The following is a 72,089-nucleotide window of genomic DNA, read 5'->3' as shown; positions in this document are numbered from 1 at the left end:
GTTTCCCCCCGAAGTGAAGAATTCTACCATCAGTTATTTTAGCCCAATATATACACGTTTGCGGTACGACGTTAGTACGAAACGGTAATTAAAATTGCATAATCATATAGATACGCGGTCGATATTTATTAATGTTACTATACTATCGTATATTCTGCAGGCATGGGTTGAGTTGGAAGCCATCACAATACACAACAAGATGTCTCGTGCGTCACTGGATCATTTCATTTGGATCTTGGTCTTATGTACGTGGTCGATTTATTCATAAGATTGTTGTGGACAAAGTGTAACTTGAATTTCTCGCTTTAAAGTGGGCGGTTACAGATAAATTTAAAGATTACCTATACATGGCCTGTGGTACACGAGTGATGACTGATAGTAACCCTCTCACATATGTACTTTCTATTCACTACAAACCAGGTAAATTAAACATTGACGCCAATGCTCTGTCCTGCAGACCTCATGACATCAAACCCAACCGACAGTATGAAGAACAACAAGAATCTTGAGGCTAGGTTAAAAGGTAAAGCTGTGTTCTCGTGATACTGTATGATGAGCGCTCTTTTCCTACAATATGGTGTATCCATCAACACTCCATTTGTCAATTCATCCGACACTATTCCACTTATATATTGATTGGACGAACATACAGCAGAAAGATCCAATCATCAACCAAGTCATAAATTATGTCAAAATGGGTAAGAAACCAGACTCCTCGATAGGGTTACCCGATGAATGACTTATTCTTAGAGAGTTTGGAAAGCTTCAACTTCGTAATGCTATTTTATACAGATGTACAACCAATCCAGCTATAAAGGGACTTCACAACGAATTAGGTCATCTTGGTGTTGAGCGAGCGCTGGCGTTGGCAAGAGACAGGCCCCGAATGAGTGCAGACATTGAAAGCTGGATTAGACATTGTGGTAGGTGCATAGCCAGGACAATACCCCAGAAGCTTGTACTTTAAATTTAGTACTCTTTTAGTATACCATATATAATATAAAAATGTAAAAATATATAAAGTTGAAATGTAATTAAAGTTGGAGTGTCCAGCACGTCCGATGGCAAGAGGTAAAAAGAAAGAAATCTCCCACATGATATAGAAATGCAGCACAGTTGGTATCCGGTTAGTAATACCTGCATTAATCAACTAACGCTAATGACTGGTCATTTGCCACCAAATGAAACTCTATTTAAACAATACTACGATCAAAGAAGAGAGGTGGGAGACTGAAATTAACCAGTTGAACTGCAATCTTCACCTTCTAACAAAGTAAGGTTTTTATTCTCAAAGGTTCCTTAAAGAGAATGAAAGAAAGATCACCACCACCGTAAAAATGGAAACTATATTGATCCAACAACAACGGTTCCACATTTTCTGCAGAATAGAGAGTAGCAATGACGTTGCACAGACTATCCACTGGAATGCCATTCAACAAGACCGCGAATCAGTTTGGTTGTGCAAAATCAATCGCTTGCATGGTCTACCATGAAGATTGTGTTTATTATACCACTTCAATTTATAATCAATAACATTGATAATTGACATCCAACTAACAGATGGGACAAACACGGTGGGTCTATCTTTGTGGGGAACCCACACGTCCATAGAGCTGGTCATGGACCAAAAGATACAAGCGAGTATCGTTTTGGTAACCGAATATAAAAATGTCAAGCGGATAGAGTCGACAACGTCAATGTCTGTAGAGGTATGTATAATAACATTAAGTTAAGTTTTATAATAAGCTTTGGACATTCCATTTACAAACAAAATTAAATGACTGCACTATATGTGACTGCCATTCAAAAATAATGCAATATAATTATTAAATTATCGGGTTTAATTTCACCATTCTTTGCAATTATTTTTTTTCATTTCTCCAAATATATATGTATATTCATTTCTTTCAGACATTTAACAATTACTATAGAATGACTTTATATTATATTCCGAATGATGAGACCCGAAAGAATCCGCCCCTGGTGACAGTGATACATCTAAATCCATGGGTCCTGTAGACAAACGAAAGTACATTGTCTTCGAATCTCAGCTGCTAGGTTTGTTTGGTACATGCACTGCTTGCCACTAACAGGGACCTGTGTTACAATTACACAAAGATGTAGGGTATGTGCAATATCGGAACGGACATATTATCGCCATCAAGAACAATATCTGCAGCCAAGTATTGTGAATGTTTGGAAACTTTAAGAATATCTAAAACTACAGTAATGACAAATGTTCTTTTTAGGTGGGGATACCAGAATGGAGAGTCCGGGGCATACAGCCAAATTCGGATCATAGATAGACATGTTGTGATTGTTGTATGTTACAACAGGAAAAAAAGGATGCAGCAACACAAATGGACAGGTTTAGGCTCTGAACAAGCCATCAAATTAGCCGAACCACCAGCATCCCAATAACAACATTTACAGAATTGCCAACAATAAACTTTTCACACAGCAATGACAAATCAAGTGTGGAATGTCACAGGAAAGGATAGAGGAAATTCATGCTAGAAGTATCCGACTTGAAGAAGATGTGAGTAAAATAAAAGTGGCACTAGTCATCATCTGCCTTAAGATTACAGGGAGAAGGTGTACTTTATAATCTAGATTTTTATGAAAATGTAGGAGTTGGAATTAAAACTTGAAATAAAGAATTGTAATTAAAACTTGAAATAAAGAGTTGTAATTAAAACTTCGAAAATTTCTGTGAAGGTCTGGAAGACCAGAATTGCAGAAAACTGATTTTGAAATTTAATTTTACACAACTTCCTTAAAGAGAATGAAGAAATGATCACCACCACCGTAACAATGGAAACTGGCAAGCAGATTAAAGAGAAAGGCACCACGGTCTAAGCGGATGGGATGAACATGTCACCAGTCAAACTTAGACAGAATAAATAATTACAATTACACAAAGATGTAGGGTGTGTCAGGAAAGGAGAGAGTGGTACAGGTCTCTATAGCTTTAAATCCATTGAGACCAACCATACTGTTTGTCACATGCAAAATTGACTTTGGACAACCTAATGCACAGATATTGCAATTAACATTAGACCTAGCATGTATGTTTATTTCACTTTGATAGTAAATACTCGTATTTTTCCTAGGCACCCTGTTATCTGCAATAATAGGCAATCGGGAAACAAAAAACCAAGGTTTTGGTAAAAAAAGAAAAGCACAAAGTTATGGTGACACCTCATGGACCAAAGGTAATCTGTTTGGCAAATCCTGAAATGGAACATGCGCCAACCATGGCCGAAAAGCAGGCGTTGGCAGATGCTGATCTTGGTGAAAAGGTTATGTCAATCAAGCATTCTAATATGTCACCATCCAAGCTGAAGGAAGTAATGATGGAGGTTTTTCCAAAGCTTACAGAAGGTGGTGGCTATGAGCTGCTTTCATGTTCCGGCAACAATAGGGTTTTAGTCCCAATAAGTACACAATTTTTTAACCATATATTTTATAAACTGTAAACAATGTTAAAGGGTTAAAAAAATATGAAATATAATTGTTTGTCCCTTAAACAATAAAAGTTTCATTTATTATAAGCGCGTGGTGAAGCAGAAAGAAGCTGTGGCGATATGACCCTGTGTTACAGAGTAGGAAATGATTAGTAGTAAAATACACTGGTACAGCCCCCGTAGAGGGCGTTTGAGGGGATGACATTAGTTAATCCTATTATAATTAATACAATGGTAAACAATGGTAAGAAAGTAAGACATACATGCATTTGTTTGATCAATTCCGATATGTACTTAAGAAGTGCCGACATGTACTTAACCATCTTCCGGAAATGTTAACAATGGAGCTTCGCAATGAATGAATAGTGTATCGTCAAACAAGATGTTAGTTTCACCATTTTTCAAAAAAGTAATGTTAAAGTGGCGGTAATTTTAAAAGATTTAAACAAAAGGTGTGTTAGTATAATTTACAGTGGCGGTCTTTATATGCATTTGTTTGATCAATTCCGATATGTACTTAAGAAGTGCCGACATGTACTTAACCATCTTCCGGAAATGTTCACAATGGAGCTTCGCAATGAATGAATAGTGTATCGTCAAACAAGATGTTAGTTTCACCATTTTTCAAAAAAAAAATACAACAATAATAATAATAATAATAATAATAATAATAAGCTCAATGGAGCTTCGCAATGAATGATTGGTGTAACGTGAAGCAAGATGTTAAGTTTCACTATTTTTCAAAAAATACAACAATAATAATAATAATAATAATAATATTAATATGCTTTATTTAATCACGGATACTTAACTCAACTAAAAGTTGTTTTTCAGTAAGACCGTGCTCAAAGGAAAACACCAATAATAATAAATGTAAAAAGCAGATATCAAATCAAATAATAAAACAATTACAGAAGCAAAAAACAAAAGCAGATAATAAAACAATTACAATGAAATAAAATGAAACAAGGATATGGCAATGACAATTGTCTTTTTCAAATTAAATAACATCTCCAAGCTACAAGAATGACAATTACGATTGGTTAGAACAGTTCCCGTAATTTCAATGTAATCTTTCATCAGTACCAGTTTTACAACGCACTAAACTCACTTCTACATTCTTGATTAAGAGAATTTAGTACAGTTTTCATCAGTATGAACTTCTACAAACCAGCAGCTGATTACATCGATTCTAAATTAGCTGATAAGGCTAAGGCTACTATGCAGCGAGTTATGAGGTCTAGCAAGAGACAGAGAGTAGAAGATGAACCAAATACAAGCGCTTCTTTTCAACAAGATTGTCGACCGGTGGTAAAGAATCACTTTTTTAAGAATGATAGTCGAATTACAGTTACAGCTACTAAACGTATTAAACTTAATGAAACGAGGCACGTCGTTGCTCAACGTTGGGGAGATGATATGTACGTATGTATCCGAGAATACTATCAATCAGAACCAGATGGTAAATTTAAACCTGGGAAGAAAGGTATTAATTTAACATTGATGCAGTGGAGAGATCTAATGGAGCAAAAGGACATGGTCGATGAAATGTTTTTAGAATTGGATGGATTTGACGATTGTGGAAACGGTGTAGACATGAATGACAATGGAATGCCAGAAACACAAATGACCAAAAAAAGCTACAAGAATGACAATTACGATTGGTTAGAACAGTTCCCGTAATTACAATGTAATCTTTTGGAAAACGGAACGGATTGATGATCTTGAATTGAACAATTTTGGAAATGGGAGTACCCACTTTGAATGTGCATTTAAACATTTTAACCTGCGTGTTATTTTTTTGGTGTGGTTTTTTCAGTACTAAATAACATGCTAGTGTATTTGTAAAAGTAATTTAAAAAATTTAAATTTATCATTTGAATTAATTTGTTATTTCTTCATTTCTATTTAAAAGTTATTTTAAAAATAAATTTAAATGTTTTTTTGAGTTAATGTATTTTGTTCTTTCTGTCTAAATAATATGTTAGTGTATATATAAAACTATTTTTTTTCTCTATTTAATTGTTATTATGTATTTTGAATTTTATGTTTTTTAAAGTGTATTGCGTGTTTTGCAATAGAATGTGTATTGAAATAAATTTTGTTTTTTTAACAACAACAACGAAAATGAAATTTGATCTTTGCGTATTATTTAAGTATTTGAATTATTTTTATAATTTTTCATTTGGATGATTGAGGGTAATGAGTATGAGAAATTGAGAAATGTGTATTACGACCCTAAACACCCCGGTAGTTTTGGTGGTGTGGATCGACTTTATCAAATTGTAAAAGACGATTGAAATATTACCAAGAAACAAGTTCAGGAATGGCTGAGCAATCAAGATACATATACTTTACACAGATCTATTCAACGTAATTTCCAACGAAACCGAGTACTTGTAATGACAATTGATGAACAATGGGAAATGGATTTGGTTGACTTGACTTCATTAAAACGTTACAATAAGCAAAATACATTTCTTATAACATGCATAGATGTCTTATCTAAATATGCGTGGGTTATACCGATAAAGAACAAGTCTTCAGATACCATATTAAAAGCTTGAGAAATGTGTATTATGACCCTAAACACCCCGGTAGTTTTGGTGGTGTGGATCGACTTTATCAAAATGTAAAAGACGATTTAAATATTACCAAGAAACAAGTTCAGGAATGGCTGAGCAATCAAGATACATATACTTTACACAGATCTATTCAACGTAATTTCCAACGAAACCGAGTACTTGTAACGACAATTGATGAACAATGGGAAATGGATTTGGTTGACTTGACTTCATTAAAACGTTACAATAAGCAAAATATTTCATTAGGTCAAACACGATTGTTTAGATTTCGCCATGGTGCTACACGTGGAATGAGACACAAAAGAAGTATTGAACCAGTAAATGTTGATCTTAAACACGGTAGCTTACTATTGATGAATTATCCAACTAACGAGTATTGGTACCATTCGCTGCCTAAAAAACCATCCATCAAACTACCAAGAATAAATCTGACATTTAGAGATATTAAAAGATGAGAAAAGGTCAGGATTACTTTAGAACGCAAATCTTATTAGCAACAATTCATGAACAATTGTTCTAAATGTAATAGTTACATGTATTTGTGTTTTATCAAAATGTAATGGTTACCTAGCATACATTATTATTGGCGGCTGTCAAAAAAACTATTTTTAACAATTCATTTCTTGTATCTTCCTTTTTTTATTTATTGTAAAAAATTTTGAAATAATTAGTAGCATGGTACAAGGAATCGGCCCGGGAAAAAATAACAACAACTAATTTAATTCTTCTTTTTCTGTTGAATTATTATTATTATGTTTGTGATGTGTATTGCAATAGATTTGTTTAATGAAATAAGTTAATTATGTTTTGACTTAATTTATGTCAGTGTAAATTTGTAAAAGTAGTTTTCCTATTTTAATTCATGGTAAATTTATTTCTTGACTTAATTTAATTTGTTTTCTGTTCTGTTGAAGTATTATTATTATGTTTTGTAAAGTGTAGTGCAATAGAATGTGTATTGAAATAAATTTTGTTTTTTAACAGCAACAATAAAAATGAAATTTGATCGTTGCGTGTTATTTAACTCCTGTATGATGTTTTTCTAATTTATTTATACCAAAAAAAAAAAAACAAGTTTTTGAATTTGTTAAATGTAATTGCAAAAACACAAATGAATGTGATTAAAAAATATTCTGTTTACTTTTTTTTTTTATTTGAAACAGTAGTATTTTTTACAGTAGTTATATTTTATATATAATAAGTGATATTACAAAAAATAAACATACAAAATGTATAAAGCATAGACTTATTAAATTTAAATACAATTTCTTTATTTCAAAATGAATTTCATTTTCTACGTGTTTTCAATTTTAAATCTTTTAAGAAAGACACAATACGTACTGCTAAAAAAAAAAACGCACACAAAAGAAGACAAATTTGAGACGCACGGTATGTAACGACACTTTCAATAAGAAGGCATATTATAAATGTATTTTTACCAAATTTATAAAGTAAATGGTTATTATTGAGAAATATACATTTTAGATAAATGATAACACATCTAAAATTAATTAGAGAGATCAATACAATATTGTGTTCATGATAATTTGTTTTGATGACTAGAGGAAACATCTGAAGAAATTCAACGAAAAACAAGCGTTAACACCATACCAGTCACTAAGAATGCTACTACTCTGAAAAAAACATCTCCCTTCCTACACAGAAACAAATTCTGAACGAAAATAAAAAATAAAAAAAAAAAAAATTAGTAAACGAAACACGCGCATTACAAATAAAATGAATAATTTAAGAATATTAGTTAAACTACGCACGAACAAAAAACGAAACATACTAACCGATTCATCGTCATTACAAAGTTCAAATAACGAAAACTTTTCCTTGAAAAATCCACAAGAGACACGTTTTACATTTTCTAACTGCAATTCAGTGTCACATTGTGTCGCAACACATGTACATACAACGAGTCCTGTCACAAGTCTGCCGACATTTATTTTTCTATCGCTCATCATTTGTTCTAATACATAATACAGCGCTTCCGAAGAAATATCTTTACACAATTCTAACACATTAAAATTGTTTTCCAACTCTTTACAAGCACGAATAGTACTCTGGAGGATGGGTGAATCCAAAACAACTAACCCCGTCAATTTATATTCAATGTATGCTAAAACCACTTCCTCTAAATCAACCATAACGCTCGACAAACAATTGATAATGGATGTAATGGTCAAGAAAGTTACAACTTAAAACATTTATTTTTGTTTTTTAAAAAGAAGTTGTAACATAGAAACTAATTTTGTCAGGAAATGTATTTTTATCATTTATGTGGTTTATTTGTGTTTAGAAAGTTACAACATTAACATTTAATTTGGTCAAAAATGTGAATATACGGAGCCGATTGTAATTTTTAATCCTTAGTATAGTGAGAGATTTTATAAACAAAAAAAGAGCGAACGGAAATTAATGATTGCAGATTAGACATATAGAAATGGATTGAAATTGGAAATCCACATGATCAAAGAAAAGAAACCCATTGTTTCGACAGAAGCTAATGACATTTACAAAGGATGACACAGTTTGAATAGAGTAATTACCGTATAACATAATTAAATTTTACACCACCAATACTACCGGGGTGTTTAGGATCGTAATATACTTTTCTTAAGTACTCATCCATACTCATTACCCTCAATCACCCAAATGGAAACTTAATAAATAAATCAAATACTTAAATAACACGCAAAGATCAAATTTCATTTTCGTTGTTGCTTTTAAAAGAAAAAAACACAACCTTTATTTTAACACACATTCTATTTCAATATATTTTACAACCATAATAATAATAAACTTTACCGAAAAGAAATAAGAATTATAAAAATATATAACATTTATTAAAAAAAAAAAAGTGTTAAGATAATATTTAAATTTGTACAAATTACAATTGGTTAAGAATCTTATTAAAAAGTTCTGAATCATTTGTAATCAACTTTATGGCTTTATCGAACGCAAGATAAATTTGTTAAGAAGTTTGTTTCATAAAAATATTTGTGTAGATAAATTTGTTACATGAAAATAAATTTTTCAAAATACTTGTTACATAAAAATAAATTTGTAAAGAAATTCGTTACATAAATTTATTTTTTACAAGAAGTTTGTAACAGAAAATTATTTTGCTAAGAATTAGTTGCATCAATTGATTTTATCAACCGTATGTAACATAAAGAATTATTTTGTTGAAAAAAATATTTTGTCATTCAGTCCATTTGTTCAATAGGCCTAGTTCGTTTAAGTTTTTAAGAATTATTTGTGTAATATTCTTGTATACAAGAGAATTTATTTTTAACCTTTGTAATTATTTTGTAAATATCATTTATGCAATATTTTTGTGTGTAAATATTTGAATTTATTTATACTTTTTGTATGGAAATAATTATACTAATATTAAATATCATTATTTGTTTATAAATTTAATTGTGATTATAGATTTATTCTTTATAAGTATGTCGATTAATTTCAGAATCAAAAACTTGTTACATAAGAAAAAAAAAATGGTCATGAAATTCGTTAAATAAAAAATAATTTATCAAGAATCTTTTTACATAAATTTTATTTTATCATTAAATTTGTTACATAAAAATAATTTGTCAAGAATCTTTTTGCATAAAATTTATTTTGTCATTAAGTTTGTTACATAAAAAAAAAATTGTTTCATGAATCTTGTTACATTTTTTTAATTTTTTGTTTTCAACTACTTATATGAAAATTCAAGTTAAGAACGCAGTATAATGACAATGACTGGGCGTTTAGTAACACCTTTCACCGCGGTGATTAGCGGACAGACTTCCTCCGGTAACTCGGTATTTGTTAACAATCTTTTAGAAAATAATTACTTTAAAAAAATAAAACAAGTCGTTTGATGATATGACAAAGTGTTATGGCGAATATCAAACTTAGTTTGAGAAGTAAATACTGTTTGTGTTTACATGCGTGTCATAGTAGAGTCCGCAGAGACCTACAGATTTAAATTTAGAAATTCAAACAGAGTTAAAGATATGTCCATCAGGGAATGGCTGAATGAGCTCTCCCATTATTTAAAATGTTGGATGAAATGTGCTAATGTAAAAGAAGATGATGCTGCAGGCATTTTATCAAGTTATAAATAATAAATTTTAACATTTGTTTTTTGCTCATCACTGCATATTCAAATTAGTGTGTATGCAACCATAGTAAATTTAATAAGTTCTTGCGCTGTGCGCTTACGTCCTAGTGAAGCTTAAATACAGCCCAATTTCAAGGGCCTATATATGCCTATCAAACGTATTTTAAAACTAGGCCTGTGAATTGGGCTGTATTTAAGCTTCACTAGGACGTAAGCGCACAGCGCAAGAACTTATTAAATTTACTAAGTTTGATATTCGCCATAACACTTTGTCATATCATCAAACGACTTGTTTTATCTTTTTAAAGTAATTATTTTCTAAAAGATTGTTAACAAATACCGAGTTACCGGAGGAAGTCTGTCCGCTAATCACCGCGGTGAAAGGTGTTACTAAACGCCCAGTCATTGTCATTATACTGCGTTCTTAACTTGAATTTTCATATAAGTAGTTGAAAACAAAAAATTAAAAAAATGTAACAAGATTCATGAAACAATTTTTTTTTTTTTTTATGTAACAAACTTAATGACAAAATAAATTTTATGCAAAAAGATTCTTGACAAATTATTTTTATGTAACAAATTTAATGATAAAATAAAATTTATGTAAAAAGATTCTTGATAAATTATTTTTTATTTAACGAATTTCATGACCATTTTTTTTTTCTTATGTAACAAGTTTTTGATTCTGAAATTAATCGACATACTTATAAAGAATAAATCTATAATCACAATTAAATTTATAAACAAATAATGATATTTAATATTAGTATAATTATTTCCATACAAAAAGTATAAATAAATTCAAATATTTACACACAAAAATATTGCATAAATGATATTTACAAAATAATTACAAAGGTTAAAAATAAATTCTCTTGTATACAAGAATATTACACAAATAATTCTTAAAAACTTAAACGAACTAGGCCTATTGAACAAATGGACTGAATGACAAAATATTTTTTTCAACAAAATAATTCTTTATGTTACATACGGTTGATAAAATCAATTGATGCAACTAATTCTTAGCAAAATAATTTTCTGTTACAAACTTCTTGTAAAAAATAAATTTATGTAACGAATTTCTTTACAAATTTATTTTTATGTAACAAGTATTTTGAAAAATTTATTTTCATGTAACAAATTTATCTACACAAATATTTTTATGAAACAAACTTCTTAACAAATTTATCTTGCGTTCGATAAAGCCATAAAGTTGATTACAAATGATTCAGAACTTTTTAATAAGATTCTTAACCAATTGTAATTTGTACAAATTTAAATATTATCTTAACACTTTTTTTTTTTAAATAAATGTTATATATTTTTATAATTCTTATTTCTTTTCGGTAAAGTTTATTATTATTATGGTTGTAAAATATATTGAAATAGAATGTGTGTTAAAATAAAGGTTGTGTTTTTTTCTTTTAAAAGCAACAACGAAAATGAAATTTGATCTTTGCGTGTTATTTAAGTATTTGATTTATTTATTAAGTTTCCATTTGGGTGATTGAGGGTAATGAGTATGGATGAGTACTTAAGAAAAGTATATTACGATCCTAAACACCCCGGTAGTATTGGTGGTGTAAAATTTAATTATGTTATACGGTAATTACTCTATTCAAACTGTGTCATCCTTTGTAAATGTCATTAGCTTCTGTCGAAACAATGGGTTTCTTTTCTTTGATCATGTGGATTTCCAATTTCAATCCATTTCTATATGTCTAATCTGCAATCATTAATTTCCGTTCGCTCTTTTTTTGTTTATAAAATCTCTCACTATACTAAGGATTAAAAATTACAATCGGCTCCGTATATTCACATTTTTGACCAAATTAAATGTTAATGTTGTAACTTTCTAAACACAAATAAACCACATAAATGATAAAAATACATTTCCTGACAAAATTAGTTTCTATGTTACAACTTCTTTTTAAAAAACAAAAATAAATGTTTTAAGTTGTAACTTTCTTGACCATTACATCCATTATCAATTGTTTGTCGAGCGTTATGGTTGATTTAGAGGAAGTGGTTTTAGCATACATTGAATATAAATTGACGGGGTTAGTTGTTTTGGATTCACCCATCCTCCAGAGTACTATTCGTGCTTGTAAAGAGTTGGAAAACAATTTTAATGTGTTAGAATTGTGTAAAGATATTTCTTCGGAAGCGCTGTATTATGTATTAGAACAAATGATGAGCGATAGAAAAATAAATGTCGGCAGACTTGTGACAGGACTCGTTGTATGTACATGTGTTGCGACACAATGTGACACTGAATTGCAGTTAGAAAATGTAAAACGTGTCTCTTGTGGATTTTTCAAGGAAAAGTTTTCGTTATTTGAACTTTGTAATGACGATGAATCGGTTAGTATGTTTCGTTTTTTGTTCGTGCGTAGTTTAACTAATATTCTTAAATTATTCATTTTATTTGTAATGCGCGTGTTTCGTTTACTAATTTTTTTTTTTTTTATTTTTTATTTTCGTTCAGAATTTGTTTCTGTGTAGGAAGGGAGATGTTTTTTTCAGAGTAGTAGCATTCTTAGTGACTGGTATGGTGTTAACGCTTGTTTTTCGTTGAATTTCTTCAGATGTTTCCTCTAGTCATCAAAACAAATTATCATGAACACAATATTGTATTGATCTCTCTAATTAATTTTAGATGTGTTATCATTTATCTAAAATGTATATTTCTCAATAATAACCATTTACTTTATAAATTTGGTAAAAATACATTTATAATATGCCTTCTTATTGAAAGTGTCGTTACATACCGTGCGTCTCAAATTTGTCTTCTTTTGTGTGCGTTTTTTTTTTTAGCAGTACGTATTGTGTCTTTCTTAAAAGATTTAAAATTGAAAACACGTAGAAAATGAAATTCATTTTGAAATAAAGAAATTGTATTTAAATTTAATAAGTCTATGCTTTATACATTTTGTATGTTTATTTTTTGTAATATCACTTATTATATATAAAATATAACTACTGTAAAAAATACTACTGTTTCAAATAAAAAAAAAAAGTAAACAGAATATTTTTTAATCACATTCATTTGTGTTTTTGCAATTACATTTAACAAATTCAAAAACTTGTTTTTTTTTTTTTGGTATAAATAAATTAGAAAAACATCATACAGGAGTTAAATAACACGCAAAGATCAAATTTCATTTTTATTGTTGCTGTTAAAAAACAAAATTTATTTCAATACACATTCTATTGCACTACACTTTACAAAACATAATAATAATACTTCAACAGAACAGAAAACAAATTAAATTAAGTCAAGAAATAAATTTACCATGAATTAAAATAGGAAAACTACTTTTACAAATTTACACTGACATAAATTAAGTCAAAACATAATTAACTTATTTCATTAAACAAATCTATTGCAATACACATCACAAACATAATAATAATAATTCAACAGAAAAAGAAGAATTAAATTAGTTGTTGTTATTTTTTCCCGGGCCGATTCCTTGTACCATGCTACTAATTATTTCAAAATTTTTTACAATAAATAAAAAAAGGAAGATACAAGAAATGAATTGTTAAAAATAGTTTTTTTGACAGCCGCCAATAATAATGTATGCTAGGTAACCATTACATTTTGATAAAACACAAATACATGTAACTATTACATTTAGAACAATTGTTCATGAATTGTTGCTAATAAGATTTGCGTTCTAAAGTAATCCTGACCTTTTCTCATCTTTTAATATCTCTAAATGTCAGATTTATTCTTGGTAGTTTGATGGATGGTTTTTTAGGCAGCGAATGGTACCAATACTCGTTAGTTGGATAATTCATCAATAGTAAGCTACCGTGTTTAAGATCAACATTTACTGGTTCAATACTTCTTTTGTGTCTCATTCCACGTGTAGCACCATGGCGAAATCTAAACAATCGTGTTTGACCTAATGAAATATTTTGCTTATTGTAACGTTTTAATGAAGTCAAGTCAACCAAATCCATTTCCCATTGTTCATCAATTGTCGTTACAAGTACTCGGTTTCGTTGGAAATTACGTTGAATAGATCTGTGTAAAGTATATGTATCTTGATTGCTCAGCCATTCCTGAACTTGTTTCTTGGTAATATTTAAATCGTCTTTTACATTTTGATAAAGTCGATCCACACCACCAAAACTACCGGGGTGTTTAGGGTCATAATACACATTTCTCAAGCTTTTAATATGGTATCTGAAGACTTGTTCTTTATCGGTATAACCCACGCATATTTAGATAAGACATCTATGCATGTTATAAGAAATGTATTTTGCTTATTGTAACGTTTTAATGAAGTCAAGTCAACCAAATCCATTTCCCATTGTTCATCAATTGTCATTACAAGTACTCGGTTTCGTTGGAAATTACGTTGAATAGATCTGTGTAAAGTATATGTATCTTGATTGCTCAGCCATTCCTGAACTTGTTTCTTGGTAATATTTCAATCGTCTTTTACAATTTGATAAAGTCGATCCACACCACCAAAACTACCGGGGTGTTTAGGGTCGTAATACACATTTCTCAATTTCTCATACTCATTACCCTCAATCATCCAAATGAAAAATTATAAAAATAATTCAAATACTTAAATAATACGCAAAGATCAAATTTCATTTTCGTTGTTGTTGTTAAAAAAACAAAATTTATTTCAATACACATTCTATTGCAAAACACGCAATACACTTTAAAAAACATAAAATTCAAAATACATAATAACAATTAAATAGAGAAAAAAAATAGTTTTATATATAGAAATGAAGAAATAACAAATTAATTCAAATGATAAATTTAAATTTTTTAAATTACTTTTACAAATACACTAGCATGTTATTTAGTACTGAAAAAACCACACCAAAAAAATAACACGCAGGTTAAAATGTTTAAATGCACATTCAAAGTGGGTACTCCCATTTCCAAAATTGTTCAATTCAAGATCATCAATCCGTTCCGTTTTCCAAAAGATTACATTGTAATTACGGGAACTGTTCTAACCAATCGTAATTGTCATTCTTGTAGCTTTTTTTGGTCATTTGTGTTTCTGGCATTCCATTGTCATTCATGTCTACACCGTTTCCACAATCGTCAAATCCATCCAATTCTAAAAACATTTCATCGACCATGTCCTTTTGCTCCATTAGATCTCTCCACTGCATCAATGTTAAATTAATACCTTTCTTCCCAGGTTTAAATTTACCATCTGGTTCTGATTGATAGTATTCTCGGATACATACGTACATATCATCTCCCCAACGTTGAGCAACGACGTGCCTCGTTTCATTAAGTTTAATACGTTTAGTAGCTGTAACTGTAATTCGACTATCATTCTTAAAAAAGTGATTCTTTACCACCGGTCGACAATCTTGTTGAAAAGAAGCGCTTGTATTTGGTTCATCTTCTACTCTCTGTCTCTTGCTAGACCTCATAACTCGCTGCATAGTAGCCTTAGCCTTATCAGCTAATTTAGAATCGATGTAATCAGCTGCTGGTTTGTAGAAGTTCATACTGATGAAAACTGTACTAAATTCTCTTAATCAAGAATGTAGAAGTGAGTTTAGTGCGTTGTAAAACTGGTACTGATGAAAGATTACATTGAAATTACGGGAACTGTTCTAACCAATCGTAATTGTCATTCTTGTAGCTTGGAGATGTTATTTAATTTGAAAAAGACAATTGTCATTGCCATATCCTTGTTTCATTTTATTTCATTGTAATTGTTTTATTATCTGCTTTTGTTTTTTGCTTCTGTAATTGTTTTATTATTTGATTTGATATCTGCTTTTTACATTTATTATTATTGGTGTTTTCCTTTGAGCACGGTCTTACTGAAAAACAACTTTTAGTTGAGTTAAGTATCCGTGATTAAATAAAGCATATTAATATTATTATTATTATTATTATTATTGTTGTATTTTTTGAAAAATAGTGAAACTTAACATCTTGCTTCACGTTACACCAATCATTCATTGCGAAGCTCCATTGAGCTTATTATTATTATTATTATTATTATTATTATTGTTGTATTTTTTTTTTGAAAAATGGTGAAACTAACATCTTGTTTGACGATACACTATTCATTCATTGCGAAGCTCCATTGTGAACATTTCCGGAAGATGGTTAAGTACATGTCGGCACTTCTTAAGTACATATCGGAATTGATCAAACAAATGCATATAAAGACCGCCACTGTAAATTATACTAACACACCTTTTGTTTAAATCTTTTAAAATTACCGCCACTTTAACATTACTTTTTTGAAAAATGGTGAAACTAACATCTTGTTTGACGATACACTATTCATTCATTGCGAAGCTCCATTGTTAACATTTCCGGAAGATGGTTAAGTACATGTCGGCACTTCTTAAGTACATATCGGAATTGATCAAACAAATGCATGTATGTCTTACTTTCTTACCATTGTTTACCATTGTATTAATTATAATAGGATTAACTAATGTCATCCCCTCAAACGCCCTCTACGGGGGCTGTACCAGTGTATTTTACTACTATGATTATGCATTTGAACCGTACACTGTTCGTTCTGCAGATAGTACTTTAAAAAAAGAACATCAACAACAGGCTAAGCTGTAGCCACCAAGGCCTAGCAGGTTGGATACAACCGAATGGTGCCATTGTGGCAATTGTAGGCATATGCTGTAGGAATGTTGCTGTTGTCACGCGGCAGGTGAATTTACAAGGAAGAGAGTAAATGACCTGGAATGTATTGCATTAACAGAATGTTTTAAGAAAATTTGCCTAGACCAGGAAGTTTTAGAGGTTGTGTTTTCTTCTAGGAGGTTAACTGTTAGGCGAGAACTTTAATATTTTTATAGACTTACTGCAAGCTAATAAAGAGTGGAACAGAGGTAACTGCATACAGCATAAAGGCAACTGATGGTAGACTCGGTAGTGGAAAATGGAAAAAAAAATAAAACATTCACAATTTATTTGAACATTTCTTATTATTAAATAACAATTTATGAACAATCCCAGAAGACGAATGATACGATTGAGGACTTCTTATTATCTACTTATTATTATCCTCCAGTCGTCGGAGTTGATCCTCCAGTCGTTGGAGTTGATCCTCCAGTCGTCGGAGTTGATCCTCCAGTCGTAGAAGTTGATCCTCCAGTCATCAGGAAATGATGGATGTGTTCAACAGAACACATTGGTTTTTTCGTTACACCAATTGTGGTTGATCTGCATGAATTCAACATCTAATAAATTCTGACCGTAATAAAAACTGTCAGAACGGAAATGCAAAGACTTGTTCAGTGAAAGATGTTAGCTTTGATGGAATTGGGTCTTTCCAGAAAATTGTCATTGAAAGATCACAGAGACAATCAATCTTTACAGTAACCCAAGCAAAACTGAATTTAGTCTTTTCAATAAAATGATGAAGCAGTTTTTAGAGGCTATTAGTATTAGTATCATCAATTTTTAAAATAATTTGAAATCGATATAACAGAGGAAAGAAGAGACAGGCAATGGAGAGACATACGAGGATGATGCTAAAAGCTATGACACATCGATGTATTCATTAGCCATTGACTTGAGTTCAAATCCCAGTTTCTAATGCCAAGTAACTACCGTATTTAATACGGTATTTTTTTAATAGCGTATATATATACGGTATATTTCTGGAAGCGGAAATGGCGGTCACAAAAAAATACCGTATTTTGTATACATATTTTCCCCACCAAATTTGTGGATAAAATACAGTATTTACAAATCTTTACCGTATTTTCTGTACCCTTTTCTGCTGCCAATAAAAAATGCCCTATATTTTTTTACCTGTGACATGAGGTCAACATCGTGTTGTGATTTGATTTTATGTATAGTATATAGGTTTATTCGGCGAAAATGTGGAGCGAAGACGTTATGGTATTTACTATAAATTTGTGAGGGGAAGTTAAAATTTCCGGACAACTAAAAGGCAATAAAAGGGACAACCACCTTTATAAAGACATTTCTAACAAAATAAAGCAGGATTATTGAATAGACTTGTCTCCAAAGCAAGTAAACTCAAAGCTAAGAGCCTGCGAAAGCAGTACAACATGGCAAAAAAAATAACTCGGAGTCTGGGAGGGACAGAATTGCTTGTCCCCATTACGAGGTTTTGGACAGAATATTAGAAGAGCAACTAGATAGATGCTGCATCTGCAAACGGATTCACTTTTTTTTACTGCATCCAATCAAAAGTGGCTGAAAAACTGCAGAAAGAACTACATGACTGTGCTTTGAAAATAAAGTCACAAGCAGCGGAAATACAATACAATTTTCTCTGTGTACAGTAGGTAGGACTGAACCACATGTGCAAATCAAACTATCGCCAAATACCAAGCTCAGCTATGAATATAATAAATGGGTCCAAAAAAGAGAAAGTACAGAAGAACAGGAAAAAGTTGTTTAGTCATTAAATTAAATATAACTTTTTTTTATTTGTAAATCATGAGCCCACGAGATATGATATTTGTAAAATGTAAAATAGGATATTTTTGAGAAATGGTGTATTCAAATATAATAAAAATAATTTTTAATCACTCATTTGGATAATTTTTGCACACTTTATGTTTCATCTGAATTTCCATATTGATAAACATAAAAAGGTCTTTTGAAACCTTTTAAAAGAGTATGGTATATTTGTTTCTTTTTCTATTCCATTTCTTTCTGTTTATATTTTGGTAAAACTGTTGTCACTAACCTGTTGTTTTGTGTGTTATCATACTTTACCAAAATTAAGTCACTCTGATGTTATAGCTAAACAATGATTTTGACTTGACTTTCGAGGCATGTTATTTAACACGATTGACCACTAAATATCTGTTATTCAAATGCTTCTGGGGAGTCCGAAAGAGATAACTTCCAGCTAACATTCTTCCAGTATATATATATTATCATATACCATCTGTATGGTAGTCACTTTTTGATTTCTTTCTTTCACAATCCATTTTATCCACTTCTTTTTCATGACATGTCTGGATTAATTTCAACTCAATCTCGTCATAACCCTTGCATATTTGTGAACTACTCAGTCTGGATTTCAATAGACGTTTATAAACTTTCTCATCCAATCTCATCTGCTCTGTTGCATTCAGTTATTATGTTGTTGTACAGTAACACTTATTATTGTGTAATTTAAGTTTATTTCCAGTGTACAATATTTTTACACATATCTCCTCATAAGTTGCCTTAGTGCGAGGTTAGATTTCAGTTGCTCATAAGCATTGTTGCCATGCAACATCCTTATTCACTTGCTCTTTTGCTTGAAGAAATTCCTTGTAAATTGTTAATCAGCATATGGATTTTTTTTTTAGGAATGTTATCATTTTTGGAAAAAATCACTGGGACTCAGATGTATTCAAACAACAGATAGAAGAGGCTGGTTAACATCAATTAATAATCTAACAGTGTTAGCTATAACATCAGGTTAAACACATTGGGTAAGTAACAATTCATTAAAAAAAAATAAAGAGTGACCTCTGACTTCTGTACAAGACTGTTCAATTTGTGTTCAGAAATTATCTTGATTGAAATTTTATAAGATTACAATCTAAAATTTTATTTTTGTGTATATTGCTTTCAATGTGCATGTTGTTAAGATGTACATAAATTTAAGAAGTATTTTAACTTTTTGTTATTTTTAAGCAAGTCAATCTTTGTACTGTATTGTCAAAAAAGTTATACCAAATCAGAACAAATAAAACAAACATTTAACATTGTAATAAATTCTTCAGAAAAATATTATGCAAACAAGCAAGCAAACATGGCTTCAAAGGAAGTCGAGTTCGATAGAAGAAATGGTGAAGAAACTATAGCATCAGTTGGAGCGCAATGTAAATCATGAGGGGTCAGCTAACGCTATGGAATATGAAGGTAACACAAGAATTTTTAGATGTTCAATCATCACCATAGGTGGTCTACATTACACATTGCTATCACCATGGAGGTTAGCGCATACGAAAGCCTTCTAAGAAAGACAAAAAAGCCAAGTTTATTGCTAAAAGCACTGATGTCAGTTATTTTTACTGAAAAGGAAATGGCGAATTGGCAAATAAGAAGCCATTGTGTCCAAAATCAAAAAACCACATCAACCATCCTACAGGAGCAGAAGCAGTTTGGCGCTGCTGGCTTTAAGCTGAGAGAAGACGAGCTCACAGAAACAATTAATAGCAAATGCAGATATTACACTTTTAAATTAAAAAACCACCATGAAATGAGGAAATTCTTGGTTACTATTACCAATAATCATTGGTGGGGGTCACTCATGTTTATGAGCCATAAGATGCCTTTGCTGCATGTAAAGACTTGCCAAATGGAGAGGTTCTTCAGATATTGATGTTAGGCATTTCATCATCATTAGTATACAGGTGCAATCTGATATAGAATCATCTTGTGCAACCTTTCTTAATTAGAATCAACTTCCTGGCGGCTTCCTGTATTGATGATCATTATAGGAATATCATCGCATTAGAAATTTAGTTGTAATAATATCACGACAGTTTAAAAAGGATAACACAGTTTGCTTTCAGGCAACCGACATGTCATCTTGTGCAACCATCTTTCATAACAGAAAGGCGTGGGAAATGGGCCCGGCGCATCGTGTGAAGTCGGAACAAAAAGAAAAAAGATAGAGAAATTTCTAAAACATCTGTATCCTCGAGACACATTCAAGACAGAGAGAGTATTTGGATTACTGACCATTACATAAAGTGAGCTTCGAATGCCAGTTTCAGTATGTGAAAAGTAACATAATGCATAAATGCAATAAGACGTCGGAATGGCTTTCAAAAAAATCAGATAAGGAAGAATTACTTTCAAAGGCCTGAATGCTTGGTTTGCGAATCAAACAAATTGATGCAGAAAGACCACAAACCTTAGCAGAAGATAAGAAGCAGCACATAGATGACAATCGCAAAGGCATGGTGGAAAAAGCTGATAGAGCTAGGTTGTTAAATGAAAACACGCTAAACGACTTGATGCAGTATGGAGAGCTGCGGCAGGACAAGTATGAATTCGAATTTGGAGGTGCTAGCAACAAAGAAGAAAGAAACTAATGACGGCTATAAAAATACTAACAAATTAATGTTTCTTTTTCTTATTTTTAACACTTGCATACATACATATTAAAAAAAAAATCATGTGACACTGAAAAGGCGCGCAAAGTTACGTATGTTTACTTTGCGTATGCTCCTTCACAACCTTACTTTTCGCGTTTTGATGAACAAGTTTTATTATATCACTGCTAAATATGCTCTGCTGTAAGAAGGACTCGACCAACATCGTCCATGTGGTAAGTTAAGTCAAATTATTTAGTTCCACATCATATACTACTATTTAAGATAGATAATTAACTGTAATTTGTCGTTAAAAGAAATGTTTGATTCTTAGCCTCGATCCATCCCCCGGCGCACCAACACATATCGTGTGACGTCGCAATAAAAACAAAAAAGATCGAGAAATTTCTAAAACATCTGTATCCTCGAGACACATTCATTCAAGACAGTAGTCTTAATTAGGAAATACATGTTGACACAATCTCAATCCCTCCTGATAGTGGTTCAGCTTACCGTTATACCAGGTATATACTAGGTACACTGTAGATATCTGCCATACATGTTCCACAACGAACCGGACAGTGAGACGCATCCTACCAGGTTGAACAGATCCCTTCGCTCCCCTGTGTTTTTTATGGAAAAGATTAACAACATTAGTGCAAAGAGCCACTGGGAGAGATAAGCCCCTCTAGAAAGGTAAACAACACCACCAGCTATGAGTTAAAAGAACATGTACAAGTAATAATATTAGTGGTGAGAGAGTATTTGGATTACTGACCATTACAGCTCCGAACTCCGAAACAGTTTGAGTTGTGTGGAAAGTAAGATAGTGATGCAATAAGACGTTGGAATGGCTTTCAAAAAAATCAGATTTAAGGAAGATTACTTTCAAAGGCCAGAATGCTTGTTTGCGAAACAAACAAATTGATGCAGAAAGAACACAAACCTTAGCAGAAGATAAGAAGCAGCACATAGATGACAATCACAAAGGCATGGTGGAAAAAGCTGATAGAGCTAGGCTGTTAAATGAAAACATACTAAACGACTTGATGCAGTATGGAGAGCTGCGGCAGGACAAGTATGAATTCCAATTTGGAGGTGCTAGGAACGAAGAAGAAACAAGAGTTGCTTTAGTGAGAACTATTCAAAGGTCACATGTATTATAGATTGCACAGAAATCTTTGTCCAGCGTACAAAGGACTTATGCAGCGTGCACAAACCTATTCCAATACAAAGCATACTTACATACTTATTTAAAAAAAATTGACATGACCTCACTTCATCTCAGTATACAGTATAATATTTTTTTTAAGTAATTGCTATTAATGATTTCATTTCAACCAGGAAAAATAAAGTTTCAGGCACTTGTCAAATCATGATAATAGTTGAAGTTGCGTAATCATGTGCCATTGAAAAGGCGCGCAAAGTTACTTGGTTACGTATGTTTACTTTGCGTATGCTGCTCCTTCACAACCTTACTTTTCGGGTTTTGATTAACACGGTTTATTGTATCTATAAGTATAAAATATGCTCTGTTGTAAGAAGGACTCGACCAGCGTTGTCTACGTGGTAAGTTAAATCAAATTATTTAGTTCCAGTTCATATACTACTATTTAAGTTTGATAATTAACTGTAATTTGTCGTTTGAAAAGTTTGATTCTTAGCCTCGATCCACACATGGGCCCGGCGCATATTGGAGAAATGGAGGGCGCTGTCACACTGATCGGACGTGCATGATAAATCGGTTAAACATGCCTTTTTAAATCGGCTTATGTTCACATTTAGTAACCATCCAAGAAATTCGACAGTATCGATCAATGTAGAGATGATATACAGAGATGAATTGAGAAGAACACGAACAGGCAGCAAGGTGGCAAACGAGAGACTTACAACATTGTGGAACGAGTACCGCGAGGGGCAACGTAGTGTACATACGTTCGCTAATGTTGGGCTCCAACTCAAGACATGGGCAGGCTGGACCTGGATGATCACACCGCAAAACGTGATAAGGAGCGATACGAAAGGTCACAAAAAAGAACTGAAAAAAAAAAGAAATGTATTGCTGTGGAAGTTTTGTTAGATCTCCAATTAGGTGAGGCTAATATGGAAGATGTTTCTCCTGTAGAAAACATATGTGTCTGTGTTGACATATCAACACCAAACTCTACTATGTGTTGTGCTGACATAGATGTCTTACAGGCCCAGTCACAGGCCTTGTTACAGGAGTCGCCAATAACAGAGTTAACTTTTAAAAATGACAATGAGCGAACTCATTTCTACACAGGGTTGCCTTCATTTGCAGTATTGATGTTGGTTTTTGAACTAGTTAAAAAAAGATTCCCGAGTAGAACATCAGTAAGTCGATTCCAGCAGTTACTAATTGTACTGTTCAAACTTAGACTGAACCTTAGAAATCAGGACATTGCGTACCGATTTCATATAAGTGACTCAACAGTGTCGAGTTTTTAATACGGGACTGGATGCCATGTCTATGCTGAACAAGAGCTTATTGTATGGCCAGAAAGGGAGGTGTTGTGGAAAACCATGCCAATGCAATTTCGAATTGCATTGGAGTCGAAGGTAGCAGTAATAATTGACTGTTTTGAGGTTTTTTGCGAGCGGCCCTCAAGTCTTGAAGCGAGGGCACAACTGTTTTTCAGCTACAAGCACCACAATACAGTAAAGTTTTTAATTGGCTGCACTCCATGCAGGTAAATTTCATATTTGTCTGCAGCATGGGGAGGCAGAGGTACAGATAAGACCATAACATTGACGTCAGATTTTTTTGATTATCTGCTACCTGGGGATGTCATCCTTGCCGACCGAGGTTTTGACATAAAAGATGATGCTGGGTTTTATGGTTGCGAAGCAAAGATTCCTGCTTTTAAGAAGGGAAAACAACAGCTGTCTGCTCTTGAGGTGGAAACCATAAGAAAAATTGCTCATTTACGAATTCATGTGGAGAGGGTCATCGGTGGTGTCCGTCAAAAGTACTCAATTTTAAGTTCAACATTACCAATTGAGTACATGACAACAGACAGTACAGCTCAGGATACGAAAGCATCAGCGCCTCTGCATCATACAGCTTGCTCATAACAGGTGGAAACTTTTCCTCAACCTCTACTGGAACAAATGCCTCACAGTATTTAGGCAAAGTACTCAGGACTACAGATTTTGGTGCAATCAGTGCCAGCTGCTCGACAAGGAATGCAAGCCCTGGGTCATTCATGACATGGAAAGCCGTTGTGCGTGTTTCCACTGATGTTGTAGTAGTTGAAACTGGTGGATCTGGGGTGCTCTCATCAATCGACTCATCTAGTTTTCTTTTTTTGGCCTTTGCTGATGAAACGTCAATTGAAGCCACTGGTTTTGCCACCACATACTTTCGGTTTGGTTCCATCCAATAAGCTTTACTCACTGCAGATAACCCAAGGTGATAACGGTTTCTTAGAAACCGACTGTGAGTGCAACACCTTGAAAAATGAAAAACAATAGTCAATAAAATAATATTAACAACAAATAATATTATTCCTTTACAGACATTATAAAAGATTGCATTGTGTTTATTAATTATACAGTACTATTAATAATTGTTTATTTCAATTAGTCGGTTTCCTGCTTATCAGTAATTAACCATGCTTATCCATCCATGGTCCGGATATAAATTAAAATAACTTCATGGTTGTACCATAAAATAATGGTTTTACATACATAAAAAAGGGCATAGGCTTTTCTCCAAAAAAGGTTATAACTTAATAAAATTATTAAATAAATAAGTAGTAGAATTGTATCCCTTCTATCTAGCTAGGCCCAGTCTTACACAAGGCATAGGCTGTAGGCTACTACTGCTAATAATTACTAGCCTCCTCCTAGTTACTAACTAGGAGGAGGCGGAAGACCTACTACAACAAAGTAAATTCAATATTACTTACATCTCCTCTAACAACTTTAAAATCTGGTCTGTGTGGGGGACAAAAAATGCCCATATCCGACAGAAATCCATTAGCAAATTGATTGTAAGCCTCTGTAGATTTGTAGGCTTGAAAATTTTCAGCTGTGTATGGGCTTGGCGTAGCGATTAAGTATGCCATGATATCCATCGCTGTGAGGTCCGGCAGACTGTCGATTTCGTGCGAAAATTCATCTTTATCAATCAAATATGGGTCTTTTCCAATACCTGATATTTTCTGAAGATATCTTCGACGTTCAGTTGTAGATAAATTATCAGTTATTGTTGATAAAACAATGTTTGGCAACGACGAACTAGCGGTGCCGACTGCCATTGTCTATACGTAAACACACAGTAAACACACTGACCACGCTGTACTCAGAGTTTGCTTGTCTACCAGAAGCAACTCGAGCGGAAAATCATTGACCCGTGACATTTTGTAGTCACCCTATAGTACTATAGACTATATTTATATGCTAGAATCAGATAACCTAGATAGAGTCACGTAGCCTACGTCAGTACAGTATAAAAAAAGTTAAAATTCAATTTACCAGTCAGTATTTTGTAATCTATTTTGCTTCTCCCTCAAATCCTCAGTTTCCATATTTTCTTCCTCATCTCCATTTGCTAAAGGCTCAAATTGATTTACAGACTGCATGCGCGAAACTGAGATGACGTCATGGTCATTTTCACGCTTCGGTGAATATCGGCAGTGGGTGGGGCATAGAATAATATTTTAAATTCTATTTTTTTAACATTTTTGTCAAACATACACAAAAAATAAAAGCACCCATTTTGTTAAGAATATTAATTATTATGTAATTTTAATATCAGAAACTCAAAATCATATACTCAACTCAAGTTCATCTTTAAGGCATCCTGTAATTGCCGATTTTTCGCTGTTGGATGTGGTTGAAATAAAATAACCCATTTTCAAGCGCACAATTTTTAAAGTTTGATGTGCAAGTGTGTCATTATTTTACATTCCTAATTTATCAAAAATGAAAGAAATACATCATAAAAAGTATAAAGAACGATAATCAAGTGCAAAAGGTATTTCTAAGCTGCGTACGGTCAAAGTGCGCAAAAGCGAGTGCGCAGCGCAAATTTTTTTGTAAAATATGAAATGCTTAAAAATGACAATGTCCAGAAATTGTAGACTAGCCTAGAAAGTTGATTAGAAATTGATTAGAAAATCGGTTAAGCAATGTACCCCTATTAATGGAATAAGCCACGGAGGTCACCATCTAAACAATGCATACAATATATAAACAATGCAAGCAAGCTTGGCGTTCCATACTAAATTCATCCCGGTCAGGTCTAGCCTAGGCCCTACATCTGTAAAGATAGTGTGGGCTTCCTATGCCCCGTTGATCCTTGGACCTTCATACCTGAAACTCTGACCACAAACTAAAGCAACATCCAGGCGTAATTCTTGTAATGTACACGTGAGCCTCTTCCAATTCGTCATGTTCCAGGGTACGCGGTGCGTGATTGGGAATAGGCCTAGACTTCTTGTTTGATGTGTTGTTGTGGACGACTCAAACACAATTGCCGCCCGCCGTGGTGTGGTGGTCAAATGCAGCAGCTGAGCCCGCGTGTGTGTGTTGTTGTGTGGTGGTGGTGGTGCGGTACCCACGTATGTTCGCTCGCTATGCAAAAGCCTGAAATTCGATACTTCCTGGTTACGTCACTCATCAATAGAGGGCGTAAACATACCTTCGTAGTTTCGTTACTTGGCAACGATAAACAAACAATCGCGCCGACGAAAAAGACAATTAAAAGTCGTATAACTACGGTAAGAATTCATAATTTTATTTTTTTTAAATATATGTTTACTTTTAATATAATAATACATACTTAGTGAAATTTTCAAAATTTTTAGTGAGCAAAAACAATTATAAAAAACGATTTTAGTATAGGCATATCAAATTACCAAAAGTATCATTATAAAAACATTAATTAATATACAAGGCATATAATTTCTGTAATAATTAAATTTTCAGAGTTTTTTGTCATTATTCAATTCTAAGATACTATTTATTTATTATCAAATAAAACTTAAAATGCACTCTTGATGTTGAGCCTATTCTAATTTTTTTTTTATTTCAGGTCGATGTAGAAGACTATTTCCTGTACTTTAACAAAATAATACTAGTAATATATTAATATTAGTATAGGCCTCACTGTGTAAAACGTCATTCTTTTATTAAAATTGAATATGGAAAAGCATGTTATAAATCTAAATTACTTGTGTCGTATATGTGGGAACAGGCTAAAACCTCATGCCTCCAGACAAGGAGCCAAGGAAATCAGGCAGTTTGCTTGTTCCAACTTTCAACCACAATTTTCAACTGCTTTAAACATCAACATTTTGCAAGATATTGATGGTGTTCACCCCAAGTATTTCTGTCTGCTGTGCATGGGATATTTGCAAAAAAACAAACCATGCAATGTAACCCAGTGGCAACCCCATCATAGAACAGGCGACTGTAGTACATGTGCCCAATTTGAGACACAGAAAAGTGGCGGTAGACCGAAGAAGAAGAAAAGAGGTTTAGCAACTGAAAGCTATAAAATAAAACATGCAACTACCGTTGCAGTGGAAACACATTTTAAAAACTTAAAGCCTCCGTTTCTTCAGCCAATTTCTGGCTCCTTTCATGCTTCAAGTTCACTTGATAATTTTAAATGTGGTATTTGTAAACTTGTTTCGTCTTTTCCTGTGGTTACATCTTGCCATCACGTTATGTGCAAGTCCTGCATTCAACCGTTGTATATGGATTGTGATACTGTCCAATGTTCTGTATGTAATGTACCTGTGCATTTTTCATGTATTAACGATGTTCAGTCAATCTTTGCTGAATGTTATCTGTCTGTTCCTGTTGTATGTAAAAGATGTCGTACTGTAGTGAAATGTAAATGTATCAGTGACCATGTATGCATGCCAGACCACTGTTATCTATCATCGCCAACTAACTTAACATCAACGCCAGTCACTCCTCGTGATCAATTACAACAAACGAACCAAATAGATGACATATTAAACCATCCACTTGGTACTCCAGTAACGCCACTGATGGAGGAAGTTGGTCTACACATCCTAAAAGCAAAATTGAAACAGTCGAACAACAACACAACTGAGTTTAGTGTTAAAGGAAAGGTACTTTTTTAATGGTTATTACTGTATAATCAAATTGTTAATTATTACAAAAAACTTAAAACTTAAATTCAATAAAAACTAACAAGTTTACTTAATTTTATTACTAAAAATAACACCAACTATAGAAATGTATTACCTTTTTTCAAAAACCAGAAACTAAAAACAATGGCGATGCCGATACCACGAAAAAGCTCATCTGATGCAGGCTGGAGAACTGTTCACAACAGAAGTAAATTCATCGATGATGTACGGTGGGCAGTAAGTGGAGGAGATTCAGAAGCTCAAAGAGATGATGAGTTTTCTCAATTTAAAAGTCCGATACGTCTTCCAACTGGTGATTTGCTATCTTTAAAAACAAATCTTGGCCTAACATGGAAAAAAAACAGAGAACTGAAATGGTAAATAACAAATCAACATTCTGCAGTATCTGAATCGAACACCCTCAACATTATAGTTTTTAATATTTTATTTTTTTTTTAAAGCTGGCTAAAAAAATATGGTGTCAGCACAGAATGCGAGGCAAAAATGAGGCACCAAAAAAACATCATCATTAACGACAACATCATTTCTGAATACGTCCCTATGGCACATTCCTGCAATGACACAGGGGATACAATCATCCAAAAAACTGCATGTGTTTCTGTTGCAAGTCTCAACAAAAAAATCTGCCAGCAATATGATGAACTAGAAAAGTAGGTTTTTTATTTGCTTTCATTAACAGATTTAATTTAATTACTGAATTTTAAAAAATGAATCAAATAAATATCAATACCTTTTACAGATTAAATCTTCTAACATGGCACGATGGCCACATCCCATCAGATGAGATGTGGGTAAAGATCGGAGGGGACAAGGGTGGTGGAAATTTCAAGCAGATGCTTCAGCTTTGCCATGTACCACGCCCCAATGCCCAAAATAATACAATCATCATCAATTGCTTTGAGGCCACCGATTCCAGTTTTAATTTAAGAACTGGCCTCAAGGATATCTTGCCTCAACTCGAAGAGCTGCAAAATTCCACATTAAGGTAAATATACCATTTATCTGTAAAATTAAAATATTGCACAAAATTGTACAAATATATTTGTGTAAATTAAGACAAATTATTAACTGGCTTCATTTTCTTAATAGGGGAAAACAAGTCAAAGTGTTCGTATTCGGTGACTACGAGTATTTGGCTCGTATATATGGCCTAACGGGTGCAAACGGTAAACAAACAATATATGTATTACAGGTACAGTACTGCAATTATTAGCAATTAATAAATGATGGATATTTGAAAGCAAATGTGTATTAAATTTTGTTTTAAAGGACGACATTACTGCTTGTGGTGCCATGTAACCAAAAAACACAAATCCCAACTCCCAACGACATTGGACACTCTGAAGAAAGACTTGGACAGGTTCAGAGAGGCTGGTGGTAATATTTCAAAAGCAAAGAACTACAATAATGTAATTGCCAGCTCTTTGATACAAGTTCCCATTGACCATGTAGGTATTAAAACATTATTTTCTAAAAGCTTGCATGACTCTTAAATTTCATAAAACAAGGTAATTATTTTGCTCCCTCACTTTTTAAATAGGTATGTCCTCCTGGCTTACATATAAGCCTAGGCTTATATTTAAAAAACTTCAACAGTCTGGAGTCAGCTTGCCAGCAACTGGACGACATCATTTTAAAGTCTACTGATAGTGCATTGCTTCAAAACAGTCTCGAAACTCCTACCAATATCCCCACATTCTTAAAGCACGTTGCCATGTCAAATCAAATGAAAGACCTAGAAAACAAGGCAGAAGACATACGCAATGGAATAGACCAACTTAAAGATTACTTAAGTGTCTTTATGCTATTGGGTGACACCAGTGGAACAACTGAGAGTATAATTAGCGAGATTCAAAGCCAAGAGGCACAAGAGGCACAAGTTGTAAGTTTAAATCAGACAATTAGAAAACATTTCTATACAGGTGGCATTTTTCCTTAGAATTATTTTATTTTCTAACAATATATTTATTGGTTTTAGAGAGCTGAAGCAGTCCATATTTCTAAAGACTTACCTGAAGTGAGAAAAGGGCCTTTGGTGGCAAAACTTGATGATGTGCTGAAATCCTTCAGGGTTAACAGACAGGCATATCACGGCAAATCGTTTGTCGGTAACCATATTCATAAGTGCTGCAAGGTATTTCATTTATGTTATATAATTATAGTAATGTCATTGTCATTTGACTTTTATACTATACTATTCATTTTATCATTGAATTATTTACTTTCAGCCTGAAAATATCAAAACACTTATGACAAAAATATGCAAGACTGCAATAGAACTCAGCCCAGAAATTAAAGAGAATGTTGTCAGTGTCACAACAAAATATGGAAGATTATTTAATTTGTTTGGGAACTGCCACAGGCAATACAATTGTGCCTCATTTTTCACAGAGGAGATGATATTGAAGCTTGGTAAAATCAATACTTATTATTTTTCTACTAAAATATCAACTTCAGCTGCTCCACTAAATTCTTTGATGAGTTTCTTTCAGCACCAACAATATTTTTGTAAATATATTGAGTTAAATTTGCCTGGATGTCTGGCCTGTCTCTCTAGCCTATCTGTCTGGCCTGTATCTCTAGCCTGTCTGTCTGTCTAGCCTGATAGCCTGTCTGTCTAACCTGTCTAGCCTGTCTGTCTAACCTGTCTAGCCTGTCTAACCTGTCTAGCCTGTCTGTCTGTCTAGCCTGTCTATCTAGCCTGTCTGTCTATCTAGCCTGTCTGTCTATCTAGCCTGTCTGTCTATCTATTACATTTTTTTTTTGTCTCTGAAGAATCAGACATTGAAGATTATGTGCAGTTCTTTCGGAAACACTTTCAAGAAACAGAGCTTCCCAAGATGCACATTCTGGAAGAACATGTGTCTGAATGGATAAGAAGATGGAAGTTCGGATTGGGATTCCATGGAGAGCAGGGAGGGGAGAGCATGCACGCTCAGCTTAACACCCTCAAGTCCAACATCCGTGGATTCAACGATAACCTTGGTATTCTGACCAGTGCAATGAAGGAACATTGGGTGAAGACATCGCCATCCATGTTGGCAGCCAAACCCTAAAGAAAAAAAAAAAAAAAACTCAAACCAAACAGCCCTTTTCAGGGCTACCTCAAACCAAACAGCCCTTTTCAGGGCTACCACAAACCGCAAACAATCTCAAACCAAACAGCCCTTTTCAGGGCTACCCAAAAACCGAAAGAGATTGTTAAGCAATAGTGTGTATTTATTATGTGTTCACAACAATGCAATGTACTAGTACTACTACTACTGAACAAATGCAATTCAACCACTTACACAATAGATATAATTCGACAATAGCTGCTAAATCCTAGTACTATACCTAGGCAACCCTCACTGCAGCCTCTTTATTAACATCACTAAAATAAAGGTAAGTGTCTGTGGCAACAAATATTCCTCTTGAGGTGATGTTTTCGTGAATGATTGTATTGGTTTGGAACTGAATCGGTTGACGGGTTGTCACTAGGGTAGTTAGTACTAGTAGTAGAAGATATAAGAAATTTTATTTGGTCCACTAGAAAATAGAAAGGATACTGTTTGTTCAACACCACAACCATCTGTTTAACATTATAGCAAATTATATATTGTTTCCTGAAACACAACCAAATTATTTTATTTACATACAATACATAAAACAATTTTAAACGACAATAATAATAAGCAAAATAAATTACATTTATAAAATTACCTTTCTACAAAATGGTACAGTCCAAAGTTGCTTTTTAACCGAAGCTACGCATGCGCGTTAGTGCCGCATGGAACGTACCATTTAAAATAGGGTTAGTAATAAAACCAATTTAATTTAAAAAATCAAATAAATGAAAAAAATAAAATTTAGAAGATCCGAAATGCATAAATTATCATTAAATACTTATTTGACACATTTTGGAAAGTAGAAATGTTCAATATTATATGAATTTCTACTATTTTTCTTCATAAAATGTAATTATTTACTCAAATTATTTTCCAGCATGGGCGATATCGTCGACCATGAGTCGACCATGTGGCTTCAATTTCAAATAGTTGTTGACTATAAATTCAACAATTCAACGTAAACATTTATTTTCTTTCTTTCAATCAATAATAAAACAAATGAATAAGGTATTAAAAAAGTAAGTGCGAGTTTCAAATAATACATTTCATGAATATAATATATAGACACGACAGGCAAATAAAGCGGATCAACCTGAGTTTTCGGCATGTATTGAATATAGGACTATTCCATTATTATTTATAGGGGTGTTAGTCAATATGTTGGGTTGGGTGTGTCAGGCTTGTTGAGGCTTCTATTGTTTGTGTCATTGTGCCAATTGTTTTGTATTTCACTGTGTTTGAGAAAAACAAACAAAAAACTGCTGCTGTAGTTAGCCTATAGCTTTTATTATGTGTCTGTAAATTATATCGTATTTTACACTATATAGGCCCTAACATGTTTTTTTAATCAACAGTTAAATCAAGTAGCCTCTACAAATAACAAGAAAAGATCAAGAAAAAGATTCATATACATACATTTTAATCGTATTTAATTTATGTTTTAATTTATATAAAATATCCAATTTATATTTTAATTTATATAAATACATCCATGTTTGTTTTTTTCTCAACAGTTGAATCAAATAGCCTCTACAAACAACAAGAAAAAAATCGATAGATCGAAAAATACATTCTTCAAACTTTATTCAAATATAAGGCACAAGAACTTTAACATTATTTAATAAGGCACAAGGAACATATACTATTTTAACTTACTTAATCTGTTTAATTTATATTATGCCATATCTTTCTCGCCACATAAATTCGTCAAGGTATTCCGGTAACCATTCCCATTTACACCCATTCTTTTTAACTTTAATTTTTCACGATTCCAGTAGGATTCTATGTTTTGAGTGTGGACTCCTGTTATTGGATCAACAAAATTCTTACTGTGGTTTACTGTTTAGTGTCCATCTACCACATCCAGGTCCTGTACTCTGGAATAAACCTTCCATTTATTTGATGGTCATTTTAATATAAGGCATATTTTGATGATTGTAACATCCACATTAATTATTTAATGATCAAGCATAGATGGTAGGTCTAATTTTAATAGATTGGTTTTTTAAAGATTTTCGATTGATTGTAAATATCAATATCAATTACTTAAATATTTTATATTGAAATAGGTGATAAACAAATTTTAATAGAAGACGTACTTTGAAGATTGAAAACATCTATGTAATATACTGTAGGCAGAGATTTATAAAAAATGTTGTTTATTTTAAAAAAAGAAACGTTACAGAGAATCCCAGATCAAGTTCAGATACAATGAACATTGTAGGGAACATACTGTAAGAACATGACAGAAACAAGATATTTAGACAAGTAGAAAAAGAAACATTATAATTGAGTTTGTTATTGTTATAAGTTATTGAAATAAGATTATTGGCATGTATTTATTTTGTCTGTATGGTATTTATATTTTTGTAATATTTTGTTTGGTTGGAATTCACTGAATCTTTTACAGTAATTTATTAATAACAGTACCTGTGATTTTACATTACCATTGACCATTGAAATTGACAGTAATTTTAATGTAGTTTTACAGTTATTTATCAACATTACTCTTGATTCTACATTATGGTAGACCACTTCCTTTGAAATCAACAGTAATTTTACTGTAGTTTTACAGTAATTTATTTATGGCCGGTACCCGTGATTTTACGTTATTGATGACAAACAGACTTTCAGATTAACAGTAATATACTGTAGTAATTTATTAGAAACAGTACCTGTGATTTTACGTTATAGTTGACATCCGACTTTCAAGTTAACAGTAATTTACTGTAGTTTTAGAGTAATTTATTTTCAACAGTACCTGTGATTCTACATTACGGTAGACAACCGACTTTATGACCAACAATTTACTGTAGTTTTACAGTAATTTATTTTCAACAGTACCTGTAATTCTACATTACGGTAAATTACTGGCGTCCAGATTGCCAGTAATTTACCGTTTTTTTATAAGAATTTTTTTAACAGTGTAGGCCCTATATATCTTGTACTGGGGAAGGGTTAGTGTGTGTTGCATGAGAGAAAGCTCTGCAATTTTATTTCTGACTATTTTAGTTTTTGTGTCAGGATCAGCTGGAGAGAGAACCTCACAAACATATTGCTAACTCATTGAGTTGAACCAAACATGACACTACTAAATAACACTTAAAACTGGGTCGATGAAATAAAACATATACAGGTATACCTTAAATTAAATATGTTACACAATGTATGTTTTGCTTAATCTTATGCCTTTAGTGTACTGAATGTTTTAAAGTCATAAACGGTTGTGAAAAAAACAAACATGGATGTATTTATATATATTGTTTTTCTAGCTGTTTTACTTTATCGTTTTGATTTAGCTTTTCGTTTTTTTTTGTATCTCTATTGAGATCCAGCCACTGATACCCACATCATTGTCATTGTTTCATTAATTTGCCTTTGGATTTATATAAATTAAAACATAAATAAATAAATAAGTTCTTTGTATGTTTTCTCTTTATTGTGAATAACGTTTGAATGTATTTTTTCTTGTTATTTGTAAGAGGCTATATAACTTGATTCGGCTGTTGAGAAAAAAAAAACAATACTGTATTACATGAAATGTAAAATAAAACATGACATGATTTAACTGTTGATGGCCTATAACATAACATGTTAGGGCCTATATAGTGTAAAATACGATATAATTTACAGACACATAATAAAAGCTATAGGCTAACTACAGCAGCAGTTTTTTGTTTGTTTTTCTCAAACACAGTGAAATACAAAACAATTGGCACAATGACACGAACAATAGAAGCCTCAACAAGCCTGGCACACCCAACATATTGACTAACACCCCTATAAATAATAATGGAATAGTCCTATATTCAATACATGCCGAAAACTCAGGTTGATCCCCAATTCGTCATGTTCCAGGGTACGCGGTGCGTGATTGGGAATAGGCCTAGACTTCTTGTTTGATGTGTTGTTGTGGACGACTCAAACACAATTGCCGCCCGCCGTGGTGTGGTGGTCAAATGCAGCAGCTGAGCCCGCGTGTGTGTGTTGTTGTGTGGTGGTGGTGGTGGTGCGGTACCTCTAGTAGGGAGGAATATGTAACTTGCAGTTTTGTGCCTAATCACCGAATGTCTTCAAGCTTTTTAATGGTTGATATCTATATCTATTGACATGAATACGGTTTACAATAATTATGACTGAAAAACATTTTACAGTGTCTGTCAGCATGCAATCGCGCCAGTTTTGAAAGAATGATTTTACGGCGTGGTTGCAAGAAGATGGACGCAGTTTTCAAGTTTTCAATTCTCTATAATTACTATCTACTGTATGCAAACTAACTTATTTAAGCAATCTGATTATTTTATTATTATTATTATTAATAATGATTATTGAAATCTATTTTATTGTACATATATGAAATTAATTATAAAGTTCGTTTTGATTCATAATACATAAATAAATCAGGTTACTAATTGTAATATAATATTTAATGTAATGTGAAATAAAAATAATGATCTGTTTTTAATATTAAAGCCTTGACCACCATTAATTGTAAACAATTTAAAATAACAATAATCTGAATAAAATGTCCTCGTTTGTATTTTGAATAAAATCGTGTTGCGTATTGTTTAGCATTTGCTAGTGTCTGTGTGTGTATTGTTTGTAATTAAAGTCGCTATTGTTGCGTTGAATCGATTGTGTTGAGTTTGTGATGTCAACGCCCTAAGTTGTCTTTTTATCTAACGTAATTGTTATTAATTATATGTTATATGATTTAATTGCGAACATGATGACATTCCGCAACGAAACCGCTACAATTGTTTGATATAGTGTTACCGGTAAATAAAAAAAAGTAATGTATCTTAAAAAACTAATTCTTAAAAAAAGAATAAAATTTAATAATAAGGATATTTAAACATTTATTGAACTTAACTATATAGGTTTACTACAGTATTAGTACTAGGAAGAATTTAGATTTTAATATAATAATAGTAATTATTTATCATTTATTTTGTCCAATTCCAATTCTTTTCCTTACACTTTTACTGTATAGGCCTACATTTAAAAAATATATAAAAAACTCAATTATGTTTACACAATATTCATTATTATACGATAAACATAATAATACATAAATAATCAAAAAACATCTATCTGTTAATATTTATTAAGTCACATACGTCTAAAGTCATTTCAATCTGAAAAAAAAGTAAAACAATTGTATTAAACCACACGTCGTTTTGTATGACAAACGGCACACGCGGCGTTTCATACATTTAATTGCGTTTCAATTGGCGGCCGTTTCAGTTGGCGGCCGTTTCGTCTGTAAACCGTAGTGACGACCATGTTATTATAGAAGGTAGGCCTCGTTCATTAAAAAACAGTTAGTTCAGTATTTTTAATGATTTGCCATGCTCTTTATCTTCATCCAATAACATCAGTGGAAAGGTGGTATTGAAATAATTGTATCATTGTTGTGTAATGTACATACTGTAATGCAATGTATGTATAGGCCTACAATAAACTTGTCCCAAGTATGTAGTTATTTCGAGGCTTTTCGATTTGCGGGTTTCATTCGTTCTACTCATTGCAATATAAAACATTGAATTGAGAGTAAATTACATATACCATTTGTACAATAATAAAAAACACTTAAAAACATTAAAATCTCATGCAAAACATCAATAAGTCGAAAAAGCTTATAAAAACAAAACAAAATATCATAGCTGTTCGTCTGAGTTTACAAGCTCAAGTAGTATACGTATGAAACGTCATATGTGCCAAAATATTTATCTTTTTCTAATATTAAGTCAAAACTCCGTATTTTTTAATTTTTACCTTAGGCTCCAGAAACCCAATGACAATGTTTAGATTATAAATGATCTACAGCAGGAAAGAATGAAAGTTCACTTTTCCCTGCCTACAGTAAAGAATGTTATCGTATCAAGGTAGATAACAAAGTGGAGACCTATGTTGTAGAAAATAATTGTTTCATACTATTTTTGTTTTAGTCCTATTTTAAGTGACATGAAATGTTCGTTTACTCCGTATATACGGTTACTAAAAAAAATGACATGTTTAGAAAAAAAGAGGCCTAAGTTTAGGGTTTTATATGCCGTGTACATTTGGGAAAGTACTGGTAAAATTGATAGACATAATTATGCTGTATTTATGTGTATTAAAGGCTGCGTCGTCAAAATGTGAAACTGGGTCAAAAACAAAGAACATAAAAATGGCGACCCACAAAAAGAAGGAAATTTAACAAGATCAGAGATTTTATAGTCCGTTTTTTTAACTTACTTTATCGTGTTTTATATCATTTTATATCTTTTAATCAAGGCAAGTTGTTAGATTGCCTTGGGTGAATCAGAGAGGTATAAAAAAAATGGTTATGAAATATTTCTTACAAAATCGTACACATGTTGACCTTGTTTTGTCAGTGGATTATGCCATTGTATATTGTTTCTTTCTATCCAAACCCGCTATTGACACCAAATCACAGTTACCCCCCTGATTTTAATACCGCCCATAACAATTGTAAGCGAAACAATTAGGTGAGATCCGATTTTTAATAATAACAATGATTGATTACGTCATCGCGCGCGTAGTGAGATCACCTCCTGTCGTTTTCCTTTTCACTAATACCCAATACCCAACACAGGATATTGTACAACATTGTCGTGAGGTCCTACATTACCGGCGACCACGGGAAGTTAGTAGGTTATTTTTGCATCAGAATACAAGTTGTTCCCAGGATTATTCTTGGAAGGAATAGAAATTAGAGGAGTGTTCAATTGGAATTCACACGTGTTATCTATTCTGTGGTGTGGAAACTTGGTCATAAACTTGTGATTTCCTCAAAAATACACTTGAGGTAAAAGAGCTCACACGTCAATAATATGGCCTCTAAACTATCTGCGATTTTCACTCTTGCTTTTGTTTTTCTGGAAATATCTTTTGCACGTGGTAAGTAAAACTGATTTTTCTTATAGGCCTATAAAATATCTTATCATATTTTTTAATAGTTTCATATAAATTGTTTATTAACTATAGTAAGAATCTAATAGTTAACATAGGCCTATTTATGATTTTAATAAAATGTAATCCTACACTTTGGAATGATAAAATATCGCAGTATGATCTTCCTAATATTACTGTGCGTATAGGCCCTCTTATATTAAATAAATAAGTATATACTTTTAGCTACTCGCAGTTTCAATCAATGCTATGAAGGCCTACAAATCCTAATGCTTATATAGTTATTTAAGCGAGTCCAATGGATGAGCGATTGATTAAGGCAGGGCGCCGTACCTAAAGAGCCAACAATATCGGCATGTGTTCGAGGCCTACTCGCTCCTAATTAGGGTGGTGGAACAAGTCCTCTCTCGGATAATGACTTTAAATCGTTGGTCCAGTGTTAGGCTATACAGTTTGTCCGTGTGAACATTAAAGAATTCATTATTCGAGACGAGTAGATGATCACCCCGGTGAACTGGTTCATAGGTATTGATAGGAGAGTGATTTACTATTGGTAATCCTTGGCCACATGTGCCGAAATACATAAAATCAATAAAATTAACCAATCAGTTCCTTCTCCTGTAAGGTAACACAATACGTTTGAACGGTGGGCGTATTCCACGGGAAGGACTCCTTGTTGTATACCATGATGGTGAATGGGGGACAGTTTGCAAGAAACAGTTTTCGACCGTAACGGCTGCTTCAATCTGTAGACAGTTGGGGTACCCAGGTGTTTATCAAATGCTAAGTAAACAAAAACAAGCCAGGTAAGTTGGTTTTACAATTAGAATATTCACAAGATACAACAAGAACAATTTCTTTTCGTAAAAATACAAAGAAATGTTGGTGGTTGACAGCAATTCCGATTTAAACTGTACTATTATTAGGCCCCTATGCATTCTGCTAGTTTTAAGGTTCAGTCGGGGGAAATGGTACAACTGAATTGTTTACATTACAAAATTTCTTAGAGAATAGCATATCCAAAATCGACAAAAATCGAGCTTAGATAGACGCGTGTAAACGATGGAAGCCTGTAGAATTAGCAGTTGCCAAGAGATCATAATTGATAACATTCAATCAAATTACAAATTAATCTGTGTTATTAATTCTACATAGACGAGGTATGCGAACAAATGTTCCAGAGAAGGTTTGGTTGGGAGAACTAAGCTGCGATCTAACTGATGAAACCATCGATGATTGTAGCCATGATGTGTGGGGTGAAACGGACTGTAAACACTCCTACGACGTGGGCCTATCGTGCTTCAGAGGTGCGTGAAATTCAGTTATAATCTAGACATAGGAAGTAGTTAATAGTAATGTTTTTACACGAAATTAGGAAGATAAATTTGTTTTCTTAATCACAAATGAAATGTCTAGAAAAATATATATCTACATTTTTTTCAAAATATGATCAATACGTTTTTCCAAAAATAATATACATATGAAATCGTGCTCATGATATGGTCGGATTTGTTGGTTTAAATTAAACAATTTTAACTTTATATTCACTTGCAGACAATTAGGCCTATATTTATTTTTATAATCATAATCTGCTTTCCTTTTATTTTCACAGCTTGTCTTGAAGGCGAATTCGGATGCGTCAGTGACGGAAAGTAAGGTTCATTATTTTTGGCAGTTTGGAAATTTAATTTTTCCGGTTAAGCTTGTTTCCTACCTCTTTAGCTACTCGTCTGTGAAAACGCACATTCACGCACGCCAGCACAGACGCGTAGTGGAACCATGCTTTATTATCAACTTACTCTGCCAACGAATAAAACACTGTGCTTATCTGATTCATTATACGTTTTATTTGTAAAATAGCATAATTATAGGTCTAACGATAGCCACGATTCAGAGGAAGAAACACTAAAAACTATAGGCCTAATAGAATTCATATTTTTTTTTATTGTATGTTGATTTAATATAAGTAGCAAATCTTTGGTGAAGGGCATTGTTTCTACCATATGCTGATGGGCCATCAAGTATTCCTCCTTGTTTTTTTACTGCAATGCATTCAGATTGAAGTAGCATCTTTGTTAAATAGTTTTCTAAGAAACTCTTAAAATCTTAAAAATAAAACTCCATGTAGTCAAGAAGATTTCTATTCGATTTATAACCTAAAGAAGTTGGAAATAACCTGCCCTACATGTATACAAAAATGAAAGTACCGCCTATATGAAAATGATTTGAAATTAGTATTTCTAATTTTAGTTTTTCTCAGTACAATTATTTGTATCATTTCATTTCATTAAAAAATAAAATTATGTGCCTTTAGGCCTAAGGTAGTTGCAAAAGATATGCCCACCGGGACACAGTCTACAGTTAGCATATTAATACTGAGTATCATGCATTGTTATAATATAATTTAATTACGTTTTTGTAATTCACTCAACGTTTATAACCGTAATGGTTTCCTCAACAGATGCATCGACTCAAACTTAGCATGCGATGGTTCACCAGATTGCAGTGATGGGTCTGACGAGGCTATATGTGAAAGAACAAGAAGTAAGTCACATTTTCAGTTATTTTTTAAAAATTATTTTAAATCAACTAAGCCTAACAGAAATAAAAAGTTCCACTAAATTATATTAGTTTAAAAAGCTCACAAACGAATATATAGTATACAGTAGAACCATATTAACCAGCATGGAACTCCTTAACAGTTTCCAAGTTTTTGTCAAAGTGATTAACCATGTCTTTCTCTCTGTTCGTTTCACGGAGAAAGTTTCCCAACTTAATAGGGGCGTTCCCGAATAGGCGTGTCCCTAAAGATGGATTTTATTGTTTTATTGCTGGATTTCTTATATACTGTATAATGTAAAGATGTATTGTCCCCCTGAAAAAATAATTTTTTAAATTGTTTTTGTTGAATATGTCATTTTATTGTCACATACTAGTTATCCACTTTGAACAAAAATGGAATCGAACAAAAAAATTATTTACCTGAAAAACTGTAATTTAAAGCAAATTGGCTGCCAGCCAATGGGTTTTTGGTTGAATTTGACCATTAATTTGGTCATTTTATATGAGAAAAATGTTTTGTTTTGTTTTTTTTTTCACGGAAGGAATTAACTTTATTAAAACTACAAAATAACCTATTCAAAGTCTAATTTAGTTAATCTTCATCTTTAATGTAATTATTATTATTTCATTTGTTCTTGCAGATCGTACGTCATTCCATGAATTCCGTTATCATGATTCAAACGATATCAGAATCTTTTTCCAGAATCTCACGACAGCTTATCCTAATATTACCAAGATGTACAGTATCGGACAAAGTGTTGACGGAAGACAGTTGTACGCATTGGAAATAAGCAACAATGTTGGTGTACACGAGATTCGTACGTTATTTTACAATTTTTTCAAACTATTTTAAGACACTCCTCAGTGGAGACTCCTATTTAAATGCATTTAAATAATGGTTACCAAACTGACAAGCGCTTGCTTCTTTTGGTATACTATTAAATATTGTAAATGTAATTGTGAATTGTGAATACATAAATGTGTATTATGATGGGATAATGGGATAATTTCATAACAACGAGAGGAATATGACGTGTTTTAAAACTGCTGCCAAACCATTAAAGGAACACTTTATTCGATCACCTTAATCATTTTTCTACTGTATATAACTTAAAATAATACAGATTTTTTAGTATCTTTTTAGTAGTCTTATTAACAATTTTTGTCCTAGACGTAAAACGTTATTTGGATTTTAAGAATAGCAAAAATCTATAAATTCATTATAATATCCAGTTATACCATATTTACTTTAATTAATTTTAAGACGACTGCCTATGTATAATATACAGTATTCAAGACAGAGTAGGCCTATCAGTGTTTGCCATAAGTGCAGGGTACAATAAACGACATATTCAGCGGATGTACTTTTACTTACCATTGTTTGTTAATGTGTATAATAAATTTAAGATGTTAATATTTAACTTATATTCAATATAACTAGTAACGTTTCATTCAACAAATTATAATAAAATCTTATGACTCTGTACTTATAACTTATCAATTTATTTGTTGACAGTTGAACCAGAATTTAAGTATATTGCTAACATGCACGGAGACGAGGTAACTGGACGCGAGTTGATCTTAAAGTTAGCTGAGTACCTTTGCAATGAGTATCATGCTGGTAATGCCACTATTAGGTATCTTGTCGACCACACCCGGATCCACCTGCTTCCAAGTCTCAACCCTGATGGCTTCGAGAAGGCCTTCCAGTTCTACAAAGAATTCGTAAGAAATAATAATCACCGGTATTATCATCTAAATGATCATAAATTCAATGTACATTTATTTAGCAATTACGTGGATCTTACCAAGAACATGTATTTTTTCTTTAGTTCTGAGACCCTTTACAAAATGCTCAACCGCGTAGGCCTAAAAAAATCTTCATTTGGTTTGAGGAATGTTCTCTTCTAATAAATTATTAAATAGATACTGCAACCGACCCAACAATTACGATACAATACGATATTATTTATTGTCATTTTAACAACGAGGTACAAATGAAATTTGGTTGGTTGCGGATGCGTGATGTGTGTATGAAAAAACATGTAACAAACGCGCGTACAGATGAAGTGTGATGATGAGTGATCTCGATGTTAGGTACTTTAAAACCAATCCCCATGACAAATATATTAAATCTGTTTGCAAGAAATAAAATGGTATAGCGACTTGTTCATGTAACTATACCATGCATCAGTGGACTAGATTGAAACTAAGCCAGAATAAGAACTTTTTGTACCTAACGTTTGCACCAAAATCATAACTCTCAAGGTCGACTAAATTATTAAATATTGTCTATGATATTTAATGTTTTAATTTCAGGATATGGTTATTGATGCCTATGGTCGTGAGAATTTGCATTCTGTTGATTTAAACAGGAACTTTCCGCGGCTAAATACAATTATGTATCGAAATGAAATTATTGGTGGCAAAAATCATCATCTGGGGTACGGCAAAGATACGACGAATTATGTGGTAAATTAATTTTGTTTTTTTAATGATTTGTATGCAAGCACACGCAACTTAGGACTCGTTTCGGCTTAGTTGTTTTGCCAGGTTAAGTTGGTTTCCTACCCACCAAAGTTAGCGATAACTGTGCCCGTGAAACCAGCTTGCTACCCGGGTAAATAACTAAGCCTGAACGGACCCTTAGGCCTAGTTATTATCAAGCTTTCTCTACTATCTATCTTATTGAATTTGGAAAATTATCGCAATAGTTGACATGCATGTAATTGGGAACGGACGTTGTTATGATGTTATGATTTTAAGCTCTGTCTACACTATCAAACCAGTTTAACAAAAACAAAAACTGTGATGTGCCCAAATATGGTAGTGATATGACATCATCGTGTTCATTTATCAGCACATTACATAACGTTTGATTGTGTAATTATCCTGTTTGAAGTTACTGTTTATGCTTTGTGTTAATTATCAGTGCCACACAAGTTATGTTTAATGTAGCAAATGTTTTGAACTTAGAAATGTATAACTATTTGTTTTTACTATTTTTCAACAGCCTGAACCCGAAGTACAAGCTTACATTGAATGGGTTGAGAAATACCCTTTTGTGCTATCTGCCAACATGCACGATGGCGATTTGGTAGCAAATTATCCATTTGATGACGTAAGATCCTTTAACGGGCGACCATCTTATACAATGAGTCCAGACGACTCTCTCTTTAGACATCTTGCACGAACATATTCGCAATTTCACGCTACTATGTCAACTAGAACACGCGCATGCTCAATATACAGTCGTACATTTGAAGATGGTATAACCAATGGTGCGAGTTGGTATACGGTCAAAGGAGGTGAGTTCTTATTATTTAAACATATAATAATGTTGTAACCTCCTTAAGCACATTAAATATGATAATGGTTAGGCCTACTAATATATGAACTAGGCCTAGTGTTTCCTACTAATATGAACTAGGCCTAGTAACAGACTAGTTTCACGTCAGGGAGATGATGTTTGCCCAACTCTGACGTGGTTCTACAAACTGTTCAGATAGATAATTAGGCATAAAGAACAAAGTCGATTCTGATGGGAATCCTACTCATGACATCATGGCAAACTTGGCGGTTTAGTGGTTTAGTTTACTTTTTCCTCAGTTTTATCAAAAAATGTGGTGTAGGCCTACACCCGGATGTACATTGGTACAACGATGTCAAGATTTTGGCATAGCATCATCTCAATACGTCTTCTTGTAACGTTAGTTTTGGTGAGAGCCAATGTAGTAATACCGGACACAATTTTAGGTAATTCAACAAACAAAACCATGATGATAAACAATATTTATTTTGTGTATTTCCTTTAAGGGCCTTCAAGATTATGATTATCTGCACACGAATTGTTTTGATATAACGCTCGAGTTAGATTGCATTAAATTCTCGTCAGAATCGGGATTAGAAAAGGAATGGGTTGACAACAAAGATGCGCTCATTCAGTACATGTACCAGGTAAGTAAATTGTAGTGGAACATTTCCACGGTTAATTTTTTACCATTCATTAGGGGTTCATGATGTCATCAGTCGGACTTGGTTACAACAAAGTAACTTTATATTACTGTATATTACTGCTACGGTTAAAGATCATCATGATGATGATGATGATAGCGGTGTGTGTATTCCTTTCTGGCACATGTGATATCACATACACTAAAATAAAAAGTATGTAATATTATGTACATATTTATTTTTAACATTTCAGATTCATATGGGAGTAAAGGGTATTTATAGACGAAGCCAACACGTATAAATACCTAGGCATGCACATATCAAGACATTTAAAAGATACATGCCACATAGATGAAACGATTAAAAAAGGAAACAGAATTATTGCATATATAAAATCAATCATAAATGAACAAAATGATTTCAATAGAATTATGTATGGTAATATACTTTGGAAAGGCATTGGAATACCAAGTATAACCTATGCATGCAGTATTTGGTTTTGTGAAAGCAAAACATCTATCCAAAAAATTGAAAATATGCAATATCAAATGGCTAAATATCTTTTAAAAGCACCAAGGTATGTTGCAAAGGAAGCCCTTTATGGTGAACTCGGATGGCAATCGATTGAGTCCATACTATCGGATAGAGGAATATCCTACTTCAAAAGATTGAAAAACATGGACGAAGGTCGTTTACCAAAAGTTCTGCTAAGAGCGCTCTTTGCACTTGAAAACACTTTAAATTGGAATTGGCTACATAATATAAAATCTATTTTAATCAACTGTGATATACAAAAACATTTTAACTTAGAATATGCTAATAATTGGCTTAAAGGTTTCAAAGAAAAAAACATTATAAGAGATAAGATGAAATGGCTTGAGAATGCTAAGAATAAACCATCACTAAGTAATTATATAAGGTATAAAAATGAACCAAAACTAGAAAAATACTTATTAGATAAGTGTAACTACCATGCTTCAAACCTAAAATTTAAAATTCGCTCCAATTCACTACCACTTGAAGGCAGAAAAGAAGCATGGTCACCTCAAAATGCAGGTATATGTTTATTGTGTAATTGTAATGAAAAGGAAACTGTATATCATTTCGTATTTCAATGCAAACGACTTGAGTATGTTAGACAACCAATACTCATAAACCTTAAAGATGAGCTAAACAACAATAATCTATCCATGTTCTGGGAATTATTTACTACTAGCTCTCTAGATCTTAAATACCACTTATTCTTCGATGATCTTGAAATCCATAATGAATTTAAAATTACACCAAATCAATTGACCCATGATGTATACGAATTAGCAAGTAATATTTTCGACAAACATTGTAAAATTTTTCTGACCATGGCTTGGAACACACGAAATGATATATATAATACAATTCCTTCTCAAACTTAATTTAATCATTTTCTTAGTATTTAATCTTTTTCAGTTTTCTTAAAATTTTTTTTTTTTTTAAGTTGTTCTTATGTCTAATTTCTTGTTTTGTATTTATATTTAAGTGTGTATGTTTTATTTTTCACTGTAAACTTGTTGCACATCTCATTGAGACTGTGCCTCTGATTTAAAAGAGATACAATAAAAGTTCAGTTCAGTTCAGCAAGCACTGACGATATGCCTATCAAAGGAGCGGTAGTACATGTAGGAGGACCAGGAATCAATCATGACGTCACCTCAAGTAAGTTGAATTGATTTTTGCTTTAATTGAAACAGATTTTGTTTAAATTCGCCACCATTGGTGAATGGTTAGAAATAATTTACCCATATATTTTGATCAACCATTTTAAACATTCAACATTTCCATGTTGTTACGTATGAATAAGAATATGTTAAAATGAACCATATTTATATTATCTATGATTTAATATCTATATACTTTTTCTTTAGCAAAAGACGGTGAATATTGGCGTTTATTGTTACCAGGTACCTACACAATAACAGTATCGGCGGAAGGATATTTCAGCAAAGGTTTCGTGGTTGAAGTAGTAGAAAACTCGGTGACGCCTCTAAACTTTGTACTCAGTCGACGAGAGGTACCATAACAAATAGTTTTTAAAAATTGTATTATATTTGTACCTTAACATAAGATGTATGTCAATATTATATATTTCCAAAGTATATTATTATAGTTTCCTAGCTACATTTCTAAATATTTTTTATGAACCATCTTGTCTAAATTGTATGATATGAATAAATAACGTGTGTGTTATGTACATTTTTATAAAACAAAGTCTGTACGTGTTCTGATTTGATTTTAATAATAAATTTATAAACGGAATTCCCGACAAAAAATGTTGCGTTCTTCTTTTCGGGGAGGGGGATTTCTGGTTTGATCTGTATTACACTGGTCTTTAATGCAATATACCTTTCCTATTTATTTGATGTGATTGCTATTTTCACAAAACAATATTTGTTGTGATATGAGGATGTTTGTATTAGATGAGGATAGGTAAGGATGGTTGTCTTTATTACGTAATATTTTACCCTTTGACCCACATCACTCATATTCCAAGTCAATTGAATGCTTTACTACATTTTCACGTTTACAATGATTCTCTACCGACCATGTTTAAGTAGAACATCTATTAAGGGGACACTTTTAAGAACCAACAAATTTTCCCCTTAATAGGGGTTTCCCCCCGAAGTGAAGAATTCTACCATCAGTTATTTTAGCCCAATATATACACGTTTGCGGTACGACGTTAGTACGAAACGGTAATTAAAATTGCATAATCATATAGATACGCGGTCGATATTTATTAATGTTACTATACTATCGTATATTCTGCAGGCATGGGTTGAGTTGGAAGCCATCACAATACACAACAAGATGTCTCGTGCGTCACTGGATCATTTCATTTGGATCTTGGTCTTATGTACGTGGTCGATTTATTCATAAGATTGTTGTGGACAAAGTGTAACTTGAATTTCTCGCTTTAAAGTGGGCGGTTACAGATAAATTTAAAGATTACCTATACATGGCCTGTGGTACACGAGTGATGACTGATAGTAACCCTCTCACATATGTACTTTCTATTCACTACAAACCAGGTAAATTAAACATTGACGCCAATGCTCTGTCCTGCAGACCTCATGACATCAAACCCAACCGACAGTATGAAGAACAACAAGAATCTTGAGGCTAGGTTAAAAGGTAAAGCTGTGTTCTCGTGATACTGTATGATGAGCGCTCTTTTCCTACAATATGGTGTATCCATCAACACTCCATCTGTCAATTCATCCGACACTATTCCACTTATATATTGATTGGACGAACATACAGCAGAAAGATCCAATCATCAACCAAGTCATAAATTATGTCAAAATGGGTAAGAAACCAGACTCCTCGATAGGGTTACCCGATGAATGACTTATTCTTAGAGAGTTTGGAAAGCTTCAACTTCGTAATGCTATTTTATACAGATGTACAACCAATCCAGCTATACAGGGACTTCACAACGAATTAGGTCATCTTGGTGTTGAGCGAGCGCTGGCGTTGGCAAGAGACAGGCCCCGAATGAGTGCAGACATTGAAAGCTGGATTAGACATTGTGGTAGGTGCATAGCCAGGACAATACCCCAGAAGCTTGTACTTTAAATTTAGTACTCTTTTAGTATACCATATATAATATAAAAATGTAAAAATATATAAAGTTGAAATGTAATTAAAGTTGGAGTGTCCAGCACGTCCGATGGCAAGAGGTAAAAAGAAAGAAATCTCCCACATGATATAGAAATGCAGCACAGTTGGTATCCGGTTAGTAATACCTGCATTAATCAACTAACGCTAATGACTGGTCATTTGCCACCAAATGAAACTCTATTTAAACAATACTACGATCAAAGAAGAGAGGTGGGAGACTGAAATTAACCAGTTGAACTGCAATCTTCACCTTCTAACAAAGTAAGGTTTTTATTCTCAAAGGTTCCTTAAAGAGAATGAAAGAAAGATCACCACCACCGTAAAAATGGAAACTATATTGATCCAACAACAACGGTTCCACATTTTCTGCAGAATAGAGAGTAGCAATGACGTTGCACAGACTATCCACTGGAATGCCATTCAACAAGACCGTGAATCAGTTTGGTTGTGCAAAATCAATCGCTTGCATGGTCTACCATGAAGATTGTGTTTATTATACCACTTCAATTTATAATCAATAACATTGATAATTGACATCCAACTAACAGATGGGACAAACACGGTGGGTCTATCTTTGTGGGGAACCCACACGTCCATAGAGCTGGTCATGGACCAAAAGATACAAGCGAGTATCGTTTTGGTAACCGAATATAAAAATGTCAAGCGGATAGAGTCGACAACGTCAATGTCTGTAGAGGTATGTATAATAACATTAAGTTAAGTTTTATAATAAGCTTTGGACATTCCATTTACAAACAAAATTAAATGACTGCACTATATGTGACTGCCATTCAAAAATAATGCAATATAATTATTAAATTATCGGGTTTAATTTCACCATTCTTTGCAATTATTTTTTTTCATTTCTCCAAATATATATGTATATTCATTTCTTTCAGACATTTAACAATTACTATAGAATGACTTTATATTATATTCCGAATGATGAGACCCGAAAGAATCCGCCCCTGGTGACAGTGATACATCTAAATCCATGGGTCCTGTAGACAAACGAAAGTACATTGTCTTCGAATCTCAGCTGCTAGGTTTGTTTGGTACATGCACTGCTTGCCACTAACAGGGACCTGTGTTACAATTACACAAAGATGTAGGGTATGTGCAATATCGGAACGGACATATTATCGCCATCAAGAACAATATCTGCAGCCAAGTATTGTGAATGTTTGGAAACTTTAAGAATATCTAAAACTACAGTAATGACAAATGTTCTTTTTAGGTGGGGATACCAGAATGGAGAGTCCGGGGCATACAGCCAAATTCGGATCATAGATGGACATGTTGTGATTGTTGTATGTTACAACAGGAAAAAAAGGATGCAGCAACACAAATGGACAGGTTTAGGCTCTGAACAAGCCATCAAATTAGCCGAACCACCAGCATCCCAATAACAACATTTACAGAATTGCCAACAATAAACTTTTCACACAGCAATGACAAATCAAGTGTGGAATGTCACAGGAAAGGATAGAGGAAATTCATGCTAGAAGTATCCGACTTGAAGAAGATGTGAGTAAAATAAAAGTGGCACTAGTCATCATCTGCCTTAAGATTACAGGGAGAAGGTGTACTTTATAATCTAGATTTTTATGAAAATGTAGGAGTTGGAATTAAAACTTGAAATAAAGAATTGTAATTAAAACTTGAAATAAAGAGTTGTAATTAAAACTTCGAAAATTTCTGTGAAGGTCTGGAAGACCAGAATTGCAGAAAACTGATTTAGAAATTTAATTTTACACAACTTCCTTAAAGAGAATGAAGAAATGATCACCACCACCGTAACAATGGAAACTGGCAAGCAGATTAAAGAGAAAGGCACCACGGTCTAAGCGGATGGGATGAACATGTCACCAGTCAAACTTAGACAGAATAAATAATTACAATTACACAAAGATGTAGGGTGTGTCAGGAAAGGAGAGAGTGGTACAGGTCTCTATAGCTTTAAATCCATTGAGACCAACCATACTGTTTGTCACATGCAAAATTGACTTTGGACAACCTAATGCACAGATATTGCAATTAACATTAGACCTAGCATGTATGTTTATTTCACTTTGATAGTAAATACTCGTATTTTTCCTAGGCACCCTGTTATCTGCAATAATAGGCAATCGGGAAACAAAAAACCAAGGTTTTGGTAAAAAAAGAAAAGCACAAAGTTATGGTGACACCTCATGGACCAAAGGTAATCTGTTTGGCAAATCCTGAAATGGAACATGCGCCAACCATGGCCGAAAAGCATGCGTTGGCAGATGCTGATCTTGGTGAAAAGGTTATGTCAATCAAGCATTCTAATATGTCACCATCCAAGCTGAAGGAAGTAATGATGGAGGTTTTTCCAAAGCTTACAGAAGGTGGTGGCTATGAGCTGCTTTCATGCTCCGGCAACAATAGGGTTTTAGTCCCAATAAGTACACAATTTTTTAACCATATATTTTATAAACTGTAAACAATGTTAAAGGGTTAAAAAAATATGAAATATAATTGTTTGTCCCTTAAACAATAAAAGTTTCATTTATTATAAGCGCGTGGTGAAGCAGAAAGAAGCTGTGGCGATATGACCCTGTGTTACAGAGTAGGAAATGATTATGCATTTGAACCGTACACTGTTCGTTCTGCAGATAGTACTTTAAAAAAAGAACATCAACAACAGGCTAAGCTGTAGCCACCAAGGCCTAGCAGGTTGGATACAACCGAATGGTGCCATTGTGGCAATTGTAGGCATATGCTGTAGGAATGTTGCTGTTGTCACGCGGCAGGTGAATTTACAAGGAAGAGAGTAAATGACCTGGAATGTATTGCATTAACAGAATGTTTTAAGAAAATTTGCCTAGACCAGGAAGTTTTAGAGGTTGTGTTTTCTTCTAGGAGGTTAACTGTTAGGCGAGAACTTTAATATTTTTATAGACTTACTGCAAGCTAATAAAGAGTGGAACAGAGGTAACTGCATACAGCATAAAGGCAACTGATGGTAGACTCGGTAGTGGAAAATGGAAAAAAAATAAAACATTCACAATTTATTTGAACATTTCTTATTATTAAATAACAATTTATGAACAATCCCAGAAGACGAATGATACGATTGAGGACTTCTTATTATCTACTTATTATTATCCTCCAGTCGTCGGAGTTGATCCTCCAGTCGTTGGAGTTGATCCTCCAGTCGTCGGAGTTGATCCTCCAGTCGTAGAAGTTGATCCTCCAGTCATCAGGAAATGATGGATGTGTTCAACAGAACACATTGGTTTTTTCGTTACACCAATTGTGGTTGATCTGCATGAATTCAACATCTAATAAATTCTGACCGTAATAAAAACTGTCAGAACGGAAATGCAAAGACTTGTTCAGTGAAAGATGTTAGCTTTGATGGAATTGGGTCTTTCCAGAAAATTGTCATTGAAAGATCACAGAGACAATCAATCTTTACAGTAACCCAAGCAAAACTGAATTTAGTCTTTTCAATAAAATGATGAAGCAGTTTTTAGAGGCTATTAGTATTAGTATCATCAATTTTTAAAATAATTTGAAATCGATATAACAGAGGAAAGAAGAGACAGGCAATGGAGAGACATACGAGGATGATGCTAAAAGCTATGACACATCGATGTATTCATTAGCCATTGACTTGAGTTCAAATCCCAGTTTCTAATGCCAAGTAACTACCGTATTTAATACGGTATTTTTTTAATAGCGTATATATATACGGTATATTTCTGGAAGCGGAAATGGCGGTCACAAAAAAATACCGTATTTTGTATACATATTTTCCCCACCAAATTTGTGGATAAAATACAGTATTTACAAATCTTTACCGTATTTTCTGTACCCTTTTCTGCTGCCAATAAAAAAAGCCCTATATTTTTTTACCTGTGACATGAAGTCAACATCGTGTTGTGATTTGATTTTATGTATAGTATATAGGTTTATTCGGCGAAAATGTGGAGCGAAGACGTTATGGTATTTACTATAAATTTGTGAGGGGAAGTTAAAATTTCCGGACAACTAAAAGGCAATAAAAGGGACAACCACCTTTATAAAGACATTTCTAACAAAATAAAGCAGGATTATTGAATAGACTTGTCTCCAAAGCAAGTAAACTCAAAGCTAAGAGCCTGCGAAAGCAGTACAACATGGCAAAAAAAATAACTCGGAGTCTGGGAGGGACAGAATTGCTTGTCCCCATTACGAGGTTTTGGACAGAATATTAGAAGATCGGGCCATACAGTAGCTGCCCCTCATTACCTAATGGATCAGAACCAGGTACAAAGTAGTAGAAAGTGAGGTGTAAAACTAAAAATAAAGCAGAATTACGGAATAGGTCTCTAAAACAAGTAAACTCAAAGCTGAAGAGCCTGCGAAAGCCGTACAACATTGCAAAAAAATAACTAAGTGGAAAGCGGAAAATATGTGGAGATCGAGATTTGAGTGGGAAATTCCACGAGAGTGGAGTTACAGTGTGCACGCTCAGTATACTTGGGTCAAACACAGACTTCCGGCTCATGTACAGTTTAGGTAAAAGGATGAATTTTAACATGATCACCCAAGTATTTTTTTAGCAGAAACGGGTTACTAAAAAATATGGTATAGAATATACCGTATTTTATACTGTATTTTTATACCATATTTTAAGCAGTTGCAGCAGAAACAGGCCCTATGAATGAGCAACTAGATAGATGCTGCATCTGCAAACGGATTCACTTTTTTTTACTGCATCCAATCAAAAGTGGCTGAAAAACTGCAGAAAGAACTACATGACTGTGCTTTGAAAATAAAGTCACAAGCAGCGGAAATACAATACAATTTTCTCTGTGTACAGTAGGTAGGACTGAACCACATGTGCAAATCAAACTATCGCCAAATACCAAGCTCAGCTATGAATATAATAAATGGGTCCAAAAAAGAGAAAGTACAGAAGAACAGGGAAAAGTTGTTTAGTCATTAAATTAAATATAACTTTTTTTTATTTGTAAATCATGAGCCCACGAGATATGATATTTGTAAAATGTAAAATAGGATATTTTTGAGAAATGGTGTATTCAAATATAATAAAAATAATTTTTAATCACTCATTTGGATAATTTTTGCACACTTTATGTTTCATCTGAATTTCCATATTGATAAACATAAAAAGGTCTTTTGAAACCTTTTAAAAGAGTATGGTATATTTGTTTCTTTTTCTATTCCATTTCTTTCTGTTTATATTTTGGTAAAACTGTTGTCACTAACCTGTTGTTTTGTGTGTTATCATACTTTACCAAAATTAAGTCACTCTGATGTTATAGCTAAACAATGATTTTGACTTGACTTTCGAGGCATGTTATTTAACACGATTGACCACTAAATATCTGTTATTCAAATGCTTCTGGGGAGTCCGAAAGAGATAACTTCCAGCTAACATTCTTCCAGTATATATATATTATCATATACCATCTGTATGGTAGTCACTTTTTGATTTCTTTCTTTCACAATCCATTTTATCCACTTCTTTTTCATGACATGTCTGGATTAATTTCAACTCAATCTCGTCATAACCCTTGCATATTTGTGAACTACTCAGTCTGGATTTCAATAGACGTTTATAAACTTTCTCATCCAATCTCATCTGCTCTGTTGCATTCAGTTATTATGTTGTTGTACAGTAACACTTATTATTGTGTAATTTAAGTTTATTTCCAGTGTACAATATTTTTACACATATCTCCTCATAAGTTGCCTTAGTGCGAGGTTAGATTTCAGTTGCTCATAAGCATTGTTGCCATGCAACATCCTTATTCACTTGCTCTTTTGCTTGAAGAAATTCCTTGTAAATTGTTAATCAGCATATGGATTTTTTTTTTAGGAATGTTATCATTTTTGGAAAAAATCACTGGGACTCAGATGTATTCAAACAACAGATAGAAGAGGCTGGTTAACATCAATTAATAATCTAACAGTGTTAGCTATAACATCAGGTTAAACACATTGGGTAATTAACAATTCATTTAAAAAAAATAAAGAGTGACCTCTGACTTCTGTACAAGACTGTTCAATTTGTGTTCCAAAGACCATAGGTGGTCTACATTACACATTGCTATCACCATGGAGGTTAGCGCATACGAAAGCCTTCTAAGAAAGACAAAAAAGCCAAGTTTATTGCTAAAAGCACTGATGTCAGTTATTTTTACTGAAAAGGAAATGGCGAATTGGCAAATAAGAAGCCATTGTGTCCAAAAACAAAAAACCACATCAACCATCCTACAGGAGCAGAAGCAGTTTGGCGCTGCTGGCTTTAAGCTGAGAGAAGACGAGCTCACAGAAACAATTAATAGCAAATGCAGATATTACACTTTTAAATTAAAAAACCACCATGAAATGAGGAAATTCTTGGTTACTATTACCAATAATCATTGGTGGGGGTCACTCATGTTTATGAGCCATAAGATGCCTTTGCTGCATGTAAAGACTTGCCAAATGGAGAGGTTCTTCAGATATTGATGTTAGGCATTTCATCATCATTAGTATACAGGTGCAATCTGATATAGAATCATCTTGTGCAACCTTTCTTAATTAGAATCAACTTCCTGGCGGGAAATACTGTAAATAGATTTACAGGTATTGATGATCATTATAGGAATATCATCGCATTAGAAATTTAGTTGTAATAATATCACGACAGTTTAAAAAGGATAACACAGTTTGCTTTCAGGCAACCGACATGTCATCTTGTGCAACCATCTTTCATAACAGAAAGGCGTGGGAAATGGGCCCGGCGCATCGTGTGAAGTCGGAACAAAAAGAAAAAAGATAGAGAAATTTCTAAAACATCTGTATCCTCGAGACACATTCAAGACAGAGAGAGTATTTGGATTACTGACCATTACATAAAGTGAGCTTCGAATGCCAGTTTCAGTATGTGAAAAGTAACATAATGCATAAATGCAATAAGACGTCGGAATGGCTTTCAAAAAAATCAGATAAGGAAGAATTACTTTCAAAGGCCTGAATGCTTGGTTTGCGAATCAAACAAATTGATGCAGAAAGACCACAAACCTTAGCAGAAGATAAGAAGCAGCACATAGATGACAATCGCAAAGGCATGGTGGAAAAAGCTGATAGAGCTAGGTTGTTAAATGAAAACACGCTAAACGACTTGATGCAGTATGGAGAGCTGCGGCAGGACAAGTATGAATTCGAATTTGGAGGTGCTAGCAACAAAGAAGAAAGAAACTAATGACGGCTATAAAAATACTAACAAATTAATGTTTCTTTTTCTTATTTTTAACACTTGCATACATACATATTAAAAAAAAAATCATGTGACACTGAAAAGGCGCGCAAAGTTACGTATGTTTACTTTGCGTATGCTCCTTCACAACCTTACTTTTCGCGTTTTGATGAACAAGTTTTATTATATCACTGCTAAATATGCTCTGCTGTAAGAAGGACTCGACCAACATCGTCCATGTGGTAAGTTAAGTCAAATTATTTAGTTCCACATCATATACTACTATTTAAGATAGATAATTAACTGTAATTTGTCGTTAAAAGAAATGTTTGATTCTTAGCCTCGATCCATCCCCCGGCGCACCAACACATATCGTGTGACGTCGCAATAAAAACAAAAAAGATCGAGAAATTTCTAAAACATCTGTATCCTCGAGACACATTCATTCAAGACAGTAGTCTTAATTAGGAAATACATGTTGACACAATCTCAATCCCTCCTGATAGTGGTTCAGCTTACCGTTATACCAGGTATATACTAGGTACACTGTAGATATCTGCCATACATGTTCCACAACGAACCGGACAGTGAGACGCATCCTACCAGGTTGAACAGATCCCTTCGCTCCCCTGTGTTTTTTATGGAAAAGATTAACAACATTAGTGCAAAGAGCCACTGGGAGAGATAAGCCCCTCTAGAAAGGTAAACAACACCACCAGCTATGAGTTAAAAGAACATGTACAAGTAATAATATTAGTGGTGAGAGAGTATTTGGATTACTGACCATTACAGCTCCGAACTCCGAAACAGTTTGAGTTGTGTGGAAAGTAAGATAGTGATGCAATAAGACGTTGGAATGGCTTTCAAAAAAATCAGATTTAAGGAAGATTACTTTCAAAGGCCAGAATGCTTGTTTGTGAAACAAACAAATTGATGCAGAAAGAACACAAACCTTAGCAGAAGATAAGAAGCAGCACATAGATGACAATCACAAAGGCATGGTGGAAAAAGCTGATAGAGCTAGGCTGTTAAATGAAAACATACTAAACGACTTGATGCAGTATGGAGAGCTGCGGCAGGACAAGTATGAATTCCAATTTGGAGGTGCTAGGAACGAAGAAGAAACAAGAGTTGCTTTAGTGAGAACTATTCAAAGGTCACATGTATTATAGATTGCACAGAAATCTTTGTTCAGCGTACAAAGGACTTATGCAGCGTGCACAAACCTATTCCAATACAAAGCATACTTACATACTTATTTAAAAAAAATTGACATGACCTCACTTCATCTCAGTATACAGTATAATATTTTTTTAAAGTAATTGCTATTAATGATTTCATTTCAACCAGGAAAAATAAAGTTTCAGGCACTTGTCAAATCATGATAATAGTTGAAGTTGCGTAATCATGTGCCATTGAAAAGGCGCGCAAAGTTACTTGGTTACGTATGTTTACTTTGCGTATGCTGCTCCTTCACAACCTTACTTTTCGGGTTTTGATTAACACGGTTTATTGTATCTATAAGTATAAAATATGCTCTGTTGTAAGAAGGACTCGACCAGCGTTGTCTACGTGGTAAGTTAAATCAAATTATTTAGTTCCAGTTCATATACTACTATTTAAGTTTGATAATTAACTGTAATTTGTCGTTTGAAAAGTTTGATTCTTAGCCTCGATCCACACATGGGCCCGGCGCATATTGGAGAAATGGAGGGCGCTGTCACACTGATCGGACGTGCATGATAAATCGGTTAAACATGCCTTTTTAAATCGGCTTATGTTCACATTTAGTAACCATCCAAGAAATTCGACAGTATCGACCAATGTAGAGATGATATACAGAGATGAATTGAGAAGAACACGAACAGGCAGCAAGGTGGCAAACGAGAGACTTACAACATTGTGGAACGAGTACCGCGAGGGGCAACGTAGTGTACATACGTTCGCTAATGTTGGGCTCCAACTCAAGACATGGGCAGGCTGGACCTGGATGATCACACCGCAAAACGTGATAAGGAGCGATACGAAAGGTCACAAAAAAGAACTGAAAAAAAAAAGAAATGTATTGCTGTGGAAGTTTTGTTAGATCTCCAATTAGGTGAGGCTAATATGGAAGATGTTTCTCCTGTAGAAAACATATGTGTCTGTGTTGACATATCAACACCAAACTCTACTATGTGTTGTGCTGACATAGATGTCTTACAGGCCCAGTCACAGGCCTTCTTACAGGAGTCGCCAATAACAGAGTTAACTTTTAAAAATGACAATGAGCGAACTCATTTCTACACAGGGTTGCCTTCATTTGCAGTATTGATGTTGGTTTTTGAACTAGTTAAAAAAAGATTCCCGAGTAGAACATCAGTAAGTCGATTCCAGCAGTTACTAATTGTACTGTTCAAACTTAGACTGAACCTTAGAAATCAGGACATTGCGTACCGATTTCATATAAGTGACTCAACAGTGTCGAGTTTTTAATACGGGACTGGATGCCATGTCTATGCTGAACAAGAGCTTATTGTATGGCCAGAAAGGGAGGTGTTGTGGAAAACCATGCCAATGCAATTTCGAATTGCATTGGAGTCGAAGGTAGCAGTAATAATTGACTGTTTTGAGGTTTTTTGCGAGCGGCCCTCAAGTCTTGAAGCGAGGGCACAACTGTTTTTCAGCTACAAGCACCACAATACAGTAAAGTTTTTAATTGGCTGCACTCCATGCAGGTAAATTTCATATTTGTCTGCAGCATGGGGAGGCAGAGGTACAGATAAGACCATAACATTGACGTCAGATTTTTTTGATTATCTGCTACCTGGGGATGTCATCCTTGCCGACCGAGGTTTTGACATAAAAGATGATGCTGGGTTTTATGGTTGCGAAGCAAAGATTCCTGCTTTTAAGAAGGGAAAACAACAGCTGTCTGCTCTTGAGGTGGAAACCATAAGAAAAATTGCTCATTTACGAATTCATGTGGAGAGGGTCATCGGTGGTGTCCGTCAAAAGTACTCAATTTTAAGTTCAACATTACCAATTGAGTACATGACAACAGACAGTACAGCTCAGGATACGAAAGCATCAGCGCCTCTGCATCATACAGCTTGCTCATAACAGGTGGAAACTTTTCCTCAACCTCTACTGGAACAAATGCCTCACAGTATTTAGGCAAAGTACTCAGGACTACAGATTTTGGTGCAATCAGTGCCAGCTGCTCGACAAGGAATGCAAGCCCTGGGTCATTCATGACATGGAAAGCCGTTGTGCGTGTTTCCACTGATGTTGTAGTAGTTGAAACTGGTGGATCTGGGGTGCCCTCATCAATCGACTCATCTAGTTTTCTTTTTTTGGCCTTTGCTGATGAAACGTCAATTGAAGCCACTGGTTTTTCCACCACATACTTTCGGTTTGGTTCCATCCAATAAGCTTTACTCACTGCAGATAACCCAAGGTGATAACGGTTTCTTAGAAACCGACTGTGAGTGCAACACCTTGAAAAATGAAAAACAATAGTCAATAAAATAATATTAACAACAAATAATATTATTCCTTTACAGACATTATAAAAGATTGCATTGTGTTTATTAATTATACAGTACTATTAATAATTGTTTATTTCAATTAGTCGGTTTCCTGCTTATCAGTAATTAACCATGCTTATCCATCCATGGTCCGGATATAAATTAAAATAACTTCATGGTTGTACCATAAAATAATGGTTTTACATACATAAAAAAGGGCATAGGCTTTTCTCCAAAAAAGGTTATAACTTAATAAAATTATTAAATAAATAAGTAGTAGAATTGTATCCCTTCTATCTAGCTAGGCCCAGTCTTACACAAGGCATAGGCTGTAGGCTACTACTGCTAATAATTACTAGCCTCCTCCTAGTTACTAACTAGGAGGAGGCGGAAGACCTACTACAACAAAGTAAATTCAATATTACTTACATCTCCTCTAACAACTTTAAAATCTGGTCTGTGTGGGGGACAAAAAATGCCCATATCCGACAGAAATCCATTAGCAAATTGATTGTAAGCCTCTGTAGATTTGTAGGCTTGAAAATTTTCAGCTGTGTATGGGCTTGGCGTAGCGATTAAGTATGCCATGATATCCATCGCTGTGAGGTCCGGCAGACTGTCGATTTCGTGCGAAAATTCATCTTTATCAATCAAATATGGGTCTTTTCCAATACCTGATATTTTCTGAAGATATCTTCGACGTTCAGTTGTAGATAAATTATCAGTTATTGTTGATAAAACAATGTTTGGCAACGACGAACTAGCGGTGCCGACTGCCATTGTCTATACGTAAACACACAGTAAACACACTGACCACGCTGTACTCAGAGTTTGCTTGTCTACCAGAAGCAACTCGAGCGGAAAATCATTGACCCGTGACATTTTGTAGTCACCCTATACTACTATAGACTATATTTATATGCTAGAATCAGATAACCTAGATAGAGTCACGTAGCCTACGTCAGTACAGTATAAAAAAAGTTAAAATTCAATTTACCAGTCAGTATTTTGTAATCTATTTTGCTTCTCCCTCAAATCCTCAGTTTCCATATTTTCTTCCTCATCTCCATTTGCTAAAGGCTCAAATTGATTTACAGACTGCATGCGCGAAACTGAGATGACGTCATGGTCATTTTCACGCTTCGGTGAATATCTGCAGTGGGTGGGGCATAGAATAAGATTTTTAAATTCTATTTTTTTAACATTTTTGTCAAACATACACAAAAAATTAAAGCACCCATTTTGTTAAGAATATTAATTATTATGTAATTTTAATATCAGAAACTCAAAATCATATACTCAACTCAAGTTCATCTTTAAGGCATCCTGTAATTGCCGATTTTTCGCTGTTGGATGTGGTTGAAATAAAATAACCCATTTTCAAGCGCACAATTTTTAAAGTTTGATGTGCAAGTGTGTCATTATTTTACATTCCTAATTTATCAAAAATGAAAGAAATACATCATAAAAAGTATAAAGAACGATAATCAAGTGCAAAAGGTATTTCTAAGCTGCGTACGGTCAAAGTGCGCAAAAGCGAGTGCGCAGCGCAAATTTTTTTGAAAAATATGAAATGCTTAAAAATGACAATGTCCAGAAATTGTAGACTAGCCTAGAAAGTTGATTAGAAATTGATTAGAAAATCGGTTAAGCAATGTACCCCTATTAATGGAATAAGCCACGGAGGTCACCATCTAAACAATGCATACAATATATAAACAATGCAAGCAAGCTTGGCGTTCCATACTAAATTCATCCCGGTCAGGTCTAGCCTAGGCCCTACATCTGTAAAGATAGTGTGGGCTTCCTATGCCCCGTTGATCCTTGGACCTTCATACCTGAAACTCTGACCACAAACTAAAGCAACATCCAGGCGTAATTCTTGTAATGTACACGTGAGCCTCTTCCAATTCGTCATGTTCCAGGGTACGCGGTGCGTGATTGGGAATAGGCCTAGACTTCTTGTTTGATGTGTTGTTGTGGACGACTCAAACACAATTGCCGCCCGCCGTGGTGTGGTGGTCAAATGCAGCAGCTGAGCCCGCGTGTGTGTGTTGTTGTGTGGTGGTGGTGGTGCGGTACCCACGTATGTTCGCTCGCTATGCAAAAGCCTGAAATTCGATACTTCCTGGTTACGTCACTCATCAATAGAGGGCGTAAACATACCTTCGTAGTTTCGTTACTTGGCAACGATAAACAAACAATCGCGCCGACGAAAAAGACAATTAAAAGTCGTATAACTACGGTAAGAATTCATAATTTTATTTTTTTTAAATATATGTTTACTTTTAATATAATAATACATACTTAGTGAAATTTTCAAAATTTTTAGTGAGCAAAAACAATTATAAAAAACGATTTTAGTATAGGCATATCAAATTACCAAAAGTATCATTATAAAAACATTAATTAATATACAAGGCATATAATTTCTGTAATAATTAAATTTTCAGAGTTTTTTGTCATTATTCAATTCTAAGATACTATTTATTTATTATCAAATAAAACTTAAAATGCACTCTTGATGTTGAGCCTATTCTAATTTTTTTCTTATTTCAGGTCGATGTTGAAGACTATTTCCTGTACTTTAACAAAATAATACTAGTAATATATTAATATTAGTATAGGCCTCACTGTGTAAAACGTCATTCTTTTATTAAAATTGAATATGGAAAAGCATGTTATAAATCTAAATTACTTGTGTCGTATATGTGGGAACAGGCTAAAACTTTATGCCTCCAGACAAGGAGCCAAGGAAATCAGGCAGTTTGCTTGTTCCAACTTTCAACCACAATTTTCAACTGCTTTAAACATCAACATTTTGCAAGATATTGATGGTGTTCACCCCAAGTATTTCTGTCTGCTGTGCATGGGATATTTGCAAAAAAACAAACCATGCAATGTAACCCAGTGGCAACCCCATCATAGAACAGGCGACTGTAGTACATGTGCCCAATTTGAGACACAGAAAAGTGGCGGTAGACCGAAGAAGAAGAAAAGAGGTTTAGCAACTGAAAGCTATAAAATAAAACATGCAACTACCGTTGCAGTGGAAACACATTTTAAAAACTTAAAGCCTCCGTTTCTTCAGCCAATTTCTGGCTCCTTTCATGTTTCAAGTTCACTTGATAATTTTAAATGTGGTATTTGTAAACTTGTTTCGTCTTTTCCTGTGGTTACATCTTGCCATCACGTTATGTGCAAGTCCTGCATTCAACCGTTGTATATGGATTGTGATACTGTCCAATGTTCTGTATGTAATGTACCTGTGCATTTTTCATGTATTAACGATGTTCAGTCAATCTTTGCTGAATGTTATCTGTCTGTTCCTGTTGTATGTAAAAGATGTCGTACTGTAGTGAAATGTAAATGTATCAGTGACCATGTATGCCTGCCAGACCACTGTTATCTATCATCGCCAACTAACTTAACATCAACGCCAGTCACTCCTCGTGATCAATTACAACAAACGAACCAAATAGATGACATATTAAACCATCCACTTGGTACTCCAGTAACGCCACTGATGGAGGAAGTTGGTCTACACATCCTAAAAGCAAAATTGAAACAGTCGAACAACAACACAACTGAGTTTAGTGTTAAAGGAAAGGTACTTTTTTAATGGTTATTACTGTATAATCAAATTGTTAATTATTACAAAAAACTTAAAACTTAAATTCAATAAAAACTAACAAGTTTACTTAATTTTATTACTAAAAATAACACCAACTATAGAAATGTATTACCTTTTTTCAAAAACCAGAAACTAAAAACAATGGCGATGCCGATACCACGAAAAAGCTCATCTGATGCAGGCTGGAGAACTGTTCACAACAGAAGTAAATTCATCGATGATGTACGGTCGGCAGTAAGTGGAGGAGATTCAGAAGCTCAAAGAGATGATGAGTTTTCTCAATTTAAAAGTCCGATACGTCTTCCAACTGGTGATTTGCTATCTTTAAAAACAAATCTTGGCCTAACATGGAAAAAAAACAGAGAACTGAAATGGTAAATAACAAATCAACATTCTGCAGTATCTGAATCGAACACCCTCAACATTATAGTTTTTAATATTTTATTTTTTTTTTAAAGCTGGCTAAAAAAATATGGTGTCAGCACAGAATGCGAGGCAAAAATGAGGCACCAAAAAAACATCATCATTAACGACAACATCATTTCTGAATACGTCCCTATGGCACATTCCTGCAATGACACAGGGGATACAATCATCCAAAAAACTGCATGTGTTTCTGTTGCAAGTCTCAACAAAAAAATCTGCCAGCAATATGATGAACTAGAAAAGTAGGTTTTTTATTTGCTTTCATTAACAGATTTAATTTAATTACTGAATTTTAAAAAATGAATCAAATAAATATCAATACCTTTTACAGATTAAATCTTCTAACATGGCACGATGGCCACATCCCATCAGATGAGATGTGGGTAAAGATCGGAGGGGACAAGGGTGGTGGAAATTTCAAGCAGATGCTTCAGCTTTGCCATGTACCACGCCCCAATGCCCAAAATAATACAATCATCATCAATTGCTTTGAGGCCACCGATTCCAGTTTTAATTTAAGAACTGGCCTCAAGGATATCTTGCCTCAACTCGAAGAGCTGCAAAATTCCACATTAAGGTAAATATACCATTTATGTGTAAAATTAAAATATTGCACAAAATTGTACAAATATATTTGTGTAAATTAAGACAAATTATTAACTGGCTTCATTTTCTTAATAGGGGAAAACAAGTCAAAGTGTTCGTATTCGGTGACTACGAGTATTTGGCTCGTATATATGGCCTAACGGGTGCAAACGGTAAACAAACAATATATGTATTACAGGTACAGTACTGCAATTATTAGCAATTAATAAATGATGGATATTTGAAAGCAAATGTGTATTAAATTTTGTTTTAAAGGACGACATTACTGCTTGTGGTGCCATGTAACCAAAAAACACAAATCCCAACTCCCAAGGACATTGGACACTCTGAAGAAATACTTGGACAGGTTCAGAGAGGCTGGTGGTAATATTTCAAAAGCAAAGAACTACAATAATAGAGAGGTTTCGCAATCTTACGAATACGATAACGAAAACGGATACGTCACGCACACGTATTCGTTTTCGTAAGCCAGTAAAAATCTGTTTCGCATGGCAACGAAATATTGAGAGCGCCGTCCAAAATATGACTGCGGTAAATTTGAGCGAAGCGCGTGTACGTGTTGCTTGGTGCTTGGCTGCCTAAGGCCTAGCGTAACATCAAAGCGAGTGAGGACTTTAAAAACTGACTGACTCAAAATTTACTTTACTTTACTTTAGTAAATTACTTTCAATAAATCTATAATTATATTATAAGCATGAATCGTTCCTGATTCAAATTCAGAATGTGCAAAAATAGATCAAAAACTATACTCGTTTTGTAGTTACGAATATGACTGGTGATATTCGTCAACACGAATACGCTTTACGAATATGAATTGGGGATCAGCTCAAAAGTTTCACAAATGTGTGACGTATCCGTTTTCGTTATCGTATTCGTAAGGTTGCGAAACCTCCCTAATGTAATTGCCCGCCCTTTGATACAAGTTCCCATTGACCATGTAGGTATTAAAACATTATTTTCTAAAAGCTTGCATGACTCTTAAATTTCATAAAACAAGGTAATTATTTTGCTCCCTCACTTTTTTAAATAGGTATGTCCTCCTGGCTTACATATAAGCCTAGGCTTATATTTAAAAAACTTCAACAGTCTGGAGTCAGCTTGCCAGCAACTGGACGACATCATTTTAAAGTCTACTGATAGTGCATTGCTTCAAAACAGTCTCGAAACTCCTACCAATATCCCCACATTCTTAAAGCACGTTGCCATGTCAAATCAAATCAAAGACCTAGAAAACAAGGCAGAAGACATACGCAATGGAATAGACCAACTTAAAGATTACTTAAGTGTCTTTATGCTATTGGGTGACACCAGTGGAACAACTGAGAGTATAATTAGCGAGATTCAAAGCCAAGAGGCACAAGAGGCACAAGTTGTAAGTTTAAATCAGACAATTAGAAAACATTTCTATACAGGTGGCATTTTTCCTTAGAATTATTTTATTTTCTAACAATATATTTATTGGTTTTAGAGAGCTGAAGCAGTCCATATTTCTAAAGACTTACCTGAAGTGAGAAAAGGGCCTTTGGTGGCAAAACTTGATGATGTGCTGAAATCCTTCAGGGTTAACAGACAGGCATATCACGGCAAATCGTTTGTCGGTAACCATATTCATAAGTGCTGCAAGGTATTTCATTTATGTTATATAATTATAGTAATGTCATTGTCATTTGACTTTTATACTATACTATTCATTTTATCATTGAATTATTTACTTTCAGCCTGAAAATATCAAAACACTTATGACAAAAATATGCAAGACTGCAATAGAACTCAGCCCAGAAATTAAAGAGAATGTTGTCAGTGTCACAACAAAATATGGAAGATTATTTAATTTGTTTGGGAACTGCCACAGGCAATACAATTGTGCCTCATTTTTCACAGAGGAGATGATATTGAAGCTTGGTAAAATCAATACTTATTATTTTTCTACTAAAATCTCAACTTCAGCTGCTCCACTAAATTCTTCGATGAGTTTCTTTCAGCACCAACAATATTTTTGTAAATATATTGAGTTAAATTTGCCTGGATGTCTGGCCTGTCTCTCTAGCCTATCTGTCTGGCCTGTATCTCTAGCCTGTCTGTCTGTCTAGCCTGATAGCCTGTCTGTCTAACCTGTCTAGCCTGTCTGTCTAACCTGTCTAGCCTGTCTAACCTGTCTAGCCTGTCTGTCTGTCTAGCCTGTCTATCTAGCCTGTCTGTCTATCTAGCCTGTCTGTCTATCTAGCCTGTCTGTCTATCTATTACATTTTTTTTTTTGTCTCTGAAGAATCAGACATTGAAGATTATGTGCAGTTCTTTCGGAAACACTTTCAAGAAACAGAGCCTCCCAAGATGCACATTCTGGAAGAACATGTGTCTGAATGGATAAGAAGATGGAAGTTCGGATTGGGATTCCATGGAGAGCAGGGAGGGGAGAGCATGCACGCTCAGCTTAACACCCAACATCCGTGGATTCAACGATGACCTTGGTATTCTGACCAGTGCAATGAAGGAACATTGGGTGAAGACATCGCCATCCATGTTGGCAGCCAAACCCTAAAGAAAAAAAAAAAAAAACTCAAACCAAACAGCCCTTTTCAGGGCTACCTCAAACCAAACAGCCCTTTTCAGGGCTACCACAAACCGCAAACAATCTCAAACCAAACAGCCCTTTTCAGGGCTACCCAAAAACCGAAAGAGATTGTTAAGCAATAGTGTGTATTTATTATGTGTTCACAACAATGCAATGTACTAGTACTACTACTACTGAACAAATGCAATTCAACCACTTACACAATAGATATAATTCGACAATAGCTGCTAAATCCTAGTACTATACCTAGGCAACCCTCACTGCAGCCTCTTTATTAACATCACTAAAATAAAGGTAAGTGTCTGTGGCAACAAATATTCCTCTTGAGGTGATGTTTTCGTGAATGATTGTATTGGTTTGGAACTGAATCGGTTGACGGGTTGTCACTAGGGTAGTTAGTACTAGTAGTAGAAGATATAAGAAATTTTATTTGGTCCACTAGAAAATAGAAAGGATACTGTTTGTTCAACACCACAACCATCTGTTTAACATTATAGCAAATTTTATATTGTTCCCTGAAACACAACCAAATTATTTTATTTACATACAATACATAAAACAATTTTAAACGACAATAATAATAAGCAAAATAAATTACATTTATAAAATTACCTTTCTACAAAATGGTACAGTCCAAAGTTGCTTTTTAACCGAAGCTACGCATGCGCGTTAGTGCCGCATGGAACGTACCATTTAAAATAGGGTTAGTAATAAAACCAATTTAATTTAAAAAATCAAATAAATGAAAAAAATAAAATTTAGAAGATCCGAAATGCATAAATTATCATTAAATACTTATTTGACACATTTTGGAAAGTAGAAATGTTCAATATTATATGAATTTCTACTATTTTTCTTCATAAAATGTAATTATTTACTCAAATTATTTTCCAGCATGGGCGATATCGTCGACCATGAGTCGACCATGTGGCTTCAATTTCAAATAGTTGTTGACTATAAATTCAACAATTCAACGTAAACATTTATTTTCTTTCTTTCAATCAATAATAAAACAAATGAATAAGGTATTAAAAAAGTAAGTACGAGTTTCAAATAATACATTTCATGAATATAATATATAAACACGACAGGCAAATAAAGCGGATCAACCTGAGTTTTCGGCATGTATTGAATATAGGACTATTCCATTATTATTTATAGGGGTGTTAGTCAATATGTTGGGTTGGGTGTGTCAGGCTTGTTGAGGCTTCTATTGTTTGTGTCATTGTGCCAATTGTTTTGTATTTCACTGTGTTTGAGAAAAACAAACAAAAAACTGCTGCTGTAGTTAGCCTATAGCTTTTATTATGTGTCTGTAAATTATATCGTATTTTACACTATATAGGCCCTAACATGTTATGTTATAGGCCATCAACAGTTAAATCATATCATGTTTTATTTTACATTTCATGTAATACAGTATTGTTTTTTTTTTCTCAACAGCCGAATCAAGTTATATAGCCTCTTACAAATAACAAGAAAAAATACATTCAAACGTTATTCACAATAAAGAGAAAACATACAAAGAACTTATTTAATTTATGTTTTAATTTATATAAATCCAAAGGCAAATTAATGAAACAATGACATATTTAATTTAAGGTATACCTGTATATGTTTTATTTCATCGACCCAGTTTTAAGTGTTATTTAGTAGTGTCATGTTTGGTTCAACTCAATGAGTTAGCAATATGTTTGTGAGGTTCTCTCTCCAGCTGATCCTGACACAAAAACTAAAATAGTCAGAAATAAAATTGCAGAGCTTTCTCTCATGCAACACACACTAACCCTTCCCCAGTACAAGATATATAGGGCCTACACTGTTAAAAAAATTCTTATAAAAAAACGGTAAATTACTGGCAATCTGGACGCCAGTAATTTACCGTAATGTAGAATTACAGGTACTGTTGAAAATAAATTACTGTAAAACTACAGTAAATTGTTGGTCATAAAGTCGGTTGTCTACCGTAATGTAGAATCACAGGTACTGTTGAAAATAAATTACTCTAAAACTACAGTAAATTACTGTTACCTTGAAAGTCGGATGTCAACTATAACGTAAAATCACAGGTACTGTTTCTAATAAATTACTACAGTATATTACTGTTAATCTGAAAGTCTGTTTGTCATCAATAACGTAAAATCACGGGTACCGGCCATAAATAAATTACTGTAAAACTACAGTAAAATTACTGTTGATTTCAAAGGAAGTGGTCTACCATAATGTAGAATCAAGAGTAATGTTGATAAATAACTGTAAAACTACATTAAAATTACTGTCAATTTCAATGGTCAATGGTAATGTAAAATCACAGGTACTGTTATTAATAAATTACTGTAAAAGATTCAGTGAATTCCAACCAAACAAAATATTACAAAAATATAAATACCATACAGACAAAATAAATACATGCCAATAATCTTATTTCAATAACTGATAACAATAACAAACTCAATTATAATGTTTCTTTTTCTACTTGTCTAAATATCTTGTTTCTGTCATGTTCTTACAGTATGTTCCCTACAATGTTCATTGTATCTGAACTTGATCTGGGATTCTCTGTAACGTTTCTTTTTTTAAAACAAACAATTCCTTGAGGTATACCATGATGGTGAATGGGGGACAGTTTGCAAGAAACAGTTTTCGACCGTAACGGCTGCTTCAATCTGTAGACAGTTGGGGTACCCAGGTGTTTATCAAATGCTAAGTAAACAAAAACAAGCCAGGTAAGTTGGTTTTACAATTAGAATATTCACAAGATACAACAAGAACAATTTCTTTTCGTAAAAATACAAAGAAATGTTGGTGGTTGACAGCAATTCCGATTTAAACTGTACTATTATTAGGCCCCTATGCATTCTGCTAGTTTTAAGGTTCAGTCGGGGGAAATGGTACAACTGAATTGTTTACATTACAAAATTTCTTAGAGAATAGCATATCCAAAATCGACAAAAATCGAGCTTAGATAGACGCGTGTAGACGATGGAAGCCTGTAGAATTAGCAGTTGCCAAGAGATCATAATTGATAACATTCAATCAAATTACAAATTAATCTGTGTTATTAATTCTACATAGACGAGGTATGCGAACAAATGTTCCAGAGAAGGTTTGGTTGGGAGAACTAAGCTGCGATCTAACTGATGAAACCATCGATGATTGTAGCCATGATGTGTGGGGTGAAACGGACTGTAAACACTCCTACGACGTGGGCCTATCGTGCTTCAGAGGTGCGTGAAATTCAGTTATAATCTAGACATAGGAAGTAGTTAATAGTAATGTTTTTACACGAAATTAGGAAGATAAATTTGTTTTCTTAATCACAAATGAAATGTCTAGAAAAATATATATCTACATTTTTTTCAAAATATGATCAATACGTTTTTCCAAAAATAATATACATATGAAATCGTGCTCATGATATGGTCGGATTTGTTGGTTTAAATTAAACAATTTTAACTTTATATTCACTTGCAGACAATTAGGCCTATATTTATTTTTATAATCATAATCTGCTTTCCTTTTATTTTCACAGCTTGTCTTGAAGGCGAATTCGGATGCGTCAGTGACGGAAAGTAAGGTTCATTATTTTTGGCAGTTTGGAAATTTAATTTTTCCGGTTAAGCTTGTTTCCTACCTCTTTAGCTACTCGTCTGTGAAAACGCACATTCACGCACGCCAGCACAGACGCGTAGTGGAACCATGCTTTATTATCAACTTACTCTGCCAACGAATAAAACACTGTGCTTATCTGATTCATTATACGTTTTATTTGTAAAATAGCATAATTATAGGTCTAACGATAGCCACGATTCAGAGGAAGAAACACTAAAAACTATAGGCCTAATAGAATTCATATTTTTTTTTATTGTATGTTGATTTAATATAAGTAGCAAATCTTTGGTGAAGGGCATTGTTTCTACCATATGCTGATGGGCCATCAAGTATTCCTCCTTGTTTTTTTACTGCAATGCATTCAGATTGAAGTAGCATCTTTGTTAAATAGTTTTCTAAGAAACTCTTAAAATCTTAAAAATAAAACTCCATGTAGTCAAGAAGATTTCTATTCGATTTATAACCTAAAGAAGTTGGAAATAACCTGCCCTACATGTATACAAAAATGAAAGTACCGCCTATATGAAAATGATTTGAAATTAGTATTTCTAATTTTAGTTTTTCTCAGTACAATTATTTGTATCATTTCATTTCATTAAAAAATAAAATTATGTGCCTTTAGGCCTAAGGTAGTTGCAAAAGATATGCCCACCGGGACACAGTCTACAGTTAGCATATTAATACTGAGTATCATGCATTGTTATAATATAATTTAATTACGTTTTTGTAATTCACTCAACGTTTATAACCGTAATGGTTTCCTCAACAGATGCATCGACTCAAACTTAGCATGCGATGGTTCACCAGATTGCAGTGATGGGTCTGACGAGGCTATATGTGAAAGAACAAGAAGTAAGTCACATTTTCAGTTATTTTTTAAAAATTATTTTAAATCAACTAAGCCTAACAGAAATAAAAAGCTCCACTAAATTATATTAGTTTAAAAAGCTCACAAACGAATATATAGTATACAGTAGAACCATATTAACCAGCATGGAACTCCTTAACAGTTTCCAAGTTTTTGTCAAAGTGATTAACCATGTCTTTCTCTCTGTTCGTTTCACGGAGAAAGTTTCCCAACTTAATAGGGGCGTTCCCGAATAGGCGTGTCCCTAAAGATGGATTTTATTGTTTTATTGCTGGATTTCTTATATACTGTATAATGTAAAGATGTATTGTCCCCCTGAAAAAATATTTTTTTAAATTGTTTTTGTTGAATATGTCATTTTATTGTCACATACTAGTTATCCACTTTGAACAAAAATGGAATCGAACAAAAAAATTATTTACCTGAAAAACTGTAATTTAAAGCAAATTGGCTGCCAGCCAATGGGTTTTTGGTTGAATTTGACCATTAATTTGGTCATTTTATATGAGAAAAATGTTTTGTTTTGTTTTTTTTTTCACGGAAGGAATTAACTTTATTAAAACTACAAAATAACCTATTCAAAGTCTAATTTAGTTAATCTTCATCTTTAATGTAATTATTATTATTTCATTTGTTCTTGCAGATCGTACGTCATTCCATGAATTCCGTTATCATGATTCAAACGATATCAGAATCTTTTTCCAGAATCTCACGACAGCTTATCCTAATATTACCAAGATGTACAGTATCGGACAAAGTGTTGACGGAAGACAGTTGTACGCATTGGAAATAAGCAACAATGTTGGTGTACACGAGATTCGTACGTTATTTTACAATTTTTTAAGACACTCCTCAGTGGAGACTCCTATTTAAATGCATTTAAATAATGGTTACCAAACTGACAAGCGCTTGCTTCTTTTGGTATACTATTAAATATTGTAAATGTAATTGTGAATTGTGAATACATAAATGTGTATTATGATGGGATAATGGGATAATTTCATAACAACGAGAGGAATATGACGTGTTTTAAAACTGCTGCCAAACCATTAAAG

General features: G+C 33.6%; 5 protein-coding genes across 5 annotated transcripts in view; all 5 read left to right on the top strand.

The window, feature by feature from the left end:
• Positions 1–23,198: 23,198 nt before the first annotated feature.
• On the top strand, positions 23,199–24,329 carry LOC144838233 (uncharacterized). Its single transcript, XM_078693585.1, is given in 1 exon segment — positions 23,199–24,329. A coding segment is annotated over 1 exon segment (1,131 nt).
• A 14,863-nt stretch (positions 24,330–39,192) lies between these two features.
• LOC144838232 (carboxypeptidase D-like) lies at positions 39,193–47,140 on the top strand. The gene is made up of 11 exons (XM_078693584.1): positions 39,193–39,218; positions 39,568–39,719; positions 40,025–40,050; positions 41,567–41,792; positions 42,491–42,699; positions 43,294–43,446; positions 43,988–44,095; positions 44,791–44,931; positions 45,182–45,200; positions 45,739–45,984; positions 46,830–47,140. Exons 1-11 carry the CDS (start codon positions 39,193–39,195, stop codon positions 46,982–46,984), a joined length of 1,461 nt encoding a protein of 486 aa, XP_078549710.1. The 3' UTR covers positions 46,985–47,140.
• A 10,638-nt stretch (positions 47,141–57,778) lies between these two features.
• Positions 57,779–58,909, top strand: LOC144838231 (uncharacterized). The gene is given in 1 exon segment (XM_078693583.1): positions 57,779–58,909. A coding segment is annotated over 1 exon segment (1,131 nt).
• A 4,681-nt stretch (positions 58,910–63,590) lies between these two features.
• Positions 63,591–64,717, top strand: LOC144838230 (uncharacterized). Its single transcript, XM_078693582.1, has 4 exons — positions 63,591–63,953; positions 64,058–64,134; positions 64,238–64,383; positions 64,676–64,717. Exons 1-4 carry the CDS (start codon positions 63,676–63,678, stop codon positions 64,715–64,717), a joined length of 543 nt encoding a protein of 180 aa, XP_078549708.1. The 5' UTR covers positions 63,591–63,675.
• Positions 64,718–69,254: 4,537 nt separating this feature from the next.
• LOC144838229 (carboxypeptidase D-like) overlaps positions 69,255–72,089 on the top strand; it is a 6,445-nt gene continuing 3,610 nt past the window's right edge. The window contains exons 1-5 of the mRNA XM_078693580.1: positions 69,255–69,280; positions 69,630–69,781; positions 70,087–70,126; positions 70,936–71,018; positions 71,678–71,854. Of these exons, the coding sequence (XP_078549706.1) occupies positions 69,255–69,280; positions 69,630–69,781; positions 70,087–70,126; positions 70,936–71,018; positions 71,678–71,854 (478 nt within the window). The remainder of the gene's footprint in view (positions 69,281–69,629; positions 69,782–70,086; positions 70,127–70,935; positions 71,019–71,677; positions 71,855–72,089) is intronic.

This window comes from Antedon bifida, chromosome 3, assembly GCF_963402885.1.
Source record: "Antedon bifida chromosome 3, ecAntBifi1.1, whole genome shotgun sequence".
Taxonomy (NCBI): domain Eukaryota; kingdom Metazoa; phylum Echinodermata; class Crinoidea; order Comatulida; family Antedonidae; genus Antedon; species Antedon bifida.
Note: the sequence above shows the minus strand (reverse complement) of the source record. Positions and strands in the feature narration are given on the sequence as shown.

Excerpts from the sequence above, each read along its gene's own strand:
- LOC144838230 (XM_078693582.1), top strand. The coding sequence starts at position 63,676 with ATGAATCAAATAAATATCAATACCTTTTACAGATTAAATCTTCTAACA. Across the intron at positions 64,135-64,237 it reads TGGCCTAACGGGTGCAAACG|GACGACATTACTGCTTGTGG; the intron begins GTAAACAAACAA and ends TTTGTTTTAAAG. Across the intron at positions 64,384-64,675 it reads AGAACTACAATAATAGAGAG|CATGAATCGTTCCTGATTCA; the intron begins GTTTCGCAATCT and ends TTATATTATAAG.
- LOC144838232 (XM_078693584.1), top strand. The coding sequence starts at position 39,193 with ATGCTAAGTAAACAAAAACAAGCCAG. Across the intron at positions 39,720-40,024 it reads GGGCCTATCGTGCTTCAGAG|CTTGTCTTGAAGGCGAATTC; the intron begins GTGCGTGAAATT and ends TTATTTTCACAG. Across the intron at positions 43,447-43,987 it reads AAGATACGACGAATTATGTG|CCTGAACCCGAAGTACAAGC; the intron begins GTAAATTAATTT and ends ATTTTTCAACAG.